We start from the raw sequence: 70,664 nt of genomic DNA, 5'->3' as shown, positions 1-70,664 counted from the left end.
GGGGAAGAGCTGGGGGCCAGGAAGACCTGGGGAAGGGCCTTGCTGTGGACGAGAGGAGAGCTGCACAGGCTCCCAGCCTCCACCCTGCCTCCACTCAAGCCCTGCTTCCTGCTGGGGCCAGTGAGGGCTTCACTTCGACAGCACCCAATTTTCCCAGTGACCCCTTGCCATGGTCCCTATCTGGTACCTCATCTAGTAAACCCCCTCTCTACGCCCTCAAGCTCACGTAAGCCTAAGAGGAGAATTGCTGCAGGCCCAGACTACTAGTGAGACGGGGAACTACAAGGCCCCTCCCCACTCCTGTATCTCTTCTTTAGGGTCTGGGGTCAGAGAATCCCCGAGCCTTCCCTGTCATGGAAGATTTTACAGGAGAACACGGACCAGCTCAAACACCTAGTCCCTCCCCCAGAGGCAATCACTGTAAATCATTCACGCACATTTTTCCAAGAGTTGTGTGTGTATTTACACCCCTGAGCTGTGACATCCACAACTGTGGATTTCAGGTGTGTTTTCAGACAGTTAAAGAAAGAGGGGGAAAATCCAAACAGCCTAGGTTGTTATCAGGAAACCAGATGAAAGTTGCTGGGTTGGCTCTCAGAAAGGATTGCGTGATTTTATGCCAAGTAACTAGTGCCTGGAGATCAGGTTCAAAGACAGTGGGGATGAGTGATGCAGCTTCATTTCCAAAGTCGCTCTGCCTTAACCGTGGGAAGAAGTGTCCGTCAGCTTCTACAACTGCCGCCTTGACACCTCTCTCTCCCTCTCCCGATCACAGAGAGGAAAGAAAGCTCAAATGACTTGCAAGGAACGGGCCCCTGGGAGAAGAAGATGAGACTCTCCCCCTTAAAGGCCAGGCAGGGGAGGGAGGAGCCGAGAAGGCCTGATTGACAGAAGAGCAGCGCCAGAGCTAATTCGGTCTGCGCTGGAGCCTAGCAGGCCTCTCCCCGTACACTGCCAGCAAGCAAAGCTTTTTGATGTTGCTCTGAAATCTGAGCAGGCAGAACAGACTCCAGGCCCCAGAATGAGGCTGAGGTGACAACTGCCAGAAGAGGAGGAAGCTAAGAAGGAGCCTCCGGGCAGAATGAAGACCACTGCCTCACTGTGCAAAGACAGTGGGAGAAGGGCATTGAAACTCTTATCTTGATATGCATGACTGTGTCAGTAAATAACTGTACTGCACTTAAAGTCGGTAAAATCTGTCCCCAAATGATATCCCCGCCGTCCACGCTGTGGATCAGGCACCACCTAGTGTCAGCTCCTGGAATTACAAGCACAGGCATTCTTGGATTTGGCTACGTTGCAAAGCCCAGAGGAGCAGGATGCGTGCCCACAGCTTTTCCTTCACCACGACCTTGCTGTGATGATACACCCGCCTCTAGCCTCACTCTCTTGGTCTCTCCCAAGGCCTACCACAAATAACGCTAATAATATTTCCTTGCACTTGGGCAGCCTTTCGGAATCTACAAAGCCCTTTCACGCAGAGGACCCCAATCATGGGGAGGAGGTGGGCAGGGAAGTGTGATGATCCCGCCTGACCAAGAAAGAAAAGGAAAGACCAGAAAGGCAAAGTATCCTGCTCAAAGTCAAATACGATTTCATCAGGGAAACCGGTAACAACCCCCAGGCTCCCAGAAGTAAGGGGCTCGGGGTCTTTGCTGACCCCACTGAGCTCCAGAGGTCAGGCTCCCCTGTGCCTGGGAGGCAGGTGTGGGCATCCAGGGAGGGCTCCATCCACACCACCCTCTTATCAGGGCCTCACCAAGCCCCAACTCTGAGTGGCCAAGGTGCCCGTCGGCCCCTCCTCAGGGCCTCGAGGGAATCTGAAATCACAGAAGTCCCTTCCCATCCATCTTCCTCCCCCAGAATGGAAGGATGGATCTGGGGCCTGGCCCTCCTGGCAGAGTCCCATGTTTGCTAACCTTTAATGTCCAGACCTTTCAAAGGTCACCCAGGGCAGAAAGCAGACAGGTGGGATCAACCACGGACCGAGGCCAGCACATCCGACTGGACCAGGGATAGAATGAAATGCCACTTTTCGGACTGCCTCACAAAAGCCGGGTCCCTAGGAGACCAGTAGCTTGACCCCCCTTTCCATAACCCAGCACTGCAGGGGGCCACAGCCCCCAGAAGAGCACTCAGTGGGGGGGGCCTCTTCTGTCCTATGGGGAGAGGGCTTCGAGTCTCTAGAAATGCCCTGAAACACACTACAAGTTCTAACGCAGAACAGACCCTCTGCAGGGACTTATTACAGATACATCCTGACGCCTCTGTAACAATTCCAAACGTGTGGGCTCTTAGCCCAAACTAGGATCAGTCCAGTCTGGCTGCTGCGTGTCTTTGATAAAACTACCAGACTACTCTAGGCCTCAGTTTCCCTAGCCTGTAAAGCATGGAAGACACAGAACTGTTGTGAGGATTAAATGATATGTGCTGCATGTATAGTGCCAGCATCAGAGCCCTGATGTGGCCGGGCCCAGAGTGGTGCTAAGAATGGGATGGCAGTGGGGTTCCTGCAGAGAGAGAGGCTAGTACCACCAGAGCATGCAGCTTTCTCACTGGCCCTCTCTAGATCCAGCAGGGAGGACTTTGGCCCCAGCCACCCCTGCCATGCCCGGGCCACACCTGCACCTGCCCAAGGCACAGCTCACCCAGATGTGCATCCCAGGCTGAGGAGCCCTCCGTCCTGGAAGGTCGCCCATCCTGGCAGTCCTGCAGCCGAGCCAAGGGGAATGTAGGAGTCTAACAGGATTACATTAATGAGGTCGTGGCCGGGGTGGCCTGCCTGTTTCTTAGATGGCTGCATTTTCCAGCTGGTGATTTAAGGCAAGCTCTGCAGGATTCAGGCTCATTACCGTGTAATCGAATCTCCTCCCAGACGCCAGCGGAGGCATGGAGAGGTTAAGTATGTTTCCCAAGATTCTGAAGACAGCCAGGCTGCCATCAGAGCTCCTTGGGGACAGTTTTCCGGGATGCTGGGAAGTGTCAGGCCCTCTGGGGACGGCACTTGAGCAGAGAACACTTTCTGTCAGCTGGTGGCAGCCCTGGCAGCTGCTCTGAGCAAGGACTACAGATGAGAAGCCACCCCCTTCTCAGCATCCACCCCTTGCTCAGTGCCGCCTCTGGGCCTCAGGCTAAAAGGACGGGGCTTTGGAGGAGTCACAGGAAATACCGCGGACACAGGGGTCCTTCCACCAGGCTGCTGGGGTGCTGGGGTGGAGAGGGAGGCCGCAGGACCAAGTAGTTACGGGCAGGGCTCTAAAACCCCACACGGCCATTTACTAGCTGAATGACCTTGGGCAGCGTGTTAACCTCTGCATGCCTCAGTTTTCCTCATCTGTAAAATGGCAATGATAAAATCGCCCGGCTCAGAGGCTTGCAGCAAAGGTGTAAAAAGTCACAGGCATAAAACCCCCATGCAGGTGCCTGTGGCTGGTCTCTCTTGGCTTCTGGGCTCAAGGGCTTGTGCCAGAGCAACAGCCCATAAGAATCTAGGTTGCCTCTCATGCCATTCTTGGAGCGAAGCAGGAGGAGATCAGCAGCATTAGTTGCACATACCTGGGACTGCACGCGGATGTGCGAGAAGCCCTTACTATAGACTAGATACTGAGCTGGTATTTACTCAAAAGTCTAAAGCGCACTTGAGAGCATCTGAGGCAGGGATGTGTTAGACGGAAACAGGCTCAGAGACTCAGGGAGCAAAGGCCCTTGCCCAGGCTCTTTCACCCACGGTCAGCAGGTGAGGGGGCTGGGGTTTGAGCACAGGGCTTCGTAGCTCCACTGTTCATGTTCTTGCAAAGCACATTTTGTGATGCTTCAACTGATGGAGTGCCAAGAGAGAATCAATAGGAGGGTAGTTGAAGAGGCTCTTACTCTTCCTCGTCAGGGGAGCACAGAGGTCTCAAGAGGGGAAAACCAACACTCTCCACTGCTGATGTGTTATTTGTGACGGCGCTGCTCTTCTTTCTCTATTCACTGTTGACCTGGGCGTCTCTGTCCTCTGTAGCACTGTCCACACTGCTTTGTATGCAAATAAATGGATCATTAGAGACTTTGGGGCCAGCTTCTTTCATGGGTGAAACTGTGGAATGGGGTAAGTACAAAAAGCAAAAGGGATTGGCTAATTCCGGTATTATTTACACAAGGTTCCTCAGCCTCGGCACTATGAGCATTTGGGACGAGTGATTCTTTGCTGTGGGGGCACGTCCTGTGCCTTGCAGGATGCAGTTTAACCAGCATCCCTAACCCACCTCGCCCCCTAACACGAGCTGCAACAACAACCAAAACTCCAGAGGGGAGTTTGGTATTAAAACTGGGGCATTTTTGACCCAAACATTTCACTTTCCAAGACAAATCCAGGAAAAAACCATGCTCACGATGGCTTTTCACAGCAGGAAGCAGTCGGTTGCATCAAGAAGCCGCATCTATACAGGTGAATCCTATGAAGTCTGTTTAAAAGAATGGCAGACAATGTTTTCCCAACTTGCCTTTCCCAGTTGCAACGGGTTCCTTCCCTCTGGGGGTGGGGGCGGGGGCAGAGGAGGAAGCGGAGAGGCCAGGACAAGAGCAGATGAGACCAGGAGCTTCCCATTTCCTTTTCAGCCTGCCCAACTCCACTTCTGTTTTACACATGAGGCTTATAGAAAAAGTCCCTTGAAGAATGCGTTCCAGAGCTGAAAGAGTTTGTGTAAGGTTGCAGAATAGCGTCGTGGCAGAAAGGGCAAGGGTTTAGGAGTCAGACAGAGCTAGTTACAGCCCTCATTCTGCCACTAAACTAGCTATATGGCCTTGAGCAGGATATCTGACCCCTCCGTGCTGTGGTTTCCTCGTCTGTAAAATAAGAATAATAATGGCAGCGAACTTAGCGTTGCTATTGTGAGAACTAACACGTGTGAAGGGCACAGGCCTGAGCACATAACAAGCAACAATGAAGGGTAGCTATTATCATTGTCTAAGGAGATGCAAAAATGCTCACAGATACACTGAACAAAGATCATACACAGCATAATCCTGCTTGTCAGAGTAAAGCGGGTTCCGTGTGAGAAGACGCCTGGGGAAACGCTAGTGCGCTGGCGCTCACGTTTGCTGGGAGGGAGAACTACAGGCGGTTCGGAGGTGCGCCTTTCTGCTTCCTCTCCCAGAACGTGCTTTTACAGACACCAAGCTCCCGCACCCCCTGACCCGTGGGAGAGTCGTCCGATCCTGACTCACTTCGCTTTTCACGAAGTTCCCACAGTCTAGACAGAGCCAGGCTTCACCTGCAGCCCATTTGATGGGCGGGATTTATATCACCTTCAGGATTCATCTCATCTGCTAATTCTGGGCATTTAGGAGATGATGTGTGGGTGTCAAGATGCAGGACTCATTACATCCAACTGAGCACCATCTCGTCTCGTGGGAGCTGGGGGAAGGACGCTGTATGTCACAGACGCCAGCATCGCATAAGCCCCGAGGACAAGTAACAGGGCGGTGATGAGAGCGCGGATGTGCCAGCCTTTCCTCCTGCCTCTTGTGATGGAAATGCGGCTTATTGTGGGATGGCCTGGATATTGCAATAGGAGAGGGAAGATCAGGAAAGGGACCTTAGAATGTGAGGAAGGGCATGGCCTACATGAAACGATCTCGGATTTATCTCTTTCGAGCTGTGCTGAGGACACGTTACCAGCAGCCGTCAAGAGGGCAATGAAGTGGTCTAAGAATCTCCACATCACTGCCACCCCTATCGTCTCCACTGCAGGAACACCACGGCTACCGACAGGAGGGTGGGTGTGTGTTTTGCAAGGGACTGGGCGGGAGAAGGGTCCGGATCTTTGGCCAAGCTCTGCAGTGGAACTCTCTGAGAGGACACATGTTTCCCACGTGGTAGCTACTGGCCACACGTGGGAAGTGAGCATCTGAAATGTGGCTCACGGGACTTTGCGAATTTTTAATGTTATTTAGGTTTGATTAACATAGTCTTTTGGGGGCTGCCCCTGCAGGATATGGAGGTTCCCAGGCTAGCGGTCAAAGTGGAGCTACAGCTGCCAGCCTATACCACTGCCACAGCCATGTGGCATCTGAGCCACACCTGCAACCTACACCACAGCTCATTGGCAATGCCAGATCCTTAACCCACTGAGCAAGGCCAGGGATCGAACCTGCATCCTCATGGATACTAGTTGGGTTGGCTAACCATGGAGCCACGATGGGAACTCCTAATTTATATTTAAACAGCCAGGTGTAGCTGGTGGCCACCTCACTGGACAGCTCAGCATCGTGGTCAAGAGCACAACGTCTCGGTTCGGACTGCCTGGGTTGGACTGCTGCTCCTGTCACATTGACTTTGGACAAGTTAGCTAACCTCACTTATCTGTAGGATGGTGCGAGGCTAGCATCTTAGCTTCTTCCGAGATTTGCATGAGATACATACGTGCTGCATATACTGTGTGCTTCCAACAGCTCACAGGAAGTGTCACGGAGCTCCCTGCAGGATTTCCTCCCGCTGCCCCTCCTGGCCACTCTCCACTCTTTCCGTCCCACTCTGCCCTCCCAGGGTTGGCCGTCAGAGACTACATCAATGGCCCCCTTGCCCTCTGGCTTCTGGCTGGGTTCAGCCAATGAGAAGCTGACAGGAAGCTGAAGGGCAGAGAGAGGGGCCAGGGGGTTGACCCCCACCCCCCGTGTGGTGGCCAGGCTGTGTCCCTCCACGGAAGGCCATGGTCCACGGAAGGCCACGGCCCCCGGCAGGCCTCCCCACACAACACCCTCCAGTTTCTCGTTCCAGCTCCATCTCCTCGCACCTTGGGCCCAGAGGGGTAGGGATTTGCTCCTGGCTGCCCCACCGGCTCTCTTAACTTGTTTTTCTTTCTTTTTAAAAAATTAAAAAAAATTTTTTTATGGCCACACCCGTAGCACATGGAAGTTCCTGGGCCAGGGACTGAATGGGAGCCACAGCTATGACCTACGCCGCAGCTGCAACCACATCTGCTCCTTTAAGCCACTGCACCAGGCCAGGGATTGAAGCCGCTTCTCTGTAGCGACCCAAGCTGCGGCAGTCAGATTCTTAACCCACCACAGCGGGAACTCCCTGAACTGGTTTTTCCTAATGCTGCCCATGCCATGGGAACCAGTCCCTGAAATAAGCTTCCCTCACAATGGAATTGCTTCATTTGAGGGTACCTTCCATTTGTGGCCAGACCTGCAGGTACTATTGTTCCTCCCACTGTTATCGCCTCCCTACTTCCCATCACTACCACAGGGGGTCTGCATGTCCCCCACTGACAGGCTTTCTCTCTTTGATGGACCCTAAGTCTTATTCACTGATCTCAGCTGGTTGGACTGCGATCTCCAGAAGTGGGGAGATGATTAGAAGGGAAGAGAAAATGTGTTTTCTCCACCATAATCCCTGCCGCCCAAGGACAATCAGATGCACTCCGCTAGCAAGCCAAAGCCCGAGAACATTCTAATTGCTGCTTTTCTGTGCTTTGCATAGGAATCATGAAAGCCTGAATCCATTATCCCCGTTCCAGTGGGAGCAGTACTCTCCGCACCCAACCAGCCTGCCCGCTTGTCACACCCTAACCACAGCCATCACCGAGGACACAGTTAACCCTGTCTCCCTAAGGAAGAAACACAAGCTCTCTCTGCCGACCTCAGGCCTCACTGGCTGGAAAGATGACCAAGGTCAAGGGTTAGCCGCTGGGTGCTCAGGGCAAGGACCAAGGATGGACTTGAAAGAGATGAGGATGAAAGCTGGAGTTGGGAGGTGCTGTTGCATCTCTAAGAGTCTGCACATGTAAATGGCAAAAGAAGTCAACTCTGGTTGATATAAAGAGAAGAGCAGTTGAGCAGACATCGAGTGGGTGCCAGGATGGCCACAAACCCTGGAGAGCCAGGTCCTGGAAGCGGGCAGCTAAGAGGGAGGCTGCCCTGGGTGATGACGCCTAAGGGGCAGCTGGAAGCACTTTACAGTTGCAGAGCATCCTCCCTCTGCCTCAAGAAGCCCTCTGACGTGCCGTGTTCTGTGCTCAGACAGAGGGTGTACAGGGGCCAGCCTTCCAGTGTGAGAGACAGAAATGTAAAGAGATAAAACGACACTGAGCCCAGCATGGGCTGAGGGGTAAGCAAAGGGCACAGAGAGATCAGGGAGAAGAGCCATCTCGACGAGTGCACCTGGTCTCAGGAAGCGCTGGGAGGAAGACCAGAGCCCCAGAGAGAAGAAGGGGACGAAGGGGGAAAAGGGCATCTCGGACAGTCTTACTTAGTCCTCATGGCCACCCTGAAAAGTAGAGTGGATGGTCATCTCTGTTTAATGGATGAGGACGCTGAGGCTCAGAGAGGTTTGGTAACTTACCCAAGGTCACAGAGCAAAGACATGGCAAGGCTGAGGCTCAAAGTGCTCAGGAAGAAACCCATGGCCTTGGAGCATGGAAGTGACTAGAAATCAGCAGAGGATGTGGAGCCTGGCTTTCACACAAGGGTCTGCAGTGGAAGAGCCGTCTATTTATGGCAGCAAGCTTAGCATCACCAGCACCCACTCCATTCAGTGCTGGCCCACCCTTTCCCCATCGTAATGCCTATAATTTCTCCTTTAGAGGAGGATCAGCCAAGTGAGACAAACAATTATCCAAGTTTCAAATAAACACAGCCCTGGGAGCTGAGAATTCTTTGCTAAGCCTTTTCTCAAGTCAGCACAGAGACGACCGCCCCTCTGCGTCTTGCCCCCACCCCTGCCCATGTTCTCAACTGCCCACGACGTCCTCAACCACAGAAGGCCTCTTCCTGAGACACCCTACCTGGGGACACTGTCCTCCCTGGCGCACTTCCCGGCCGACTGCAAAAGCGAGCCTGAGACTTTTGTCTCTGTAATTTAATTAAAATGTGTCTGCTTGATGGTGAAGAAAGATACGCTTCGGCACTGTTCATACCTCTTCAAATGCCCTTTTCCAGCCCTTTCATGGATCCCTCCCACCCGCCAAATGCCCGGGGCTGTGCAGTCCAAGCTGGTGGGGGATATGGGCTCATCCAGAAAGGCACCTGCCAGAGTCCCCACTGCCTGACTCGTGCCAGCATGACCTTCCCCTCGCGGGGCCCGTGTGGACCGGAGGGAGGCAGTGCTGGGTGCAAAGAGCAAACCAGCAGACACCATTTGCTCTCCAGGAGGAAGGAAACTGCCTCAGCAGTGACGGGTTCCTTAATGGGTGGCTTTGAGCTCACGGGAGATGAAACAAACGGAAAGAGTGAGCAGCAACTGTCTCCGAGGCAGTCTTCCCGGCCCCCTCGGGAGACAAGCACCTTCGAAGATTAAGGAGTTGCCTGAAACAGTCAGGACGGAGCTTACCAGGCAGTGTCCAAAACAGATCGCTCCTGGATTATTCCCTTCGTCCAGGGTGACTCACACACCCTCCCCCAGCTGCACCCAGCCCCACCCAGCGCAGACCCGCTGGTCCGGAGGTGGGGAGACCCAGCACCCCCGCTGGCCTGAACCATCACCATCTGGAAGTCCCAGGTCCCCCTTCCCGACTTCAGACCTGGTGCTCAGGACAGCACATGGTCTACAAAAAGTGGAGGAGGGATTTCCAGGAGGTGCTGAGGTTGGCCAGAAACTCAGACCCGGGTCCAAGAGTGCCTGGAGGCAGCCAGTTGGGCAGTGACAGAAAAGGGGGACCAATCCTGGACCCCTCAAAGCCCTCTTTGCTGGTAGCCGTGGAAGTAGCCTCAGCAGGTTCTCCACTTCCCTGTGAAGGCTTCACAGACTGAACCGTGCTAAGGGTCTCTCACGTGGAAGCTCACAACAGAGGCCCCCCTGCCCTGCCCCTCCCTCACAGGCCGCCCGGTAATTTCTCCCACGTGCTTAGGTGTTATGGAATGTTCGTATTATTCTACATTAGCTTTTCTGGGAGTGTACGGTTTTCCCAACCAGAGGATAAAAACTCCTATAGGTCAAGGTCCATGTTTTAAACGCCACACTGTTACACAGCATATTAAAGTCACGTCTCAACCAACGTGATAGTAAGGTACATAATAGAGGCACAGAATACATGTACTGAAGGCACAAGTGAGTGAATGAAAGAATTCAGCCTCTGTGTAGCTCTTCTCCTCCCTGCGGTCCTTTCTTGGGGCCTTTGAAGTGCAGAGTTCTGAGGAAGGGCCCTGCCAAAGGGGGCAGAGGGCAGTGTGCCATCCCCAGCAAGGAGAGCCCGCAGGGTGGCCAGGAGAGCCCAGAACAAATGGTGACACGGTGTCCCCCAAGGAGCACGAGAGACCCTTTGTATCCTGTGTTCCTGGTCCATGCCCAGCACTCCCCTGGGGCTGCCACAGGCCTGGGCCGTTGCTAGGGAACCACCTCGCTGAGCTTCCAGGGGACACAGGCCCTGAGGTCGCCAGCAGTGAGAAGCCTGTGCCTGTTCCTAGCTCCAGAGACTTGTGACGGGACCAGATTCGCCCTCGCCTGGGTGAGGCGAGGCTTGTTCAGGTGAAGCAATCCACCTCTGGCTGCAGGAGAACACCCTTCATCCCTAAAGAGGGGCCTGAGTGCACACGCAGCGTCTGTCCACCCTGTCCCCTCGCTCGTGAAGGCAGAGCTGGAACTGCGTCCCACATCCTTTTCCTGCCAGCAAGGCTGTCTTCAGGCCCTGGTTACGTGGGGCTGAGGGGCAGGGAAAGGACTCACGCAGGTTCCCTGACTGGAGGTCTGATGGAGCCTGCTGAGCCAGGAACCGCAGGCTGAGGGCGGATGGGAGGAGCCCCGTTGCAGACGGGGTGTCGGGGCTGCAGGCCTGGGAAGAACGTGATCCTGGGCCCAGCAGGGAAGGGATCCCCTCCACACCCTCGAACCCCTGAGCCCCCTGAAGCCCCTCACCCTGCAATCCCTCCTGGGCCCTCTGGCCCATCTCACCCCTGCAGGGCCCGGAACCCAGAGCTCGCAGGATCTCGGGATTTCAGCACTGGACAGGGCCTCGGCAGCTGCCAGTGTTCTCTGGTGCGGCGGCGCTGCGACCCCACAAGACCCCCCAGTGCACACAGTGGGTCCCCGTGAAGTGTGAGTAACCCATCTGGGACTCAGGTGGGACGAGGGCCCAGCTCTCCGGACTGCCGGTTCCACCCCTGGACACCACTCCACACCCAGCATATGCACTTCCCTCCGCATCCAGCCTCCCGAGCTTCTCAAACTGTACTGACTCTTTCCTTCACCTATGAGGCTCTTCCTCCTCTTCGTTCTGCATCTTCCTGTTCCAGCTCTCTCTTCCCCAGGAAGCTTTTCTGGACAGCCCACCCCCTGCCCAGGGCCGGTCGGTCCCCACCTTGTCCCCTTTCCTTATTTCGTGGCGCGCATCACACAAATCACTATTGTAGCTAAATGAATTAATGTGTAATTGCTGATTCAATGCCTGTCTCATTAGAATAGAAGCTCCCTGATGGTGGGGACCAGAGCGGTCTTGCCTGCAGGGAGCCCCCAACACCCAGAAAGACTACTTTGATGAGGAGTGCGCTCGGTACTGTACCGTGTGCTTCTCCTGGGCACGTTGTCCTGACTCCTTGGACAAACGCCTAGTGCCTAGAAGGCACTTAGTGAGACTCAGGAAGCGTCATCCCCTGCCCACCCCCACCCCCCGACCCCTCCACACCTAGTCCAAAGTCAAGTGCAAGAGTGGACAATCGACAGCAGTCTGCTGATTGACCGCTGCCTGCCTGCCACCTGGCACCCTGACACCACCGCCCCCCACCCCCCCGCCAGAGAATGAAGGATTCTCCTGCTTCCTCAGAGACCGAGGGCAGTAGCGGGGACAGCTCAGGACTGGGCCCCAGGCAGCACGGAGGGAATTAGTGCAAATCGCATTACTGTGGGTCTCAGGAAACACTGCTGAATTAGAGGTTACAGTCACAGTAGCTGCCTCTTCTTAATTGGACACTAATGCCCCTTCTGAGCAATTACTCTATTTGTGATGGTTTCCTAATGTTCAGCTTCTGGAGCCCTGGAGGAAAGAGGCTTGCGTTTCCAGTAAACAGCCCTCTACTAACAAGGCAGAGGAAGGAGCTGCAGAAAATCCCTTCCTGGCTGGACCAGGGGACACGCTTGAGAGAGCCTGGGGAAGGGGCTGGTGGCTGGCTCCCCGGACCCGGGGCCGTGTAAAGGGTGGGCCTATGCAGGCTGCGGCAGGAAGGTCTCCACGCACCAGAACCTTCCCTACTGCTCCCTGCACAGCCTCACAGCTGCCAAAGCAGGTCCCTGCTCAGTGCTTTGACAGCATCTGTGACTACATCACACTTAGCGTGTTTACTGTTTTGATCTTAATAGCAATTTCCCTTTCGATTATAAGAACGATGAAGGTGCATTGCAAAAATGAAGCAAAGTGTAAAAGAAGAAAACAGAGTGCATTGCACGGCACCCAGAGATCAGAGCACTCCTCCTTTTTGTTCTATGCACAGGTGCATGCAAAGGTCCATAAATACCATTTTTTTTTAAATGGAGCCAATCATACCATCCACACTGTTTCTAACAATAGAATGAACATACTTTATGGTCACTGCGTGCGCAATGGCCTGCCTTTCCGGATGAGTTTTAGCCTCACCGTGGGCAGCACTCAACCTCCCCAGGTTCCCTGGTGCACATGGCAGTCACCCCATCAAGGTTAGTGGGAGAGATGGCACGTCAGTCAGGACTCTTTGGGGCTGCAACCCAATTAAAGTATCCAACTAAAACTAGCTAAAGCCAAAAAAAGGAATGTATTAACTAAAAATCCTTGGATGTTCTAGCTTCAAGTGAGACTTGATCCAGTAACACAAACCATGGCATCCAGGACCTAATCGATCTGTTCTCTGTCTCTGCCTCTCCCGCCCATCTTGTCACTGTCATCCTTAGGCTCCTCCTGGTGGCCCAGATCCTCCAGGTAGACTAGATCTCCTGTCCTCACCCCACACGGCCCAGAAGAAGAGAGGAAGTCACTTCTAACAACTCCAGCATATGTTCCAGGGAGTGCAGGCGGGTAACTGGGGTCATTCTCTCTTTAGCCTAAATTGGGGCCCTTGCCTTTCTCTGAAGCCATCCCCATGGCCCAGGGATGCTAGAGCTGGGGGTGGGGTCAACCCCAGCCAAGCCCCATGAGTGAGGATAGTGAATACATGGAAAGGAAAACTGAGATCACGTTGAAAGGGAAGGGAGAGGAGAACACAAATGCCCCTAGAGCTGAACGATCACAGACGGCTGGACGCCCGGGTGGGAGCAAGAATGAACGAGCTGCTGAAGAAAGTGCTAATGGTCTCACTCAGAGACGTCGGTGAGGCGGGAGGAGTCTGAGGGAGGCAGGGCTCGATCCCATTTTGTGACGATGGTGGCGCCGAGCTAGGCAGCCCTGTCCGGAGGAGGCCCAGGTGCTACCCGACACGGAGCATCCTCTAGGGGTACGTCCCCTCTCAGGCCTCGGTCTCTTCATTTGTAGAAGGAGCTGGGGGTCGATGTCTTTGCTTCCTCGCTAGACTGGTGATGCGCACCAGCGGCTTCCTCTAAGCAGGGCTCCCTCGCTCAGAGTTAAGAGCAGCTACGTTATCAAGGGCCCACCACGGAATGTGCCTTTTCTAAAGGTTTTATTTTTTACATTTTTTTTGGCTGCACCCCTGGCATGTAGAAGTTCCCTGGCCAGGTAGCAAACCCGTGCCACAGCCACTGCAGGGACCATGCCCAATCTTTAACATGCCATGCCACGAGGGAACTCCTCTAAATGCTTTACACAGAGTTCATTTCATGCTCTCAGCCCTGGGAGGCAGCCTCACTTTGCCCTGAGCTCTCCGCTCACCAACTAGGTGCAACTGTTTACATGTGGCCGTTCTACAGAAGAAGAGGTTAAACAGTAGGTGGTGTAGCTGGGGTTTGAACCCATGTAATCCCATTCCAGAACCTGTGCTCTTAGGTTTTCGAGGGTCTCAGTATGGGCTACCTTTTCTAATGTACCCCAAATCTGCAGTCATTTCGGACCCCTTTTTGTGGTTAATATGTGCTGACTTAAAAAATATGCACAACCTAAAGGCTGAGAGTTAAGTTTTACCTGGGGCAGAATGAGAACTGCAGGCAGCATCTCCGAGCTCTGAGACACCACTCCACAGAGGTCGGGGTTGGGGGGAAGATCAGTCTGTCTGTGATTTTGGTGAAGGGGGAGGTACATGCAGCCACGCACACATTTTGCACAAGGTCTCTGCTGTCTCACAAAGGTCACTACTAGTCACGAGGCACAGACGTTACCATGAGGGATTTTAGTGCTTTTCTAGATACAAGGAGATGCAAGAATTGGGCTCATAAAATCCTCTCCTGAAAATACCTGACCATCTGAAGACCTGTTCTTCCAGTTTTCCCAGAGCGCAGAGGGCCTCACTCCTGATCTCCACTCTGAGCTCCTTTCAGGGGGTGTCGAGGGTCAGCAGCTGCCGCAGCTCATGATTCAATCCACAGAGAGGCAGGTGGCAAGTGCCAGAAAGTTCGAAAACCTCCCGTGTGGGTGCTGGGGTGGGGAGTACGGAGGGGGAGGGAAGTGTCTGGACTACAGGCTTCCAGGGGAACCCTGCCCCAACTCACTCGCCACGCTGCAAGTCACGTCACCCCTCACATTTCCGGTTAATCACCACCAGGAGACCAAACGGTCTCTGGCCATCCCAGGATGCTGCCAAGCCTCTCTGGCAAATTATCTTCTGCCCAGATAGTTTAGAATCTAATAAGGGAAAATCAAAGGAAGGAAGCAGCAAGCCTCACTTTGCCCTGAGCTCCCAGCTCACCAACTAGGTGCAGAAGCAAAATACAATGACAGCCACTTCGGTTATCAGCTTGAATCCTTGGGATTCGTTCTTCAGATGGGGTTTCCCTCTCCCCCTCTTTCTCTCTTCCCGTCCCTCCCTCTCTCCCTCCCTCCCTCTTCTAGTGCGTATGTTTTTCTCAACCTCCTTCCTTCTGTCTTCCTGCTTTCTATCAGGTATTTGAATTTTATCAGACACAGTTACTATATCATCAACCCAGCAGGCACTCAATATTTGCCGTATGATTGTAGAACTTTAAAATCTCTTTTCTGATAAAAGAATCCTGCTTCTTTCCATGCACTCCGACGTCTTAAAACACATTTAGAACGTAACTCGATTTTTAAACAAGCCATAAGCCAGGTCTCGTCACAGAGATCACAGGCCCCATTTGCTGCAGGTGGAACGGGGCTGTACACATAGTTCTGCAGAGATAAGAAGGGCCAATATCCAAGCTGAACTAAGGTCAGAACATGACTAGCAGACTAATGACAGGCCTTTTAACCGACTGTTGATATGTATAATAGCCCTGTCTTGTGCCTAGAAAGCTCTGTGCTCTGGGTAGTGATGCTCATTTCAAAGAAATGCGCCCCAGGCAGAAACAGGGAAACAGGAGCCAAGTGAGGGAGGGGCTTGAGGCAGGAGGAGAGACCACTGACCAGGAAGTTAGGGCAGTCATTTCTGGGTCCTGTGACACTAGCTTCCAGGTCAGCAAAGCAACTGACCCACACCCACAATGAACCTGCCCAAGAAATTAAGGATTTTCCCATTCAGCTCCCAACTATGGGACCAGAATTGGGACTTCCCCCAAGAAGTCTGTCCTTTTTCCCCATAAAGGACCACCATTATGGTGATAAAAATCATTCCGTGGGTGCATTTTCCAGGCCAGCACTGAGCTAGGCATCTGTTCACTTGTTCATTCACCTCATACATCTTTTCTGGCAAGCTACTGTGTGCCAGGCTCTGTTGCAGGTGCTGGTGATATAATGATGGGTAAACGACATAACGTCCATGTTCACGTGGGGCTCACATTCAAGTAGGAAGAGACAGGCTACTTAAAAAGGAGTAAATAGGGAGTTCCCATCATGGCACAGCAGAAACGGATCCAATTAGGAACCATGAGGATGCAGGTTCGATCCCTGGCCTCGCTCAGTGGGCTAAGGATCTGGTGTTGCCGTGAGCTGTGGTGTAGCTCACAGACACAGCTCGGATCTGGTGTTGCTGTGGCTCTGGTGTAGGCTGGCAGCAACAGCGCCGATTAGACCCCTAGCCGGGGAACCTGCATATGCTGCAGGCGCAGCCCTGAAAAGACAAAAGACGGAGTTCCCGTCGTGGCGCAGTGGTTAACGAATCCGACTAGGAACCATGAGGTTGCGGGTTCGGTCCCTGCCCTTGCTCAGTGGGTTAACGATCCGGCGTTGCCGTGAGCTGTGGTGTAGGTTGCAGACGCTGCTCGGATCCCGAGTTGCTGTGGCTCTGGCGTAGGCCGGTGGCTACAGCTCCGATTCAACCCCTAGCCTGGGAACCTCCATATGCCGCAGGAGCGACCCAAGAAATAGCAACAACAACAACAACAACAATAACAACAACAAAAACAACAACAAGACAAAAGACAAAAATAAATAACTAGGAGTAAGTAAATACACAACATCAAGCAACAAGAAGGACTTAGAAGAAAAATAAAGCAGAATAAAGGATAGTTCAATGTGTGACTGGGAAGAGGAGGCTGAGAAAGAGTGGCGGTGAGTGGCCTCAGAAAGATGGGTGTCCCCTGTCCCCCCACCCGTCTGAGGGAAGCAAGTATTTCAAGGAGGCCTGATCAAAAGCCACTGGTAAATGGAGCTGCAGAAAACCAGGGATCAACCTTGGAATTGACAAGACGGTCCCAGAGAGACTCAGTGATACACCCAGAGCCACGAAAGCAATGAGTGGTAGAGACAGGATCGGACTGTGGATGGATCCATTCTGCCACCAAAGTCATCGCGCCCCAGCCACTCAGGCTCCTCCCGCCACAGCCCCTGAGAAGGCCACCTTGAATTTATCACCAAGGGGATGATGCCAGGGGGCAGTCCTTCTAGAAAGTTAGCTTGATCCAGGTCAAAACATAAGCCTGGCATTTCATTTTCATTGTTCTTACTTCTAAAACTTACTAGGCTTTCCCTCAGCTTAGCTTTAAAATGTCATTGTTTCTAACTAGACCATCGGAAGTTCCCATTGTGGCTCAGCAGAAACAAATCTGTCTAGTATCCATGAGGATGCAGGTTCAATCCCTGGCCTCGCTCAGTGGGTTAAAGTATCTGGCGTTGCCGTGAGCTGTGGTGTAGGTCGCAGACATGGCTCAGATCTGGCGTTGCTGTGGCTGTGGTGCAGGCTGGCTGCTGCAGCTCTAATTCAACCCCTAACCTGGGAACCTCCATATGCTGTGGATGCAGCTCGAAAAAAGACCAAAAAAAAAAAAAACCACGTAACCAGACCATCGGCAAGCGAGTCTTGAGGACGAACTTTGCCACCCTCGATGCCTACAGGAGGAGGTGGCTGCTGTCTATTGTTCAGCATCAAATTCTATAACCACTCTAGCCAGAAGAGAATCCCACCAGGAGCCTTGTCTTCGAGGTCCTGACAAGGTTTAGTCCCACTTGGTCCCAACTTGCCCAGCCCTTCTCTGTGCCTCAGTGCCTATCATCCTCTTGAAACTAACGTAAAACAACAATGAGCAATTTTCTATTCCTGCATCTTTTTTTTTTGGGGGGGGTTAGTTTTTGTCTTTTTAGGGCCACACCTGCAGTATATGGAAGTTTCTAGGCTAGGAGTCAAATCAGAGCTGTAGCCGCCATCCTGCACCACAGCCACAGCAATGCCAGATCCTTAACCCACTGAGCGAGGCCAGGGATCAAAACCGAGTCCTCATGGATTTTAGTCCGATTTGCTACTGCTGAGCCGCAACAGGAACTCCTATTCCTGCATCTTTGGATTGTCTAACCAATTATAGTGAACATTAGCTACTTTTGAAAAAAAAAATTTTTTTCTGCAGCTCACAATATTTTACTTTTCAACATCTCACTACGAAAATTTTCAAACATAAATTTGAAAGTTTTGTACAGTGACCCCCCCCAAATAACACCACCTACATTTAACGTTTTTTTCCACCTGCTTTATCACACCTCTATCCATCTAGACATCCCTCTGTCCTTATCAATCCGTCTTCTTTTTTGATGCATTATGAAGTTAGAGAAAGATGTTGTCAGTACATCTCATCTCTAAACACTTCAGTGTGTATATCATTAACTAGCGTTCGACATTTGCTCAAGAGTTTGTTGTTTCTTATGGCCGTCCCGTGGCATATGGAATTTCCTGGGCCAGGGATCGAATCCAAGTCCCAGCTGCGGCAACCTGGGATCCTTAATCCACTGCACGGGGCCAGGGATAAAACACTCTTGGCCACAGAGACAACACCGGATGCTTACCTGCTGTGCCACAGTGGGAGTTCCAGGAGGTTTTCTTTTTTTCGAGACAACGTTTGCAAACTGATAAAGTAACACATCATCACATGCACACAAACGCTGAATTCAGACAAATACATACACACCTGAGTACCTGAGACGTTCATCAAGATACAGAACATTCGCCCCAGAAAGTTCCCTCGTGCTCTTTCCCACTTGGTTCCCACCCCCACCCAGAGGCAACCGCTGATGTGATGTTTTTTTACCGTCAAAGGCTTTGCCTATTCTAGAATTTCACATAAATAGAATCCTGGAGCATGAATTCCCTGTGTCTGGCTTGTTTAGCTCAGAATAATGCTTTTGCAATTCGTCGATGCAATAGCCTGCTACTGGTAGTCGCTTTTCCTTGCGTGCTGCTCGTACCTCATTAACGACGCATCACAGATTGTTTACCCATCCTCCTGCTGATTGCAATGATTATCTTAATAGAAGAAATTATCCTCTAATGAATTTCTAGTTAGGATGCTTCTGCCTTTCTGTTAAGAATCTGCTCATTTTCTGAAGAAAACTGGGTCTGAGGCATGGCTGTGAAGAGCCTCGTCTGTGAAATCAGAAAGCTCTGGGTTCCTGGATCAGTCCCAGCTGTTCCTAACCGGGAGCCCCTGGGCCAGTTACTGCACCCTACTTCCCACATCTGGACACTGGGAATAAAAATATCTAAAGGATGTGCGATGCTGATCAGGACTCGAGCCCTGCCTTCATGCCTGTGCACTCATGTCCAGTAGTTCCCAAAGCCTGCTCTGCTCTACTAAGCGCTGGGAGAGCACCGGGAAACACAGACAGGTGCAGATGTCATGGCGCTTTTGGTCCAGGGGCTACATGGACACCAAACAACGAATAGCACAATTAGTTGTTTCACTGCCATTATGATCGGTGCTGCAAGGGGAGCTGGGACAGCTGCTGAGGGCATGTGACAGGGTGGCTCAAGGAAATGAGAGTGTGCGTGAGCCAGAGTGAGGACGGTGGCAGTGGGTGGGGGGAGGGAGTGTTCCAGGCACGAGCCATGCTGAGGAGCCATCGAAGGCCTTGTCCAGAAGGTGCTGTGCGTGTCAACTGGTGGGGAAAGAAGGGGACAGGGCAGAAGTGGCAGCTGCCAGGCCGGACCTCGGGGACAGTGTTCCAAGTGTGAGGCTTTGACCTCGGAGCCACTGGCAGCCAGGGCGGCAGGGCCACAGGCAGCACACAAGACTGCCAGTTGGGGTCACCTGTTTAGTTCACCTTCCACACTCAGTGCTCAGGACTGTGCCTGGATCAGCTGGAGGGACAGCGGGATGGCGGCGGGGGAGGGAGGAGGGAGGGGTGCCTGCAAGCAGAGGTTTGAGCTGTGGCTGTGTCTTATATGGGTCACTGGCTGCCATGTCCAGTCTGGGTGGGAGGGGGCTCAGCGTCTGCTCCTCCTGTAGTGACAATGTACCACCCTTGAGGGCCCTAGAGATGGGGAGGCCTAGACAGAGGTGCCACCAGGGTTGGTCTGCAGTGAGATCCCTCCCACTGTCCAGTAGATGGCCAGCCTTCCCACTGTGAGGGTAGAGGGGGAGATGTGTCTCTTCTAAGGGGCCCCGGCCCCATCAGATTAGCCCCCGCCCCCCATGACTTTATTTAATCGTAGTTATCTCCTTAAAGGCCCAGCCTCCCAGCCTCCCGATGCAGTGGCATTGGTGAGCACATGCTCAAGATGTGCAGTGATAAAGACTCTTCAGAACAGCAAAACTGATGAGGCCTATGGATGTGTAAATGAGCCCAGGGAAGAACTCATCAGAAGGGTAAATTACAAAACAGAAAAAGACTGTGAAACAAGTGAGGGGAGAACAGTGAATATTTCAAGTGTCTTTAGTTCATAAGAAATTCATAAGCAATGCGTGTGGAGATTTTGCTGGTTTTGGTGGTGGGAAAGAACTGTAAATATGTAGAATATGTAAATACCTTGGATCATAAAAGCCCATGAAGATAAAAGAGCCTGTCTCCAGAAAAGCAGTGAGCTGCGTGAGATGCTAATATAACCGTCCTCACTCTACGAAATTACCATAATGCTTACAGGGCTTTGAAAGTTTCTGAGCTTTGAAAAGAGATGCACAAACACTAACCAGAAAGCACAACACACACACACACACACACGCGCGCGCGCGCGCGCGCCTCTATTTTTCTGTTTCCTTCTTCCTCCCTCCCTCTCCTTTAATTTTTTTAAAAAATGAGTTAGGCAGCCTTAGTGAAAACTGGCATTGGAGTTGCACCTCTCTGGGTTCCAATAAGACTTCCTGCGCCCACCGTCGAGCTGTGCGCGCTGGACGAGTCGCCCAGACGCCCTGGGACTCAGTCTCCGCGTCTGCGAAGTGTGCATGAGAATACCTACACCTCGCCACGTCTGCGGAGAAGAGAACCCGAGCCGGATCGGCGCTCCTTCCCTCCCCCGCGCGCGCCGGCCAGTGGCGCCCGGACGACCGATGGCCTTCCGGGGAGGGGAGGGGAGGGAAGGGAAGGGAAGGGCCGGGGTGGATCCGCCGCCCGCTCCGCCCGCCCGGTGCACCGGCGCCCCGCCCCGTCCTCGCTGCCGGATCATGGAGCCTGCGGCCGGGGGCTGGGCGCAGGGCCTGTGGCGCGCCTGCAACTGGCTGATGGGCGCCTTCTTCGCGCTGGCAGCCTTCGTGCAGGTCAGCGGCCCGGGCCAGGCGGCGGGAAAGGGGCGCCGGGCCCCCAGCTCCGCCTCCAGGTCCCGTGCGGTGTGGACCAACCCGCCGGCGGGGTCGCAGGGGCGGGCCATCTACGGGGAGGACGGGAATTAGGGTGATGCGTCGGGAACCCCCTCCTCTGTCCCCAGCTGAGACACAGATTGTTCACGTGATCTCTTTTGCTCACACGCTGGAAGGAGCTGGTTTGGCGTGTGTCCCCTTGCAGGGACCTGAGCAGAAGCGGCCCCGGCACCCTTCTAGAAAGGCAGCCTTGGGGGCGGGGCTGAGCACTGCTGGGGGCCTAGGAGAAGAACAAACCCTTCATAGCTGATTGTCCTTTCAAGTCCGTTTTCCTCATTCCTTAAAACACAAACACCCACTCTGCTTCGCTCGCCCTTTTCGGAGCCCTTGCTCAATTCTTCACAAGAATGTGTGTGTGGCTGTGTGCTCAAGGCACGTGCTGGCAGAAGCCCCTTGCCCCCTCGTGATCTGCTGGACTGTGCCTATCTCCCGTTGGTATGCTGGGTGCCCACGGTAGCATCTGGCCTGTAATGAATGCCTGAAATGAGTAGCGAGCAGACCAGATACTGGAGTGGGCCGGGACTGCATGTCGCTAATGCTAATGTTTTGGCATTGCAGGTGAATGACCCAGACGCAGAACTGTGGGTGGTGAGTATGCCCGGCTAGCCCACATTTGAAAGAATGGTGTAAGGACACACAGTTGAACTGACTGCCCTCCTCCCTGCTTTGTGTACTTAAAAACTTAGAAAGCCAATTCTTTTTCCTAAAATGTTAGGAGGAGAAGGATCAGGTTGACAATGTAGGTATGTGAGAGAGAATTCAGAATTTTCCAGAGACACGGGGGCCTTTCAGCAGTATTTCCTTTGAATAAAATGGGCTGAGTACACTTTTCTGAAGACAGAGTAGACCTTCTCAAGGTCAAGTGAACCAATCCTCATGAATTTCTACCCAGAAACGCCAACAAATATTTGACCAGAAAATGGCAGGCTTAAGGTTTGTGGTTCTGCTAACTCAGTGTTACAGTCATAAAAGGTAATTAAAGCCCATAAAACTTACAGTATACATTGAACCTATGCTCTGACTGAACCACTCAGAGGAGGGGGAGATCACTTCACACATTTTTTGAAATATCAGGATTTTGTTTCTTTCACTACAGAAACACAAGACTGTACGATATCACCAATGAGGCTGATCTTGGGCTTTGGGATAACGTTGCCTCCATACGGAGGAGCAACAAAGGAAAGCACTTGGAATTACATACTTTATTTTGTATTATATGTGGTTATAAATACGATATAACCACATTCTAATATTCTTACTGTCCAGATTCACATGCCCCTGCATCAAATCAAAGTGCCTCTTCCTCAGCACTCGGATCCACATCCTTAGTTCCAAGTGCTACTTCCCTGCAGACAGGTCTCACGTATCCAGCTTAATGGTTGATGTTGAAATTCCAGATGACTGCTACATCTGTCCACCTATATATCACACTGGCTCCTCAAATACAAACGAGGTTCTACCCAGGATCTTTCCCTCTAGATCCCACTCTTCCTGCTGAGTCACCACGTCCTTACCAGCAGAATCATTCTGAGTCAGCCTTGCTCAAAACCTGTCATGCCTGACATCTCTGTTCCTCACCACTGTCTTTGCGATCCCTTAAAAAAAACAAAAACAAAAACAAAGAACGAAGCAACTCAACAGAAACAGTGTGGGTCTAATTGTTTCTCTATATAGTGTCTGTACATTTTACCTTTCACTTCATACTCACATAACATAATATGAACAGTAGTAAGCACCAGGCCCCCACAGACATCCTTCCTCACCCCTGTTTAGCCTTCCATTCCCTCCCATGTGGACCCTTGAGGGTCCCTCCTCTTTGATCTGCCTCTAATCTCTTCCATTGCTGTATGAGGATGTGGGTTGGATCCCTGGCCTCACTCAGTAGGTCAGGAATCCCGTGTTGCCGTGAGCTGTGGTGTGGGTCACAGACACAGCTCAGATCCCAGGCTGCTGTGGCTCTGGTCGGCAGCTGTGTGGCTCTGGTCAGCTGTGGCTCTGGTCAGCAGCTGTAGCTCTGATTTGACCCCTAGCCTGGGGACTTCCATATGTGGTGGGTACAGCCCTAAAAAGGGAAAAAAAAAAAAAAAATCTACCAACAAAAGGAAAAAGGACGAGACCATAAGTGGGTTCAACTGAGTCCATTAGTGTTTACACTGTGCATTGTTTTTACTTGTATATGAAAAACACTTATTTTCAGTCTCTCTGCCCATAAAAAAAAAAAAAAATCCTCATCTCATTCAAGATTGAGAAAAGCACTTAAATAAGAATTAGCATGGCACCACTACCATGGGAAACCATTACTGGGTTTAAAAGCTGTGTCTGTGTGTTTAAAATACATTAACATCAGATTTTAGACCTCAATCTATTAATCACAGATATCTGATATATTTGAATGCATATTAAAAAATCTCTGCCCAACATTTTTTTTTTTTTTTGGTCTTTTTTGGGCCGCTCCCACAACATATGGAGGTTCCCAGGCTAGGGGTCCAATCGGAGCTGCAGCCCCCGGCCTACGCCAGAGCCACAGCAACTCGGGATCCAAGCCGCGTCTGCAACCTACACCACAGCTCACGGCAACGCCGGATCCTTAACCCACTGAGCAAGGGCAGGGACCAAACCCGCAACCTCATGGTTCCTAGTCGGATTCGTTAACCACTGCGCCACGACAGGAACTCCTCTGTCCAACATTTCTTAAGGCAAGCACAGTTAAATATTGTAGGATGTGTATGTGTTTAACTTCTGTCTGTCTCTCCCTCAGTAGCTAAGTCATGTAGTTTTCACTGGGGAAAGTAACCCCTTTCTGCTCTAAGTGTAGCCCTTGGAACAACAGCAGCAGCATCCTCTGGATCACTAGAAAGCAGAATCCTGGGCCCTACCCCAGACCTCTGGAATCAGATCTGCATTTCTTCTTCTTTTTTTTTAAAAGGCCGTACTTGCAGTATATGGAAGTTCCTAGGCTAGGGGTCAAATCGGAGCTGCAGCTGCTGGCCGACACCACAGCCACAACAACACGGGTTCCAAGCCGTGTCTGTGACCTACACCAGGTCACAGATCCTTAACCCACTGAGTAAGGCAAAGAATCAAACCCGAATCCTCATGGATACTCGTCGGGTTCTTAACTGGATGAGCCACAAAGAGAACTCTGGATCTGAAGTTCTCCAGGTAATGCATATACCTGTGAAGGTCGGGTCTAACCCTCAGCAGCATGACCGTCCTTGCAAATGTCTGCACTGGCTGAAATTCCAGTCCTCATCAGGGACAGAGAGGGAAGATGAACAGTCCACAATCCAGATGCTCTCTCTCCCCAGGGTCAGGACAGCAAACTCCTTAAATTCAGCTCTGACAACTTCCAAATAAACTAAAGGTTTCTAACTAAGCAACACAATCGATGTGGCTACGCAGCTGCATTTCTGGGGGAGCCCCCATGCCTCTACCACCCCCCACTTGCCTTCTGCCCACAACATATAAGCAACAGGTTTTTCTGTTGCTTTGCTGTGAATGAGGCTTAAAAATAGCGTCTGTCAGGGCCAGTCTTCTTAACTCCAAACCAACTTATCAGCAGTTTCCAAATGAAGAGCCTGATCTTAGTGGGCACATGTGATTCATACATTGTCGGGAACCTCTCTGTGGTCTCACTTGCAGAGGTGGACCATGGGGCTGGATGGGTCCTTGGGGTTAGACCCAGCAAGGCCACGTAGCTAATTATGGCTGCTCGTGCCCTACTTTTCAAAGAGCATTTTTTTGAAAAGTAGGAAAAGACCATTTAAGCATGGAATGTTGTTTTGGAGAGATTAGGAGGTCACTGTGTCTTGAGCCCAAACTCTGCTCAATGCTAGAGCTTGGAAATGAATGTCTTTCCTGGAGCAGCTTACAGATTAGGAGGAAGGCAGACAGGATTATAACCTGACAGGAGTTCTCTTGTGGCACAGTGGGTTAAGGATCTGACATTGTCACTGCCTGCTCAGGTTGCTGCGGTGGTGCAGGTTCAATCTCTGGTCTGGGAACTTCCAAATGCTATGGGTGCACCAATAAATAAATAAATAAATTATATATAGATAGATAGATAGATAGATAGATAGATAGATAGATAGATAGATAGATAGCTTGACATAGTAAGTAAGTGCTATTAAAGCAGAGGTTATGGCTTCCTCGGCTGTTACTGAAAGCTAGAGGTAAATCCTAAAGCGTGGCAGCCATAGATGCCTCTGACCATTTCCTATACTGGGCATTCTTCTTAACCCACATAATTTCCTTTTTTACCAAAAGGTTGTGTATACGATTCCTGCCGGGCTGACCCTGCTGGTTGGACTTAACCCTCTTGTCACAGGTATGAACCTTCGGTTCTGAAAGGAGATAGAGCAAATTTCCTTTTAACAGTAAGAGTCTATCTGCCCAACTCCCAGGAGAAAAATGGAGCTCTCCAGGTCTTTCTTCTCATTTCTAATCATCAGAGGAGGCGAATTCTAAGCTAGATCATCCTCACCCATCTGCAGGAAAACCCAGTGAGGACTTGCCATACCAAGACAGTCTTTCTCAGTTTGGAACCCACGATCTCTTAGGCTGATGTGGAGCAAGAGTTACGCCATTTAGGAGAGAAGGGCTTCCTGGGTCATCGCATTGGTTTCTTAAGCCACCAAGCTAATGGAAAATTGGCAACCATCAAACTGCCAACCTTGTGTCTCCACTCAGTGGTGAACAATGTCTACCATGTATTTATACAAATTCTTCTCCCCATATGACTACTAATCACTTTCAGATTTTGAATTCATCAACACCTATGTATCTAAACCGCTTCTTTTGTATAGAAACTGTCTATAAGGTCTGGGGGAAAAAATCTCAAGATTTTTTCACTGCTAAGTGATGCTCTCCCTGACCTCCCTGTGTAGGTCACAGTCGCCCCACCAGGGTCTTGCATGCTTCTGTGCGTTTCCTCCTCCTAGGCTGTAAACCCCTTGAGAGAAGGATCCTGTCTAACTCAAGCCTAGCTTAGACATGGCCAGGAATATGACGGGCACCTAATGCTTGCTGAGCGAATGAATGGCTGTAAAAGAGAGGCTTTATCATGTACTTGTTCTGTAACCTGTTCCTTGGACTCTTTACATATACATCCCAGGTCAGGATACATATAAAAAATTCACTTAAAATAGCTGGTTTGTGTGGCCCACAGGCCACCTACCTCAATGAGAGGTATCTGCTTCACCTTTTATGACCCTAAAAACTCAATAAACCTTCACTGGACAGTTTCATTCTATGAAAGAGTGTCCTATAACAAGAACAAAAAAATTACATTGCTTGTCAACGTTCTCTTATTAATGAGGACTCACAGTCCTGCAGATTACTCTTCACTTTCTTTAAATTCAGCTTCTAGGGGTCCTGAAAGTTCTCAGGGCCTCAGAATAAAGCTAATGATGCCCATCTAGGTGTGGAGAGATCTTGCCCCCTCATGCTCAGGACCCTTGAGCTCTGTTTACACCTTCAAGGTGTATCCGTTAGGGCTCCATTTAGCCGCAAGCAAGGAAAAAACCCAACTCCAATGGCCTGTAAGCTAATTAGGATCCCGTACTGAAAAGGCCCCGGGGTGGTGCTGGCTTCAGGCACCTGTGGTGTTGCAGAACGAAAACTTCCCTGCAATCTTAGTTCCACGTCTACTGCACTTCAGTCCTGGGATCCACGTGGTAGCCCTCCTGCTCAAAGTTCACGTCTTTGCCCCACGGGTGCAACAGAGTCTAGAAGCCACTTCCCTGACGGCTCCACAAAAGCTCGGGATGGAGTTGTTGGCCCTGACTCGGCACCTCTTCATCCCGAGACAAAGGATGGTCACCGAGGGGACGGAATACAATGGTTGAGCTCTCGAAGGTCCAGCTGTCTGGGACACATGGACAGGGAATGTGTGAAGGGTGGATCCCAGACACAGTAAGGGTCATTGTCACGGGAAGGGAAGGTGCCGGGCAACCAAAATAATAAATGTCCACTTAAGTTTATAAATATTGCTTTAACCTCTATGATGTCCCTCAAGTCAAAAGAAAACCCCCCAGCCTTTTCTAAACGCTTTCCCTGAAGGCAGGTTATGGCAAAGCCAGCACGAAGAGACCATTTTGCTCTGGGATGTGACTCCATGATTAACAGCCCCAGTGTGTCTGGTTTTAGGTAGCTTTATTTGGAAGAGTGTCTCTACAATACACATCCTCTTTTGCATCGTGTGGGCTGCCGGCTTGGCATACAACCTCTTGCTTCATACAAAACAGAACATCTTCCACGAGGAAGAAGGCAGGTGAGCAGCGACTTTCACACTATGGAAGCGGTGGGGAAGAACTGAGAGTTCTGTTCCTTTATCTGTGATGCTGAGGAGGATTCAATTCCCCCAACACCATGAGGAGCAGGGAAGAGGTCATCTCCTTTAGAGGCTGAAGAAGCTGAGGAAATGGAGCCAGGATTCAAACGCAGCTCTGCCTGCCATGTTCCACGGCCACTGCAGGCTGCATTACAGGTGGCCCCCTTGTCCTGAGCGAGGAGAGCAGGTAGTAATAGACCTGTTTAATGAGTTGAGCTCTGCCAGCCTTTGGAGTCAGCCTTGGTCCAAGCCCAAATCTCATCTACAAGTGTGGTCAGCCTGGCCCTTGTGTGTCGCATGTCCTCTCCTCCCTTTGTCACCACCGTTGGCTCTTGTCTTGTCACCTCTTCCTTTGCTCCCACCCTTGACTCCCTGGCCCGAGAGTCCCCTTCCTTTCCTTGCCATCGCACTGCTGACATCTGCCGACAGCACGGCTTAGAGACCTGGAGGTTAAGCACCACCACCACTGTGGTGCGAGATGCTGCTTCGTTACAGGCCCCAGTCCTCGGGGGAACTAGGTCAGTGGGCTGACGACGGGAACACACATCAAATGGTTTGAATCACCTCCACCAACTTGAAGCCCACGAGGTGTGGTGAAATCAAAGTGGGGCTTCCAGGGGTACTTAGGCAACTATGATTATTTTCTACTCTTATGTGAAAGGTATGTCCTTTTAATATGTATTTCTGGAAGCATATACCCACCACAAAATCATTAGACAGACTCATACTGCACATAATTCCTCTCCACGAACACGTGACCCAATCCCCTGCAATGTACTTAAATTACTGATGTCAGCTCAACCTGCCTAACACTGACCCCTTTAAAACAATGTAAAAAGACTGCCTGATCAAATCTGGGACTGTCTTCTTGGCTGAAGTATTCCTCCCCATGACATGAAATAAGTGACTTTTCTCTGTTTTGGGGTTTTTTTGTTTTGTTGTTTTTTCATTCACCTTTAAGTTGGGAAACAGTCATGAAATTCATACCTGCCTCAGAAGGTGAAATTTATTTTCATATAGGGCTTTAAAATACCTGAAAAAAAAAGGAATTTATGAATCACAGCCAGACTTGAAAATATTCTGTACATGCTATATATCTTGAAGGAAGTCATGTGACAATCGGCAGAATCAACTGTCAGGGAGAAAATGGAATGATTTGCATCTCACTTGCAGCCACTTCAAAATATGAAATCTGTGCTATTTTACAGGGAGCTGTTTGGTCTGGTGATTATCACAGCGTGGATGAGCCTGTGTCACAGTTCATCAGAGTAAGTTTTCAACTCATCAGTTAAAATCAGATGTGTTCAAAGTTGGTGAGATCAAGTAGGCCAGTGAGAATCTTGAGACAGATGTAAAGAGGAATCTTCCGAAAGAAGTGTTTTCTTTTCCTAATGAAAGCTAACAATAGTTTTTTTAGTGTTTCACGGTCATTCATACTTTTACGGATACGAGTTTCCCGTGTGGCCCAGGGTAACTATTGGGAGTGGCCAGTATAAAGGGTGTTTTCCAGGGAGAAGAAAAGTAATTTCAAAAGGAAGCTTGGAGGAGTTCCCGTTGTGGCTCATTGGTAATGAACCTGACTAGTATCCATGAGGATGCAGGATACTGGCCTCGCTCAGTGGGTTAAGGATCCAGTGTTGCCATGAGCTGTGTAGGTCACAGACATGGCTCAGATCTGGCATTGCTGTGGCTGTGGTGTAGGCTGGCAGCTGCAGCTCCAATTTGGCCTCTAGCCTGGGAACTTCCATATGCTGTGAGTATGGCCCTAAAAAGGGAAAAGAAAAAAAAAAGGAAGCTTGGAGATTTAGGGAAGAGTGAATAGCAAACAAAACATAAAACTGTGGGTACATATAAGTGAATATTAACTTTATAAACAAAAATAGGTTTAAACATATAAAAATAAAAATGTATGACATCTATAGCATATACACTGGAAGGAGACAAATAGAACAGAAGTGCTCGAATGTCCTTGAATTGTCTGGGAAGAGTAAAATTACCAATTTATAGTCGACTTTAATAAGTCAAGGCATAAAAAAAAAAAAAAAGAAAAGAAAGGCTGCTGGAACATTGAAAAAATAAAATAAAATATAATAAAATAAAATATTCATTGAAAAAAAATTTTAATTTCATAATAGTTATTTTTCATAAAACATAGACTTTTAAAATATTTTATATAATAAAGGAAAGTATCTAAGAAAAAAAATAAGTCAGGGCTTTATGTAGTAATCCTCAGGGTAACCATTAAAAGAAAAGAAAACGAAAGGAGTACAAAAGGCAGGAAAAGAAAACAGAAAAAACACAGAACAGATAGGGAAAACAGGAAGCAGATGTTTAGCGAATAAACTCAAATATAAGAGAAATTACATTAAATACAAGCATCCCAAATATTCCAATAAAGATTAAAAGGTTTTCAAAATGGATAAAAAGATTAAAAATCCAATTTAATAATGCTTACAAAAGAGAACGCTTAAATGTACAGAAACAGAAAGACTAGAAGTGGACTATAAGGTCAGCATTAGAGGAAAGGAGGACTTTTTTTAGTAATTAAAAAAAACCTTGTTTCAATTTTTATTTTGAAATAGTCAAGCATTTACAAAAGCAGAGAGACGAATACAATGAACTCAGATATACTCGTTACCCAGCTGCAGCAACTGCCATGACAGATGCCATCTCGCTTTATCATCACTGTCCTCTCACTCTTAGATCATGCTGAAATAAATCCCAGACATCATATTGTTTCATACTTAAATATTTCAGTATGTATCTCCAAAAGACAAGCACATAAAACATAACCACTCTACCATCATCACACACAAAAGACAAAAGAACAGTAATTCTTCAGTATTATGTCTTTCAGCCAGTGTTTACATTTCCACAGTTGTATTATAAATGCTTGTTCCTCTGTGCTCTGTATTTCCGATAAATCGGTGATCTAGAGGCTTGGCCAGATCCTGGTCCTCTTCTTTTTCTTATTCTCATCATCATCACCACTAAGCAAGACCACTTCATGGGTGGCGTTATGTACTTCCATCATACTGTACATAATATCTAGCTGTTTCTCCGTAACGTTAATATAAAATCTTTGATGACTGCTGCCTAAATCCATTAATTCATTTGAGGTGCAAAATGGCAACACTCTAAATTATACCACTTGTTGATTATTGTCTGGAAAACTTCTATAAAGTCAAACTTCTATTTATCAATTCTTTGACTGTTGTGAGATACAGTCCATAAGAGGAAAAAGTTGATTCTCTCTCTTAATTTACCAGTTTTCAGAATAATGAGTTTTTCTCACCTGGACATCTCCCAAAAGTGACTACTGAGTTTGGTTGATTTGTGGTTTTAATATTACCATTATAAAGTCATGGATTTCAACACAGGTAATGTTTTTCAATCCGTGGCAATTATTATCTTTATTGATGCGTTAACTGTCCCATCTTTGACCAGTGGCACTGATTTAGACTGGCTCTGGAATTCTGTTTGACATGACCCTAGTAAGCTTTGATTGTTTCCCTGCTTTCTGGTATGACAAACTGTTCCAAGCTAAGATTTGGAATCATCCTGGAATCGACTGTTTCTTCCAAAAAGCCCTCATTACTTTCAGTAGGTAATGATCCTTACAGGTCAATATTCGGGGCACAGTTGGTGCTCACTGCTACTGGGTTGGGTTGGTTCTTTTTGGTAGAGAATACTAGGAAATCCACATATATGTGCATATATGTGTGTGGGAGGAACAAACATATATGCATATGTTACATATATGAAGATACACATTTAAAGATAAAACATATAGGTATATTTATATATCTATATATATATATTTACTTTATGAGTTCATATTGATCCTAGCAATTCAAATTCAAGAACACAAGTTTTCATTTAACCTTGTCAGCAATCTTAAATCCGTATTTCCTTTGAATCATGTCAAAAAAATCTCTAGCCTCAATGACTTCAACATAACGCATTCAACTCATCCCACAATATAAACACAATCTCAGAATAAGAATATAATTACTAAAAACAGGTGTTTTGTTTGTGTTGCTGCTGCTAAGGAACATCTCTCCAAGGGGGAGACACTCAGGTTACTTGGAATACTCAGTCTGTGTGCTAATCCCACTAGGTGAATACGCAGTTAAGCTCATTTATTTCATTTTATTTTCAATTTCTAGGGGTACTTTATTAAAAATAGATTAATTTTGTTTTATAATTATGTAAAATGTCTACATGGTTCCAAAGTCAAATCTACAAGACAAAGGACATTCAAAGAACTCCAGCTTCTCTATCCCCTAAATATCCTCCCTTTCTCTACAGCTGAACCTTTTTTCACTTTTATGGTTTATCCTTCCATGGTTTCTTAATGGAGCAAATATGTGCATTTATTGGTACTCCTGCTTGTCTTAGATAAGCAGTAGTACATTATACACAACTGTATTCTTGATTTTCCCCTTACTACTTCCTGGAGACCATTCTGTGGTAATATAAAGACTTTCCTTATTCTGCTGATGGGTCCACAGTTTATCCCTCCAGCCCTCCGCCATTCAGATTATATTCAATCTTTTGGTATTAAAAATAATGCCAACAGAGTGTATTGCCAAAATTTTGAATTTTTTACCAATCGGATAGTTGAGAAATGGGTAGTTTTCATTTGTATTTCTCTTAATAGGAGCAAAGGTGAGCATATTTTCATATGATTAAGCCATTTGCATTTCTTTTTCTGTAAATGTTGGTTCATCTCTAAGAGATACAGTTTAAACAATTTCTAAGGTTGTTGGTCTTCTCCATTTTTAGAAGCTTTTTACAAACTAGGGCTAGTACTTTTGCAATATAAGCTAACAATTTTTTTTGGCAGTTTCTTACTGTCCTTTTACTTTGCTTATGGAAAGTATACTTTGCCATGAAAAAAAATTTTTTTTTTAATGTAACCAAATTTATCAATCCTTTTCCTTACTGCTTCTGGATCTAGATTCATAGTTAGAAAAATTTTCCTTCCTAACAGGCTATAAGTAACTTACCTGAGTTTTTTCCTAATATGTGTATGGTTTTAGTTTTACATTTAAATCTTTGACCTGTTTAGAATTTATCCTAATGTAAAGGTACAAAGGATGGATCCAATATTATCTTTTTCCCTTTTGGCTATCTAGTGATCTCAACACCACTTACTAAAAGTGTATATAACTAATAACATAACCTCAAAATAGATAAAATAAAAATTGACAGAACTTAAAACTGAAAAAATCTATAATCACCTTGTGAGACTTTAATACCGTTTTTTCAGTCGCTAATAGAACACGATTAAAAAAATCAATAAATATATAGAAGACCTGAGGTACACGATAAGAAACTTGACCCAATGTGCCTATACAGAACACCAGCACCAAGAATAGCAGAATTCACATTCTTTTCAAGTACATATTGAATAATCACACAAAAGACTTTATGTTGAGTCCTGAAGTCTCAAAAAATTTCAAAGAACTGAAATCCTATGGAGCATGTTCTTTGACCACAGTGCAATTAAGCTAGAAATCATTAACAAAAATAATAATTAGATAATCACCATAGATTCGGAAATTAGGAAATACATTTCCAGATAACATTTGGAAGAAATCACAATGAAAACTAGAAAATGTTTTGAACTGAATGATAAGAATGCTACATATTAAAATTTGTGGAATGTGGCTAAAAAGCATGCTCAGAGGGAAATTTATAGCCTTAAATATATATATTTAAAAAGAAAAAGAAAGGCTGAAAATCAATGAACTAAGCTTCCAAGAAGTTAGGAATTCTTCAGTTCAAGAAGTTAGGAAAGGAACAGTAAATTAAGCCCAAAGAAACAAGAAGACAATAAACCTAAAAGCAGAAACCAATGAAATGAAAAATCAACATTAAAAAATAAAGGATTAAGAAGGCCAAATATTCATTCTCTGAAATGATTCATAACACTGATAAACCCTTGCAAGACTAAAAAGGGAAAATAATTAGCATGAGAGCGAGGAAGGGGAGGCATAAATAACAATAACAGGAATGAAAAGGAGAAAGTTACTACATATGTGATAGACATTTAAAAAATCCTAAGAGGATATTATGAACAAATTTTTGCCAATAAATTTTAAAATGTAGATGAAATGGACAAATTCCTTGAAAGAGATAATTTATCAGAACTGACACAAAAAGAAATACTCAAAATGGTCCCATAATTATTAAAGAAACTGAGTACATAATATAAATTTTTCCTAAAAGAAAACTCTAGACAGATGCCATAACTGCAGAATTCTACCTAACATTTAAGGGCGATACAACGCCAACCTCCAACACACTCTTCCAGAGAACAGAAAGAGGAGAAACACTTTCCAGTGCATTTTATGAGGGCAGAATAACCTGGATACCAAAACTGGACTAGAACATCACCGGGAAAGAAAGAAGGAAAGAAAGGAAAGGAAAGGAAAGGAAAGGAAAGGAAAGGAAAGGAAAGGAAAGGAAAGGAAAGGAAAGGAAAGGAAAGGAAGGAAAGGAATCACACAGCAATCTCACTCATGAGCACAAATGGGAAAACCCTAAACTGCTCTTAGCAAATCAAGTCCTGTGATATATGACCCAAGCACCAAGGCGGATTTATTCTAGGAAAACAGTTAAACATACGAAAACCAACTAATGTTTTTCACCACAATGACAGAATAAAAGAAGAAATAACCTGTTTTCTCAATCTATGTTGATAAAATTCAACATCCATTCAGGATAAAAGCTCACAGAAAACAGATCTAGAAAGGAACTCACTCTGATAAGGGGAGGGTGTGTACACCAAAGCACTCAGGGGTGAGATGAAAGCTTCCCCTTCAGATCAGAAAGGAGACGTGGCCTCTGGTGCCACGGCTACTCAACACTGTTCTAGCTCTTGTCCCAGCTAATACTAGGGCAAGAAACAGAAATAAAAGGCTCAGGGATTAGGAAGGAAAACTTGAATTTTCCTTATTCCTGGATGATGTAATTGCATATGTAGAACATAAAAAAAGAATTTAAAAAGTGATTCAAATCAGTGATTTTAGCATAATTGCTGGATACTAGGTCAATATACTGAAATGAGCTGTATTTTTCTCAGCAAGTAACAGAAAATGATAAAAACAAAACGTTACTATTTATAACATCAAAAAACCAACTCCCCAGGAATAAATCTAATAGAGATATGCAAAATCTCTACATGCAAAGTGATAAAAATAAAACATGGGAGAAATTAAAGAAGACCTAAGTATTAAAATAAAGACACCTAAATAATTATCCTATGGTAGTGTAAGATAAATCCATATTGGCAAAGGATAAACAAACGAAACGAAAAAGAATCTAGAAACAGATCCGTATTTATATTGCAGACCCTTGACTCAGGACAACGGTAGCACTCCAGGGTGGCAAAGCAAGGCAGCCTTTTCAACAAACAGCACTAGATCGATGGAATACCCACATGGAAAAAAGTGCAGGAGTTCCCGTCATGGCGCAGTGGTTAACGAATCCGACTAGGAACCATGAGGTTGTGGGTTCGATCCCTGCCCTTGCTCAGTGGGTTGAGGATCCGGAGTTGCCGTGAGCTGTGGTGTAGGTCACAGACACGGTTTGGATCCTGCGTTGCTATGGCTCTGGCATAGGCTGACAGCTACAGCTCCGATTAGACCCCTAGCCTGGGAACCTCCATATGCCGCGGGAGCGGCCCAAGAAATGGCAAAATGACAAAAAAATAAAATAAAATAAAATGAAGGAAGTACATTCTGCAAAAAAAAAAAAAAAAAAAAAAGTGCAACAACCCATATACCTTACAACTTTCACAGAAATCAACTGTAGGGGGATTACAGATCTAATGTGAAAAGCAAAACAGTAAAACTTTTAGGGAAGAAAACTTAGTATTTTGAAAACCTTGAGGAGGAAAAGTTTTCTTTAAAAGGACACGAAGATCTTTAGGAGAAGGTCCATCTTAACATGGCTTAATCAATGACTTCAGTTCCTGCAAAGACATCATTAAGCAGGAAAAGCTACGTGCAACACACATTAAAAAGCCAAGAATTTGCAGTAAGAACATAGAGAGAACTACAAGAAAGAATATTTCAATTTTAAAAAGAAAAAGGAAAAAGACCGTACAAAAATGGAATGATCTATTTTACCAAATTCGATCTTATTTGTTACAAGGAAATTCATAATTTCATTGGATTTTTACTTATAATAACGTTTGCATGTCTTAACAGGAGTCCAGCTGGTGGAAGAATTCGCTTGGCCATTGCCATCGCAGTTGCTCTTTTCCCATTTATCTCATGGGTCTACATATACGTCAACAAGGAGATGCGGTCCTCCTGGCCAGCTCACTGCAAGACAGTCATTTAAATGACGTGAAGAGTCCTGTTCTTAAAATAAGGGTTTGCAACTTTCTTATAAGCACGGTTGTAATAAGCCAGTTTCTTAGGGGTTTATTTGAGGTGATTTCAATTAATACTAGAGATGATTGAAAAAGAAAAATCCTAAGAACTTTTTAAGGCTGCCTACAACATAGGACTGGATGGGTCTAGGAAGAGACATGTGTCTGACATTCTGGGGTGTCATAGTGTAGTAGAAAAGGCAGAACAAATGTTAAGAAACAGAATGCTGACTTAGCTTTATCACTGTCCATGTGACTCTGGCAAATACATAAACCTCTTGTGGGTAATTCCTTATAAAACAGGATTAATACCAGACCTCCGACTTCTACAGCTGCAAGGATGAAACTAGATGAGAGCACTCTGAAAATACGAGGTGCTGCACGGAATAACCCAGAGGGAAGCAGGGGTATATAAGGATACAAACAGGCGTTCAAAAGAGGACTGTGCATTATACGGCACTGGTACAGTGCCGTGAATTAAATGAGGACTCCAGGTGAACCAAGTGAACAAGCATGTCTTGGAAAGAAACCCAAGTTAGCCAGAAAAAAGGAATCTGGGACTAAGAAAGAAAGAAATAGGGAATATGAAGTACATGATAAATGAAAAATAAGACTAAAATCTATACGCCTATTTTTTTAATGAAAGCCAGAAATTACTCTGGCGAGAAGACCATCTTTGTGGCTACACTGTGGAGTGAACCAGAAAACGTGTGTGTTTGGAACACTTGTTGGAAGTCTGTTTGGAACAACTTGCCTGTGTGCATCCACTTCAACTGCAAATTTTATATCTGAACACAGACCAAGTGTTGCCAATGAAAATCTAGTGACCAAGTAAATGGATGATAAGTTTAAAATACACACCAGATTTTAAAGAGTTGGTATAAAAAGAAGGTAAACTATTTTTGTATTGATTACATGTAGAAATAATGTTAGATGTATTGGGGTACCTAAAATATATTATTAAAATGAATTTTACAGCTTCTATTTACTTTTCTAAATGCGACTGCTAAAATATTTCAAATTACTAACGTGGCTCAAGTTATAGTCCTGTTGTGCGGTGCTGTTTTAGAGCATCTGGATGGCAACTCTTTCACATGCCAGCATCCGGCTCCACAGTCGATAGCATCTCATGAGATTTAGGAAATATTTGACTCCAAAAGTATTAGTGCCAACCATACATCAAGAAAGTGAAAATCAGTCTGGGAGCTTGTCTCTTCATTTTTTATTGCCTTTAATATGACATTAAATAGTCTATAAATATTTGTTAAATGAGGTATGCATGTTTTTTGTTCTAAACAGTAGCCACAGAAGAATCAGAAATTCTCTATCAAGATTTCGATGAGGGTAAAGGGAAAAAAAATCTAGTTGATGTTAAAGTGAAATGTATTTTAGGGGTCAACGAAGTACATATAAAGGATTTCAGTGTTCTGGTGTATATTAACCTTGCACGTTTATGGTTTTTCTTCCTCCTTTGGTGTAACTATCAGTCAGACATAAAGAAACAGTCTTACTTGCAAATTCTGCAGAAGGGCCTACCCATTCTCCAATTAATGTTTGACTCTGTGCTTAAAAGCCTCTGATGTTCTAATTAAAAATAAAAAATAATGTTCAAGATAAACTTTCATCATGTCTGCATCTACCACATCACTCTACATATTCTCCGACTATACAGTTCCTTTTGTATCTCCATAACCACACAGAAGGCACTAACTTGAAGAGAGTATTACTGAAATTGCTTTTAAACTCTACTTTTCAGTTGAATGGAAGTATTATTCCTAAGTTTAATGGTTCTATCTTGAGTCAAACCCTGTCTTCCCACCCCTACAATCTTTTCTCTTCCCAGTCACTCTCCTGCCTCAGCCTCTCAGTATCCACTGCCTGCATGAAACATAATTTCATCACATACTCCCTGGCTCAGAAACCAAGGGTTCCTCACTGCCTGACAAGTTATGCTCTAACTCTGGGCTCGTCCTTCAGGACTCTGCACCACGTAGCCCTAGCCTGTCCTTTTCCTGCTTTATTTCTTGCCACCACCAGCACCATTTTGGTGAATCCTCATAGCAATGCTGGTAACTCCCAAACGCAGCATATCCCGTGGTGCTCTGCTATTCTCCTTGAAACGCACCTCCGCGCCTCTTTAGACCACTTTGCTTCCTTCTTCAGGGCATCCCTCTCCCCTCCAAACAAAACCAGATTCCCCCTCCATGTTCCCACAGTTCTCTCTTCCCACATTTGTGTCCAGGGTTGTGGATCTCTCTTAACTCATGGAAAGGCAGTGAACACAGGGAGGGGATTATAGTCATCTCTGCAGTAGGTACCCAATCCTACTCCCTGGAGCCTATGACTGTGACCTCACAGCACAAAACGGACTGCCCAGATGTGATGAAGGATCTTGAGACGGGGAGATGATCCTGGCTTATCTGGATGGGCCCTCCGTGTAATCACACATATTATCAGGAAGGCAGGGAAATACGGCTTCCTAGACAGAAGAAGAGAAAGGGATGTGGCAACGAAGCAGCAAGAGATTAGACAATGCTCCCTTGCTGGCTGTGCAGATGGAGGAAGGGGCCATGAGCCAAGGAATGCAAGAGATGCAGCTCTAGAAGCTGGAAAAGACAAAGAGACAGTCTCCCCTGGCGCCTGCTGAGAAGGCATGGCCCCACAACACCTGATCTCAGCCCGGCGCAAACGACCGCAGACTTCTGCGCTCCAAAACTGCAGGAGAACACACCAAGGTGTGGTAATATGTTACAGCAGTCAGTGGAAACTAACACACCTCTTACCCCCAAAGTGCCTCGGCACTCAGCAGGCACACTTATGTCAACTAGTATTGGTTTTTTGTCTTCCTGAATCACGCTTTTTTCTTTCTTTCTTTTTTTTTTTTTTTTTTACCACCTAAACAGTCCCCATTTGCCATCAGGTGTTTCTGCAAATAAGCCTTCGAATATATGACAACACAACAAGACATGTTCCATTTGTCTATAAAGGGGGTCAAGGCTAAACTTGTTCACCTAGTCCAGGGCCACACAGCACCCGCTGGGGGCCCAGACGGGAAGCTGGCCGGCATACAGCTGCAGCGGCACTGGGTTCTGCTTTGGCTGGAATGCTAAGAGGTCAGCATGGGAGACCACACGTTCACCTGTGTGAATGCGGGCGCCATTCATTCACATGTGAAGTAACTAGTGATTTTTTTTTCTTTTTTTTTTTACAAAACAAGAATTTAAACTTGTAAAAATAAAAATACGATGGGTACTCTGAGCAAAAAATGTCCAAAGCTCATTCACACAGCTGGGTAAACAGAAAAGGTTTACCTGAGCTTATTTTATGGATTTTTTATTATAAATTTTATGTTACATAGCTAATGTAGTGAATGAATACATTCTTCTTATAAAAAGTAAAAAAAAAAGAAAAAAGAAAAGAAAAAAAAAGTCTTAGGTAAGGCCAAATAGAGTCTGTTTCAAGGGACTATTATCTCCCACCTCAGTTTGCTACTTTCATTCATTTTCTTTCCAATTTCAGCATGGGATATATTATCCAAAAATGACATTTCAGAGTATCTTCTGAGCTAACACACACTGAAGCCGGTTACTGCTATTTGTTGCAAACAGGATACTAAACAATGAGATTGAGTATCGGGGGGGCGGGGGCATAACAAAACCACAAAGCTACGTCACTACCTTTCTATAAAAGTAAACAAAATACAATCGGACTAAGGATGGAAGGCATTTTCCTTCTTGTAATTCATAATTCTGTCCGGGACTCTGCCCTCCCCTCTCAGCACCATTCTGTCAGGATAGACATGGACTGTGCCAAAAGCCTGGCTGCTGGGAGCCGTTTCGATAACCCCTTCTAGGTTGACGTGGTGAACACCAAAAGGATCCTCAGAGTAGCCACCATCATGAGTGTGACCGGCGAAGAAACACACCACACACTTGTGAGACCAAATGACGGCCAGGGCGTCTCTGTAATTCCAGGCCAGGCACACACTGTTCAAGGCCTCGGGGAAAATGGGAAGATGGCCTGTTAGTTAAAGAGAAGAAGAGTTAAGAGCCAATTAAGAAGTATCTTTCACAAAAAAAAAAAAAAAAAAAAACTAAAAAACTCGTACTCAGGACAAGAAAACCTATCTTGCTACTCATTATGGACGGAGACCAGAGAGAATCCGCACACACGAGAAACGAGATGATCTCCAGCCGTGTCTCTGGAGCACAGAGAAGGGTGAGACAGTTCACGTCGGAGAGGAGAGGCCACTGTACAGGTGGAAACCCTGAGATCTACTGCCGACAGGGTCTCGAGATGTCCAACACCCGGGAAGACGGAGGGCGGCCCAGGCGGGGGTCTGCCACGGCAGCCGGAGAGCAGGCCGATGCTGCTGGGACCCAGTCTCGAGGATTTCCCCACGTGAACGCGCGTTACACGCAGAGAGAACTCCTTCTAAGTAAAACAGTTTAGGGATGGGGCAATGGGGTTTACGTTATTTATGTAAACACTCAATGTATTTTTTCTTTTGTCTTTTGGGGGCCGCACTCACAGCATATGGAGGTTCCTAGGCTAGGGGTCGAATCGGAGCTGTAGCTTCCAGCCTGCGCCACAGCCACAATGACGTGAGATCTGAGCTGCATCTGCAACCTATACCACAGCTCATGGCAATGCTGGATCCTTAACCTACTGAGCAACCTATACCACAGCTCATGGCAATGCTGGATCCTTAACCTACTGAGCAACCTATACCACAGCTCATGGCAATGCTGGATCCTTAACCTACTGAGCGAGGCCAGGGATCGAACCTGCAACCTCATGGATACTAGTCGGGTTCACTAACCTCTGAGCCACAATGGGAACTCCCCAGTGTTTTTTTAAAGACTGACATGCCATGAGATCAGGATGGCCACAGACATTTTACAGGTGGGAAAACTAAGGTCAAGCAGGGGACATTCACACTAGGTTCCACAGGAGATACTGGAAGTAGAGCCAGGAGAACTTCAAATTCCTGGTGCCAAGACTCGTATGAGGGCATATCATACACCAGGCCATGGTTTTACTCTGAAGTAGAGGTACGCTAGCTCACTGGTCTTTGCTTCTCCCCACTAAATCACTTTCCTTTTTCTTCTGTTATTGTTTGCTTTTATTCTGAAATTTTATTCTGAATATTTTTATTCTGCTTAATTTCTATTAGCTTACAATACAGGCAAAATAGAGGCAATAACATGTGCATGCAGAAACACGCGCACACACACGCAAACACACTGACAACCACTCTTCGGGTTGGGTTCCAGACCTAGATGCCGTGCTGGATTCATCCACCAAGTCCCTGTAGCATCTGATGCATTCAGTTGCTCCCTTCTCCTTGAAATGTAACCAGAACACCGCTGTCCCCTCCATTTTCCCCAACCTCGATGACTTCCGATTCTCACTCTTCTGTGCTGCTTCCTCACTCTGCGGTGTCCTACCAGGAGGGCCCAGAGGCTTGGCCTTGGGCTTCACTGCTCTACCTCCACCTACTGGTTTGGTGAGCTTAGTACTTTACGTAGTTTTAAGAATCATCCGTATTCTTTCAACTTCCACATTTATACATCCAGCCCAAAATTCCCCTCTGAATTCCAGACTCATATGTCCATACTGCTTACTCAGCATCTCTGCTGATGTGTAACAGGCACCTCAATCTGACAGGCATCTGAAACTTAGTATTTTCAAACCTGAATTCTTTACCCCAAACCCCTCCTACTGCAGTGTTCCATATCTCAGTTAATAGCAATTCTATCCTTCCAAGTGCACGGCCAAAACGTGAGTAGGCCAAATACCTCTGAGTAGCCAAAATGAAAGGGAAAAAGCAAACAGAAACAAAAGAAAATGTCCATGAGCCATTTCAAACATTTCCAAAGAACATCCAAGGCACTCAGTTGTGGAAGCTTTGTTCATCCAGTTTCTGAGCTGAGAACAAAACAGAATCTACGTAAGAGGTGCTGATGCAGACAGGTACATGGACAGAAGTGAAAAGATGGGAAAAGCATGCAGAGACAAGGAAAGGGGACTCCAGACTCAGCAGCTGTATGATTTGAGCTACGTAGTTTAATCTCCTTGGGTTCAGTTCTCTGATCTTTCCTAAAACTAAAAGGTTTGACCATATGATCTCTAGGTCCCTTTAAGCTCCAGTATTCTCTCAAGTAACAGGTCATCCTGGCAGTGAAAACCAAAAAGCAGAGACAAGACAAGACAAGAAGTATTGCATTTTTGAGACCATTTATTACAGAGCCAAACAGTGTCAGGTCATGCCTACAACCCCTGAAGGCATCTTTTGTTTTCTAAGCCTTGAATGACATTTGATGTTCCAGAAACATCCCAACTCCATCTCATGTCTTTACCCATCGGTGAAAGATTAATAAGTAAAAGCTAGATATAGTTTTATAAAAAAATATAACTTTCTATTATCAACTATCTGAACAGTCTGTCCTTTTCAGAGGGTTTCCATGTTCACCATTTCACCTGATGCAAGAATGAGAAAATCGCAGGGGTTTTTGTGCTTTTTTCGTATTTCTTTTTTTTTCTTTTTTTTTTGCTTTTTAGGGCCACACCTGCAGCATGTGGAAGTTTCCAGGCTAGGGGTTGAACTGGAGCTATAGCTGCCGGCCACAGCCACAACAACATGGGATTCCAGCCATATCTGCAACCTACACTGGCTCATGGCAACGCCGGGTCCTTAACCCACTGAGCGAGGGCAGGGATCAAACCCACATCCTCATGGACACTAGCTGAGCCATAAAGGGTACTTCCGAAAACTGCAGTTTGTCATTCAACATTTGTCCAGGCTCTCACAGCTCACAGAAACAAAAGCCAGGATGGCACCCTGTCCCTGGACCCTCAGTCCAATCTTCCCATCCATCAGGTCACATCAATTTTAAACATGAGAACTAATGTCGGCCCCAAAACCAAGTACACCAGCCATACTGCAAATCCAAATTCTGCTCTTCGTGTACGTGTGTGGGTGACATGCACACATCTATATCTGGGTGGATTTTAAGAACCTCCAGATTCCTATAACCTCTGATGGTAGTATGTCTGCGAAACATGATTCTAACAAAAACAAATTTTATTTCCTTGCAATAACATGGTGGACACAGTTACAGACCTGCCAGATGAGCCTCCTGTGACACCAGCTCTGCTTTCACCTGGGCAGCAGAGGCCACTGCACCCACAGGTAGGTCTCCTGAGGGTGGGATGTGGTCTGGGGCCTGGACTATATATATACGTTTCATATATATACATGTATATATTACTATATACATACTTCTACAGAAATTGATCCCATTCGGGGAAATTCTACTCTGAAACCTCAAAGGCCAACTCACAGGCTCCAATACATGGCAAGATGTTTTTGTTACTTTTACAATTCTTTCCTGACTCAGGCTTAAATGTTCATTTTATATTCAGATTGTTTCTCAATGAAAAATTTTAAACTTAGCTTTCATTTTATAAAAAGGGACATCCGATATTAAAGACTGTTAGTATGCTTTAAAACCTAATTAAACCCACGGTCTGAAATGTTCATGGAATCAAATCATTAAATACTTACTCACAATCACCACCTTTTCTTGGTTTTTGTCAGAGAATGTAAGAACTTCATTCAACCAGTTCAGCTGTTCTTGGCTGAATCCTCCATTAAACTGGACAAACTGGGGCTCAGAAAGTCCTGAAATGAATTCAGCAATTTAGACCCATCAAATGTCAATTCTTCCCTCATGTGGGCATTCAAACTTAGCTAATGTGGGGACCCTTGTACTCTTCTTTAGGAATATCTGGCAGCAGATTGACTAAAATAGGAAACTGCGAGCACCTAGAGCAACGTCACACGGTACCTTCCTCCTAATCCTGACGTGTCTCTGCTCCCTCCCTCCCTCCCTCCCCATCCCAATGACAATAAAACTGATGGTTGAACCACGGCTACTGAGCCACTCCAAAACCACCTTCTACCCCAGCGCCCTTCTGGGTTCTTCAGTAACAGTGTCTTACTCTGCTTTGCACCTTCATGTTTGTTTTTCTGCCTTGAACACTGCCCCACCTGCTCTTCCCAAGGGATGACTCCTTCCTGTCACTTAAGTTTCAGCTGAGATGCTTTTCTCCTCAAAGAGCCGATTTCTGGCCACGTGGCTAAAATGGTAGCCCTGGTCCTCTTCTACAAGATGGTACTGTATCTTCTTGGTGGCATGTATCACTATCATTTATTATCTGTCCTGCCCACCTTCTTCTCGTTTCTTCCACCCCATCCATAAAGGAAAAGGGTGGTATTGTCAGTATTGCCTACAGCCCTGAACAGCTGCCCTGGAAGGAGTGCCCGGCCCAGCTGAGGTGCTCAGATTATCTGTTCCATAAATGAACCTTGAACCAGCTGCCACCAATCCATGTGCCACAATGCTTGTGAGCAATCCTGACCCTGAACAACAGGACAATATACTTTTACCTTCATCGTCCATCTTCCTGCTGAATAAAAGGTAGCTGGAGAATTTAAAGACAATGCATTAGACTCTCAGCTCAAAGGAATAATTCACCTTGAGGACTATTCAATTCCGCATTTGGGTTGTGCTCCTTCAGCATCTTCAGACACTGCTGGTATTTTGGAGAAGACTGATCCACGCCCAGGACACTCATGTCATAAGCATCGAGTAAAATGAACCGGAATTTGGGGAATGGTACAAAATGGTAAGCGTAATAATTCTCTGAAGGCACGGTCTCAGGATGATGAGCTATCTGGTCTTGCAGGAACTTGCTGTTCAGTTTGGAGTGTGTTAAGTAATCTCTGCTGAAGTTGTAGAACTCATGATTCCCCCATGTGTGGTGAACTGGGACTTTCAGCATTTGGAACGTGGTCATGACACGTTCTAGCGCCTTTTCCGATGCTCGGTACTGTGCATTATATCCATCAATGACGTCTCCAAGCTGAAGGACACAACAGGGTGTGCTGCTTTCTTTATTCCAGTGTTCAATAGCCCCCTGTAAGTGAAGAAGACTGTGTCTGTAGTATCTCCGTCTGTTTCCTTGGAAATTATAGCCATCTTCTAAATCAGCATATTGAATATCGGCTATAACTCCAAAGGAGAAGAGAAGTTCTGAACTCTCACTTAGGGGTCCAGGTTCGGGCTTATCATCCATAACCTCCAAATAGCTTTACTTTCTAAATAAAGTAAAAAAAAAGAAAAGAAAAGAAAAGATAACTAAGTTATAAACAGCTTAATTTTCTAACTGGACTGAAGAAAATGGTAAAATGAATATTAAATGTAAGAGTTAATCCACTAGGTTGCTTGGTACAGAGAAATGCGTACATCACTAAATGGGCTTTAGGGTCTGATGCTCTTAGGTCCAAACTACCAAGTCCTCAAAATGCTTCAGTTTCCTTATCTGTAAATAGATGATACCCTCTATTCTGCAGAAGAGCAACAGTTTTCAAAAGGGTATTATCTAGTAATGAACAGCATTCTAATTCTAGTGAAGTCAAATTCAAATCTGATGTAATTTATAATTTTTAATAAATATACGGTAATCACACACACACTTTTTTCCATAAACATCAAAATAATTCTATCAAAAGTTCGGGGGTGGGGGAGTTGTACATGACATTCATTTACTGTACTTTATATGTTAGTTCCCAGGGTGGGAATATTGTGTCCGACTAAATCTTTTCCCTTTGCTGATAGGTAGGTCACCTGAAATAATTTTCTCATATTTCTCATATTTGAGAGGAGTGATTTTAAACAGATATGAGAGGAATAATTTTAAACAAAAAAGTCCAGCAGAAAAACACAAAAACCATGACACTGATGTGACTATTTTTATTTCTGTGAGTAGTGGTTCCTGGTTCTTGAATAGCTGGATTCAAATCTGACCTGTTTTTAAAAACCTGAATATAGACTCCCTTTCTCTATAATCCAAACAGGAAGTGCATCATCATTTTTCTTACACAGGATCTCTGACCTGTCTCAGCAGCCAACAAGTGCAAGGACTTGAAAAAGCTATTATTTTATTAGATTGTTTACAATTTAAATTTATAAATTTTGTAACATCTTAAAAGAGCCAAGAACACTAAGGATTGAAATAAAAATCAAAAGCCAAGGTCCTAAATCACCAACTATTCTTGTTATAAGGGCACAGTGATTGTCCTGTGGTATCTAGATTTTTTTATATTACTCAGTGAATTTATTACATTTATAGTTGTACAATGACCATCACAACCCAGTTTTATAGCATTTCCATCCCAAACTGTGGTATCTAGATTTACTAAAACCTAGTTATTTCTAAAATTTCATGTGTAACTTCTAAAATTACTTCCAGACTCCTAGTCTCCAGTCATTTGCTGAATATTCCTACTAAGGTCTTTTTCACCCTCTACAGACGCATGAAACCCTCTCAGAGGTAGAGGTAACGTCACCATCAGCAATGGGGGCCAGATTTCAATTTGACACTTTTGAGAATTAGAGGCCTCTTTTCATTCTAAAACCACTGTTGCTAATGACATACTTTCTATATGATCTGCCCAATTATAAGCTTAATTTCTTCCTTAATGTGGTTGAGTATAATTAGCCCTAAAACAGCATCAGAAAAACAGATGGAAATCCTGAAAAATGGCTTGGTGTTCGTACATTGTTTTCTCCCATTTGTTCCTTTCTTGCTGCAGTCCTCATACGAAAACCCCACTAAATACCAAGTCCGTTAATAGGTAGGAGGATGGTATAGATGAAATCATCGGAGTTGAAAGGTAAACTGAGATACAATAAACAAAAAACTCATCTCAGCTGAGAATCTCTAGTCTTATTAAGTTTCAACTATTTGGGATTCCAAGTATAGACTAATAGGAGAATCAAGCCAGAAGATAATTTTGCAAGTGTTATCACTGGAATATACTTAAGAGAAAACAATTTCTGGGAACGCTTTTAAGCCCTGGCCAAACAATCTAGTTCATTTTTTATCTTTAACTCAGCACCACAGTATGTACTGTGGAATTCCTAGAGGGCATTTAGTCCGAGTTATTTGGTCTTGTCTGGTAGACAACTGTCACTGCCAACCCAGCATTCACTTCGTGTTCTGGTCACAGCATCCCAATGTCTCTTTAGGCATGTCCCCAATCCTTGCTCTCAGTTTGTGTGGTTTGATCTCAACTTCCTGGCTGGGGAAGGGCAAGGGCAGACACAGGACCCAGGCCTGGCCAATAAAAGCCCCTTTTCCCTCTGGTCAGTTCAGGGTAAATAAGCATCAGCCCTGGGACTTCTGCTGGAACTGCCAACAAAACTACTGGAACTACTTCTGCTAAACTGATTAACTAAGACTGGAGCTGCTGGGGAAGTTAACTGAGAAGAAACCCAACCTAGAAAGAAGCAAATGTGGCTGATGGAAGGGAGTCAAGTCATGGAAACATTAGTTGTATACTTGGATGCACCTGTCACTGCTAGAACTACTCCTGGTCACTTAGTTCTATCAGTTAGTAAGTCTCCTTTGAGTAAAGCCAAACCGAACTGGCTTTAAGAGTTCTGTCATACGACGACACCTGAAGCCCTGTCGGATACAGCTTCCATTGGAACAGTTCAGGGAAACTCCAGGGTTTACCAAGATTCGCCAACTTTTTAAAGAAAGTTAGGCAATGTGAGAGAAAGACCAGGAAAGACCACACACTTCAAAGCAGTAATGTGTTCTACCGTAGAAAAGAGATCCAAAATGCTGAATCCTTACAGCTTTTAAAGATAAGAAACATGCAATTTTATTAAATGAAGACATTATTTTGAATAGCAGAAGCTTATGCTGTAAAGCTTCGGTTAAAGGAAAGAGACAAGGGAGGAGGACAAGGCCGTAGTCAAGGGAAGACGATTGCGATCAGCAGTGAGTCAGGGCAAAAAGAACCAAGTTTTTTTTTTCTTTTCTTTTGGACACAGCAGCATGCAGCGGCTTCATGTGGGACCTCAGTTCCCAGACCAGGGGCTGAACCTGGGCTGCAGCGGTAAAAGCACCGATTCCTAACCACCAGACCACCAGAGAACTGCCAGATTCTTTATCTTATGGTTCAGGGAGAGGCCTGGGAGCTCAGAAAGATTGATGCTAGTGGACAGAGAGATCAAAAACTCAAAGACCCCTCTATTGGAGAGATTTAGAATTAATAAGCATTCCAAGAGTTCCCGTTGTGGCTCAGCAGGTTTGACCCCTGACCTCGATGAGTGGGTTAAGAATCCTGTGTTGCCACAAGCTGCAGTGTAGGCTGCAGATGTGGCATGGATTTGGTGTTGCTGGGGCTGTGCTGTAGGCTGGCAGCTGCAGCTCCAAGTTGACCCCTAGCCAGGGAACTTCTATATGCCACAGATACGCCCTAGAAAGAAAAGAAAAAAAGCACTGCAGTATCAAAGAAGTTTTTCAAAAATACTCCCCAAGCTTCACTAAATACACACAAAAAAGTAGACGAGTAGAGGATAACTATTAAAGCTAGTAACGGGTCCATGAGGTTTAGTCTCTCTACTTTTATGTATGTTTTTAAATGTTTATAATATAAAGTTTTTTAAAAAGTATTCTTGGAATTCTCTAGTAGCTCAGTGGGTTAAGGATCCAACATTGTCGTGAGCTGTGGTGTAGGTCGCAGATGCAGCTCAGATCCCGAGTTGCTGTGGCTGTGGTGTAAGCCGGCAGCTGTAACTCCGATTTGACCCCTAGCCTGGGAACTTCCATATGCCGAGGGTGCATCCCTAAAAACCAAATTAATAAATAAATAAATAAGCTCAAAGCCTAAGCCAGAAGCACCTCAGGGAAGGGATGGGTGAGCCAAGTTCTTATACAGACCCCATGGGACAGGTGGCTGTGGAAAGAGGAAGGCAGAGGAGGATAGCCTTGAAACTCATGCCGAATATTGCAGTAACAGAAAAGCGAGGCAAGAGAATGTTTGTGGCTCCATGGTGCACAGGGATCTGGACCTGAGATGAAGCAAATGAACTGTGGGGCCACAAAGTTAGGTCCAACTGTCCTAGTCGAAACAGCCTAAAGTTTATGTACAGGCCAAAATCTGATCAGCAATGTCACTATTAATAAAACAAATATTAGATGATATCATCTATGTTTTGTCTCTTTCAAGAAAAGTATCTAAATTGGAAAAAAACAAAAATGAAAAAAATTATTTGGTGATCTTGGTGATTTGAGAGTAGTAATAAAAGTCTGTCAACCAAAAAACAATGCAGGAGGCTACAAATAAGAAAAGAGTTTGTGCAGTCTTAAGAATTGCAATTTGGGAAATTCAGATTTAGGTAAATCTGAAAAGAGTGCTCCGTGGAAGACAAAGAGTCACAGGTTCAAAAACACAAAAAGCCACAGAGTTGCCTACTGAGAACTATGATCCATGCTGATGCAAGTCAGGAAATAAGTCCTTAAGGAATCAGGAATTATTCCAGAGTAGGGAGTCTGATAAGTATTTCCAGCACGTATAAGTATTTCATATGTAAGTATCCAGGACTTATATTTCACATATAAGTATCCAGCATATATACAAGTTATTTCCAGCACATGTTCTGGATGACTCCATTAGGACAAAAAGTGGTCAAAAGGTCAAGTTCCATCCAGGCTGAAACGTACATAAGCCACGGTGGCCTCAGTGGCCTCCCTAATCCATTTCAAAGGGTGCTCCTAGCAATACTAACACCATGCTGATCTCCCTTTCACAAGCAATAGGTTTACACTAGACAGAGTTTTAGGTATCTTTTTAACACTAAAGTTTTACGGGTCGCTGAAGTCGGGTTCAGAGGTTATTAGCAATTCATCCCATGTATAGTTATAAAACACCAACCTTCAGTCACGAACTGTTTTAGAAGCCAGTATTTTATTTAACGTTATAAACGTAATATGAAGAAATTGTATAAAAATGCTTTGGTAAACAAAAGGTCACGAGGCTATTAAAAGAATCACTCTGGCAAATAAAAGTCAGGAGACCACCTGAATAAACACTGAATTCAATTTATGTGATAGCTTGTCTGATCAATTAACCTACACCTAAGCAAACAGGTCAACAATAATTTTATACGCTTGCTGCCTGAAAAAGCAAGGTACTATTGTGTCTGTCAATTTGAGGAATAACTTCTCCCTGGGGAAACAAACATGGAGAAAAAAAGAGGTGGGGGGAATCTTAACCATAGCCAAAGGATTTTAGGTGCTGAGCAAACATTTAGTTTGAGCAGATATTCGAGAGAATTCCAATTCAATTTGAGAATCAAGAAACAGAGTAAAAACAGACTACAATCTCCCCCTGTTAATGAGCAGAGAAGCACACTGGCTAATGATGCCAGTTCATAGAAAAGACCATGCTTCAGCGTCACCATCAGCAGACACTGGCTGCTTCTGCTCATTGGAATCCACCCCCCCCCCCCGGGGGGGGAGGTGTCGCTCGGGAGTGGGATCCGAAGTTAAGGAAGAAAACTAGAAGGCGATTTTCTCCCCTCTTTTCTGAATTTTGCAACTCCGCCAGAGGTGGGGAGGGAAGAGGCTAAGGCTGCAGATGTTAAGACAAAAGCCAGGGCAAGAAAGAATGAACGCGAGTTAAACTTGCACGATGAATGAAAAATAAGCCTACGAATGCTCTCTGCCTTATTAATAGAAGGCTAACAGATATACAGGCGTATATAAATCACAGGGCTTACGCGAACAAGAGGAGCAGTCCCAGACCAAGAACCCATCCACAAACTTTCAACCACCAAACTGAAGGGGGCAGGGAAGTCGGCGGAAGCATTTTAAGGAACTGGAGCCCAAGGAGATTAAATTAAGGGCTGGGACGTGACGCGGAATGGACACTACTTTGTACAGTTACTGTTATTGCTAATTAGGTTAGGTTATAACCTGGGAATAACTGGACATCCCAAGCAGTTTAGTCATACTTGACTATCCCCGTCACCCTAACTGCTCAAATAGCCTGATTGGCAATTTAAAAAAAAAAAAAGTCAAACGTTATTTCAGGTGTTACGAGTCCGCTTCTGCGTGAGGGGTGCAAAGCGGTCAACCACCTGCCGCCAGGCTGGGCTGGCCAAGGGCTCCGGACAAGGTGGGGACTGGGGCTGACAGTATCCGGGTGCCGTTTTTCTTTCCCAGGGGCGCCCGACGGGGGAGGGGCGACTAAGGTCACCGAAGCCCCGGGTCGCCGAACCGCCCTCAAGACCACTCCGCCCAGGTGAAGCCGCGCAGCCAGACCCCGGAGCATCCCCGCTCCTCCAGGCCCTGCAGCCCACCCGGCCAGCCCGCGCAGCTCCCGCCCAGCCCGGGCCGGGCCCGCCTCCAGCCGCGAGGAACCACCTACCGCACGCCGGCTTCTCGGCGAAGGGCTCCTTGACTTCGGGTTAGTTGAACTGTCACCATCGAGCGGAGCGGAAAGAGCGGCTCTCCCTCACTTCCGGAGGAAGCGGAAACGGCGCCGGAAGTCGAGGGCGGGTCAAAGGAGGCGCGGTCTCTCGAGTTCATGGCGGTGCTACTGCTCGCGCGCGGTGGGGTTTTGCGGCCTCCGGGCTGCAAACTTGGGTGTCTCTTTCCCCACGGACTCGGGGTTTACAGCCCGGGGGAGGGGACTGCGAGGGTCCTGCTGGCGCGACTCTGCGCTCGGCCAGTGGAGACATGGCGGCCCTCGGGGCTCGCTAGCCGCTGCCTGGGAAGCCGGCCCCTCAGCACGGAGAGACCGCCACCGCCCGGGTCGTCGGGTCCGGAGCTGAAGGGCAGCAGAGACCCCACGCGCCCCTCGAAGCCCGGGGTGAGTACACACCTGGAGCCTTCCCTGTGCTCCTCGCTGCTGTCAGTCAGCCCTGCGGCCTTCCCTTCTCTCTTGGCCATAACCTCAGAAACCACTCGGCCTGGCCTGGGGTTGCCCTCGACGCAGCTGACTTACTACCCAAGTCCGAGAACCGTCCCGCCTTTTCTTCTGGTGTGGCAGGTGTTGACAGCCTCTCCCCTTGGTTAGATGCCTGGGCTTAGCTTTTAGTTAACTTTTGCGCCAAGAAAAATAAGTTTAAGTTTTTCTTAGGGAGCTCTACCTTAAGTTTTCCATGATTGAGGAGTCAGAGCATTTTTATAATTTCTGCCACTTCACTTCCCTTCAGAGGCTCGGTTTGTATGTTGAAATTGAGCAAAATGAGGGTCGAGGTTGCGTGTCTTTTTTCCTTTGGTTTTTCTCGGGTTCTAATTTTGACCCCCAAAGAACTTAAGAGCCACTACTTTCTAGTGATAGGTAAGAGGCGTGGTTTTTGGAGCTAGGGGAAAGTTAATGAGTTATCTTACTTCTCTCGGGACTTGGGAAAAAAGTACCAAGAAATAATGATGCAGTTTGCAAGAAGTTCCACTTTTAGGTCTCCTCTGCTTTGGCTTTGTTACTGCTGGAAGTCAGAGTTAGGTTAACCTCCCAAATTTATTTGGTTAATTTCCACGTATTCCTAATATCAGCACAAGCAGGTAATTAACTGGTTTTTAAGTCAGAAGTTGGGATATGGGTCACAGGTGGTAACAGTCATGGTCCTTGAGCTTCGGGTTTTTTTTTTTTTTTTCCCTCCATGTGAAAAGAAGTAAGGCCCTTTGTAATTTGTTTGGAGCCCAGGTGAAACTGCATCCAGGGAAACTTTCCATATTTTCTCATCCCGAAGTAACGTGAAACATCCTGCCCATTTAACAGCATCAAGGCCTGTGTGTATTTATATTAAAAACTACTGTCCTAAATTTAGTGTGATTAGATGTTTGCATCTTAACTAGTATTTTTATTTTTGAAATCTGTGCCCAGTAGCCTGTTTCCTGGAAGTCTTTAGCCATCACCTTTGCTATTGGAGGAGCTTTATTGGCTGGAATGAAGTACTTAAAGAAAGAAAAGACAGAGAGTAAGTAGATAGCATCTGGTCAGATCTGAATAAAATCCTTCCTGCCTATGGACTAGCATCTTTTTGTTGTTTTTAGGCTTTTTTTCTTGAAATAATTTTAGATTTACAGAAGAGTTGTAAAAATGACACAGCATTCCCGTATGTCTTTCAGTTGTCTTCTGATGTATTGCTTAGATAACCATGGCTCATGTATCAAAAACTGAAACATTAAAATTCATACAATAGTATTCACTAAACTACAAACTTAGTTTTCACCTGATTTTCCTTTGTCTTATCTGTTCAGGCACCACTGTCTAACAATGTGAAAAGCCTAATTTTGGGCAAATTTGAATATAGGTATTAAGTCCAGAGGGTACAAAGATGACAAAGGTGCAGTTCAGCTTTTGAGGTACACATGACAGTGAAACAGACATAGAAGTAAAGGATTTCACTAGATAAGGTTCCACCGGGCCAGAGGGATGCTCCTGGTGCTCTGAGGTCCAAAAGTAGACTCAGCCCTTCCTGCAGACCACAGAGTATCAGCAGAGGGACAGGCCAGAGAGAGAGAACCTGGTAGGGAGATGCCAGGAACTGCTCTAGATTAACACTTGAAGTGTTTAGAAATTGTTTACAAGAACTTTATATTTTAATGAGTATTTCAGGACTTTTAAGAGTGGTTTTAGAAGTTGTAGCAAATCAAAGTATCACTTAATCTGTTTTGATTCTTTAGAGTTCCTTTAGATGCCATTATACAAAGGACAATGTTTAAATCTGGGAGAATTCATAGGCTTTAGAACCTTAGGAATATGAGATCGATATTGATATATTTAAACATTTCAAGCAGTGTTTTATTGATATTTTCATATTTTAATAAGCAGTTAAGTTCTTTTAGTTTCAAAACTAAAACTGAAAAACTGGTTAAGTAGTGGTAGAGTGAGTTCTAGAAAACCCAAGGTTCTTTTGACCTTAGTTTGTAATTTCACCTTCAATCAATATCAGACATTTTGGAGCGTTCCTGTTGTGGCGCAGCAAAAACGAATCCAACTAGGAACCGTGAGGTTTCAAGTTCGATCCCTGGCCTTGCTCAGTGGGTCAAGGATCCGACATTGCTGTGGTGTAGGCTGGCAGCAACAGCTCCAATTAGACCCCTAGCCTGGGAACCTCCATATGCTGTGGGTATGGCCCTAAAAAGACAAAAGACAAAAAAAAAATTGTTTTTAATTTTTTTAATTAAAAAAAAAGTTTTGTCTTATAAAAACTTGTATTATGGAACAGTATTTAAAATGTTCCTAAATTATTTGAGAGTATTTGCTGACATGCCTCATCATCTCCAAATACGTCACTGTGTTTCTTTCTCCTACAAGCAAGGACATTCTCCAATGTGCCCACAGTGCTACCAGAAAAATCAGAAAATTAATGTCAGTATGTTACTACCGTTCAATCTTCAGACCTTCTTCAGGTTTTGCAACTCAGTGCCTTCTCTTTATAGCAGAAGGATCCACTTGAGAACCACGCCCCACACTGAGTTGTCTGGTCTCTTTCCATCTGTAACAATTTTCAGTCTGCCTGCCTTTCATGACCGTTACAGCTTGGAAGACTATAGGCCAGTTATTTTGTGTAGACTGTCCCTTAGTTTGGGTTCGTATGGTGTTTTCTCATGATGAGGTTGAGGATGCCATCTTCTCGTTGCATCTAGTCAGGTGCCATGTGATTTCACTTTGTCCCAATGCTGATAAAGTTCAGTTTGATCCCTTGATCACTGTCAGGCCTCTCTACTGAAAATGTAATTAATGTGTATTTTGTGATGTACGTTTATATACATAAATACTCTGTGTCTGCATGTAAGTACTCTGTTTCCCATCAAATTCTCAATTCATTTGTTATCAGAATGGGCACGTGATTTCCTATCTAGCCTGTGAGTTGTAATCCATTATTCTTTGCATTTTGACACCCACATTGTCCCAGATTGATTGGTCAGGGGGACCCCCTTCCAGCAGGCTTCTTTTTCTTTTCCAACATGCCTCCAAGATTCCTCAGGTTCTTCCTTCATTCTGGCACAGCATAAGATGTTCTGGTTCATCTGTGCTTTCTCTGTCCCAGCCCTGATATCAGCTGTTTCTCTAAAAAGCCCCCTTTCTTTTGGTGGAGTACGATATTCAGAAGTCAGGACGTGAGCTTATTGCACTTGGATTGTGTCTGCTCCTGGGTCCTCCCAGTGGACAGAGCTAGGAAAGAGATGATCGTATTTATATCTATGCTTATTTCTGTATTTATATGTTTTGAAACCATAAGTTCATACCTTACCTCCCATTTCTTTCAGTACTTAAAGCTTCATTCTAGTTTTAGTTTTCTCTCTTTCCGTTGCTCCAGTTCCTCTTCTGTTTGTAACTCTCTTTGATATAGTTACTAATTTGATCAATCCCCTGTATGTAACTAAGGTCCCGTTACTGCTGTCCTCTCCCCACGCAGCTACCCTCCTCAGCGCACTCAGGCTCAGACACCCACTTCCGGGCCACCCACTTGGACTCAGACATTCTGCTCTGCCGTGCTCCTCCTCCACCCCATCGTGGCCACACCTAAGGGCTAAGGATTGAATTGTTCTGGAAGAGGAAGAAATGTTTCTACCACTTGCTTTTATTATAGTCCTTACTATATATAATAGTATCTTAGTGTTTTGTGCTTATTTCTCTTAAAAGATTTTTTTTTAAACATCTTGAAAAGGGTATTTTCTCCACATTTTGGGCCCTCGGTCATTAGTATGGTATGAACCATAGATCTGGCATTTGAATACCTGTGGTTACACTGACTTTTTTTTTTCTTGGTGTGTGTGTGTGTCTAAGAGCTGGAGAAGGAACGGCAGCGAAGTATTGGAAAACCTTTACTTGGGGGCCCGTTTTCCCTCACGACTCACACCGGAGAGCCCAAAACTGATAAGGACTACCTGGGTCAGTGGGTATTGATTTATTTTGGTTTCACTCACTGCCCTGATATCTGTCCAGAAGAACTAGAAAAGATGATTCAAGTCGTGGATGAAATAGGTAAGAAAGCCATCTCTTATTGTAAAAAGCGTGTGTTTACCTGATGGCCTTAGTGTCACCATGCTTTTCACATTGTAAGTTGGTTGGTGAAAATATAAAGTCTCATTGTCAGGCTTGTTTGTTGCTGTGATTCCTGTGACCTTATGCTCCACCAAGGGAAGCTGGTTTTGATGCTAAATATTAAGAGTGTTTAAAATTTTCAGGCTGGTCTGGGTCTCCCAGAACTGCCCAGCTGGTGTCCCTTTCTTTTGGTCCTTTCCTTCACTGGCTGCCAGTGCCCTTCCCCCAGTGACTGGGAAGTCTGTGGTATAGTCTGTGACGTACATCCTTCCTCAAAGGGGTTGTTCCAGGATATTCCCTCCTTAGCAGTAGTTTACCATGCCCTTGAGAATTGGGGGGGCGGGGGTAGGACCGCACACACATTGGATTGGATCAGGAGACAAGATATCCACGTGATGTGATTCTGAGTAATAGCATGTACGCCCTGGTGCAGGTATTTGATCGGGTGTTTATCTGATCACACCACAGATGTGCGTGGGTCTGCTTTTCCTTTCCAGCATGGACATCCGTGTTACCCTAATACCTTGCTGTAGCATTCCCTACACACTGCTCTAATTGCTGCTTGTCTTTCCCTTTAGAATGGAAATACCAACTAATGAGAACTTTTTTTCAGATAGTATTCCAACGCTGCCAAATTTAACCCCGCTTTTCATCACCATTGACCCAGAGAGGGACACAGAAGAAGCCATCGCAAATTATGTGAAAGGTGTGTTTTGTTCTAATACCTCGCATCTTTTCCAGTGTTTGAAAGATAGGCTCATTTGAACCTTGCAGTGCCTTGTGAGATAGGACAGAGAGTGCTGTCACCAGTTTCGCAGGTGGATAAAAAGAGGCTCAGAATTGTGACTGACTGGTAAGTGAATAAATAAGAAAGAGGTCTCTGAATTCCTGGTGCAGGCAGGGCCCTTTCAGTTTTGTCCCAGAGGAAGGATTGAACTTGGTCTTCATATGTGAACAAAGGAAAGAGAGCCTTGACTTGAGAGGACACATCGCTTCTGATTCCCGCCCAGTACCTCATTCTCCCCTTTGTCAAACTAGGATAAACATACATCCTGAGAGTATGTTCATTGTGAGAGTAAAGAAAATTGGCAAATATAAATATAAACACATTTTGAAGTCATATTACATATTTTATAAATCTAAAATATTTATTTTAGATAAACACACTTATAGCTGTTAATGGGAGAGTTGCATTCAAATATCTCAACATGCAGCTTAAAACCGATTAGAAGATAACTTTTGTAAAGACTGTAAATTATGGTAGAATTAAGGATGAATCTTTAGGTGCTTATGAGCTGGGGCAGTTTGCTTAATTTCTTTAGGTTCAAGTTTCTTTGGCTGCAAATGTGAATAAAAATCTGATCAGATAGGTTTTGTTGTTACACTAATATGTGTGGCACATGGGAGCTTAGAAGTCAGGAATTTGAATTTTAATTATAGTGAAATTGATTTAAGCTACTGGTCAGAAGAACTAATGAATAGTTTCTATTCATTTTCGTTATATGACAGCTTCTAATGCACATTCTCTAAAACTGAGTTATTTTTCAGTGTTATTTAGCACAGGTATTGAGATAGAGTTAATATATAATAAAGAGCACATGTTCAAAGTGCATAGGTTGTTACCTTTTGTCAGGTGTATGTACTCGTGAAAGCATCACCACAGTCCAAGAGTGAACATTCAAATCACCCCCTGCGCTTTCCTTGTGTCCCCACTAATCTCTCTCCTGTTCTCCCTCCCCTGCCCCCACTTCCTGTCTCCAGGCAACTGTTGATCTGCTTTCTGTCAATATAGAGTAATTTGCATATAGTGGAAGCTTATGTAAATGGAATTATACAGCATGTTCTCTCTCTCTCTCTCCTTTGGCTTCTCTCCAGGCATGTGGAAGTTCCTGGACCAGGTATTGATTCAGAGCCACAGCAGTGATAACACTGGATCCTTAACCCACTCAGCCACCAGGGAACTCTGTTCTTTTTTTTGAAAGGCGTCCATCAGTGTAATTACGTCGTGGTACAGCCACATTGCAGCATGTGTCTATAGCTCATTTTTCATTCCTGAGTAGTATCCCATTGATGGGCATTGGAGTTATTTTCAATCTATTACCAGTAAAGCTGAGAAGAGCACTCATGTACACATCTTGGTATGGACACATGATCCTATGGTAGGAGTGGAGCGGCTGGGTCATGTTATAGGTGAATGTTTAACTTTTTAAGAAACTGACAGACTTTTTTCTAAAGTCATGCATTTTTACATTCCCACCAGCCGTATATGAGGGCTTCAGTAACTCCACATCCTTTCTGCAATTAATAGGGTCAGTATTTCTAATTTTCACCATTTCAGTAGGTGTTTAGTGGTTTTCATTGTGCTTTTCATATGCATTTCCCTCATGACTTTTTTTAGGGCTGCAAATGCAGCATATGGAAGTTCCCAGGTTAGGGGTTTAATCGAAGCTGCAGCTGCCAGCCTACACCAAAGCCACAGCCATGCAAGATCTGAGCCTCGTCTGTGACCTACAGCTCATGTCAATGCTGGATCCTTAACGCGGTGAGTGAGGCCAGGGGTCAAGCCCGCATCCTCATGGATCCTAGTGGGGTTCGTTACTGCTGAGCCATGACGGGAACTCCCTCCCACAGACTCTTAATGGCATCTTTGCATTCCGTTATTTGCCACCTGTGTGTCTTCTTTGGTAGTGTCTCTTGACATCTTTTGCCCATTTTTATGGGGCAGTTTGTTTTATTTTTTACTTATTTGCTTATATTCCTGATACAAGTCTTTTATCAGGCATATGATTTGCAGATATTTTCTCCCAGTCTGTGGCTTTTCATGTCAGCCATGCCTTTTGAAGAGCAGTTTTCCATTTTAATAAAGATCAGTTGATTAGCTTTTTCTTTTATAGATAATTTGTTTCAATATGAGAAATCTTTGCCTAATCCAGGGTTACAAAGGTTTATTTTCTCATTGAAGTTTTCGATTTTTTATTATTTAAACAATTTATGTCCACAGTGCAGGTTTGTCAGAAATTTGGGCAACAGCATAGTTAATTGCTAAAGCGGTGGAAAAAAAAAAAAAAAAGCAAGAGAGCTCCTGCTGAGCCACAGTTAAGAACCCATCATAGTGTCCATGAAGATGCAGGTTCCATCCCTGGCCTTGCTCAGTGGGTTCAGGATCCGGCATTGACATGAGCTGTGGTGTAGGTCACAGACGTGGCTCAGATCCTGTTTCGCTGTGCCTGTAGTGTAGGCTGGCAGCTGCAGCTTCGATTAAACCCCTAGCCTGGGAACTTTCACATGCCACAGATGTGGCCCTAAAAAGCAAAAAATAAAATAAATAAAATTAAATGTGTGTCAGAATTCCCTGGTGGCCTTGCAGTTAGGAATTCTGCATTGTCACTGCTCTGGCTTGGGATCAATCCTTGCCCAGGAACTTCCACGTGCCAAGGGTGCTGCTAAAAAATAATAATAATAATAAATACGTAGTCGTACTGGCAGTTATTTATTATCACATATCAAGCAAACCATAAATATCCCCAAATGAGTTATCATCTGTGTGGCCACACCTAATGGAAATACCAAAACCTTATGGTAATATTCTTCCACAGCACATACATATCATGGTTGATGATGTGATCATTTCTAGTTGCATTTGGGTTTTTTTTTTTTTTTTCCCACTGTACAGCAAGGGGGTCAGGTTATCCTTACATGTATACATTAAAATTACATTTTTCCCCCAGCCTTTCTTCTGTTGCAACATGAGTATCTAGACAAAGTTCTCAGTGCTATTCAGCAGGATCTCCTTGTAAATCTATTCTAAGTTGTGTCTGAAAAGCCCAAACTCCCGATCCCTCCCACTCCCTCCCCCTCCCATCAGGCAGCCACAAGTCTCTTCTCCAAGTCCATGATTTTCTTTTCTGAGGAGATGTTCATTTGTGCTGGATATTAGATTCCAGTTATAAGTGATATCATATGGTATTTGTCTTTGTCTTTCTGGCTCATTTCACTCAGGATGAGATTCTCTAGCTCCATCCATGTTGCTGCAAATGGCATTATGTCATTCTTTTTTATGGCTGAGTAGTATTCCATTGTGTATATATACCACATCTTCCGAATCCAATCCTCTGTCGATGGACATTTGGGTTGTTTCCATGTCTTGGCTATTGTGAATAGTGCTGCAATGAACATGCGGGTGCACGTGTCTCTTTTAAGTAGAGTTTTGTCCGGATAGATGCCCAAGAGTGGGATTGCAGGGTCATATGGAAGTTCTATGTATAGATTTCTAAGGTATCTCCAAACTGTTCTCCATAGTGGCTGTACCAGTTTACATTCGCATTTGGGGGGATTTTAAAATATTTAAGTTGGTATGTAGAAAATTACTGCAATTTGAACAACTTTTTTAAAAGATTTGGATGTGCCCTAATGCAGACTTCACTCACCTTCTCTTCATTTATTCATGGAGTGGGAAAGTAAAGCCATTTTGCTTTTTCAGTGTCTGAGCAGTTTTTCAGTTTGGAATGAATTAGTCCAAGGAATGAAAACAGGCTTCTACCTTTGGAAGAAGGTACTGCTGTTAAATGATGGACTCTCAGCTTCGTAGTCTGATGAATCCACATGTTTCAAGTTGACTTTCTCCAGCTCACATAAATTCCAGAAACTTAACAGCAAGTGCATGCTGTGGGATTATGTGCTGGAAAATGAGATAACAAATGTCTTGGCCTGGTATGAATTAATCGTCAGCAAACTTCGCATACGATACAATGGAAAACTTAACGGTTAATTCAGGATAATATCTTTAAACTTTAGCATATCGGAGTTCCCGTCGTGGCGCAGTGGTTAATGAATCCGACTAGGAACCATGAGGTTTCGGGTTCGGTCCCTGCCCTTGCTCAGTGGGTTAACGATCCGGCGTTGCCGTGAGCTGTGGTATAAGTTGCAGACGCGGCTCAGATCCTCCGTTGCTGTGGCTCTGGCATAGGCTGGTGGCTACAGCTCCAATTCGACCCCTAGCCTGGTAACCTCCATATGCCACGGCAGCGGCCCAAGAAATAGCAAAAAAAAAAACCCATAAATTTTAGCATATCTCGGAACTACATCTAAGTATTTTAAAACAACTAAATTAGCAATAAATGTGATTTAAACAATTAGAATATATTCCCTTCCGCTCTTACAGATAAGATAGTCATGAAAGGATTTGACTTACTATTATAAAGGACCGGCTTTTGGTTTCATTGCCCTTCTCTATTAATATCCTATTTTCAGTTTCATTGATTTCTGCTCTGATTCTTTTCTTCTGAGTGCTTTGGATTTAACTGCTCTCTTTCTAGATCCTAGGGTAGAAGCTTAATTGATTTTATACCCTCTTTTCTACTATATGCATTCAATAAGGTGTGTTTCCATTTTTATTCAAAATACTTTTAAAATTTCTCTTGAGATTTCTTCTTTGACTCATTTAGAATTGTGTTTAATTTCAATGTGTTCTGAGACTTTCCAGATATCTTTTTGCTATTGATTTCTAGTTTAATTCCAGTGTGATCTACCTTGATGAATGTAGCATCTAATGTTACAGAGTAGAATTTCCTTTGAAACATGAAGAAATGTTTAGGAACTCCCAGGAAGAAAGTGACAGTAGGGCTGCTTTATAACCAATACTGTTCTTTGAAGTAGGAATGGTTGTTTTCTTGCTTTTTCTTTTTCATTGTCTTTCTCTTTTTTTATTTAGAATTTTCTCCCAAGCTGATTGGCTTGACTGGCACAAAAGAAGCGATTGATCAGGTGGCCAGAGCATTCAGAGTGTACTACAGCCCTGGCCCCAAGGATGAAGACGAGGACTACATAGTAAGTAAAGGCCCAGCTTTCAACCCCTGGGCTGGCTCCCAGGTCCCAGATACTCATCTGGCTTTATTTATTTATTTATTTATTTTTGTCTTTTTGCTATTTCTTTGGGCCGCTCCTGCGGCATATGGAGGTTCCCAGGCTAGGGGTCGAATCAGAGCTGTAGCTGCCAGCCTACGCCAGAGCCACAGCAACGCGGGATCCGAGCCGCGTCTGCAACCTACACCACAGCTCACGGCAACGCCGGATCGTTAACCCACTGAGCAAGGGCAGGGACCGAACCCGCAACCTCATGGTTCCTAGTCGGATTCGTTAACCACTGCGCCACGACGGGAACTCCTGGGTTTAAAAATGAAATGTAATGACAAGGAAAGGTAATCTGAGATTACAGCAGATACCTAAGAATTATGGGTGTTTGAAAGGATGGTAGAAGTGTGTATATATATATTTATTTTGAGGATGGTTATATTCTCATAGTTTAATTATGAACTGCATTTCTGGGTTGAATGAAGAATTCTGAAAAGCAAGAGAAAAAGCCATAGGCAGGTTGATTTTCTGTAAGGTTTCCTTTCATATCAGCTGTATGCATCTCCATAATTTTGTGTTTAGGTGAATTTGCAGCTGTTGTGTTCTTCATAATTAGGAGTTTAACACAGGCGTGTTAATGTTGAAGAGCAGTTTCTGTTGGGCTGTTCTTCTGGAGCTCTTACGTGAAAGAGCCGTCCTCGCGTCCAGCACTGCCCCGGGGTCCCAGGCTCGTGCCCATGTCACCTTGGTCCTCCTCTTGGCAGTGGTTTCACAGTGAAGCTCCAGCAAAGGGAGTGAGCACTGCCCCTACCCACCCTGTGTCCTCAATATGGACAGTTTTTCCTATCGCATGAGGAGTTGGCATTATATTGTTTCAGGTTTTTTACCTCAGTTGTCATGCTCTAATTTCTTTATATTGGTTGGACAAAATGATTCAACAGTCATAAGAGCTTTTCCAACCGCAAAGCTGGTTTTGAGGAAAGAAAGCGTGTCAGGACCCCTGAGTCGTTGATCCACCAGCAGTGCCTCCCCTGCTCCTAACCAACCCCACCCCACCCCAGGAGTGATGTGCAGAGGGGCCGTCTCACTGTGGTGCTTTGTCTCTGTGGCCCACTGTGGCTTCCCCATCGCCTTTGAACCTGGAGCACATCGTGTGCCACTGTAGCCTTTGGTGTACATTAAAAACAGGTTTCTGGTCCCTTTGCCTCAAGCCCATATGGTAATCCTGGTTTGAAGTTCTGTTGCCTCACAGACTTAGGGGAACTTGAGTTCATGGGAGCAGAAAACAAGAAATAACAGCATTTTTCTTTTGACCCTAAGTTTAAGGAAAGTCGAGGGACCCTGTTTTGGTTTCCTTTGGTAGCACCAGCAGTGTGAGAAGAATGAAGGAGGGCAGAGGGGAGCAGAGAGGGAGCCATGGAAAAGAAGACCTTTTCAGACTTCGTGACTTTTCGATAAATGAGAGTCGTATTGACTGGTTTTGAGTTCAACTTATAGTGGGAGCAGTCAAGGTAGTCTGACTTCCAGTGCTGACTAGTTTTATTAACTGGTTTAAATACATACAAATGTAAACTAGGCAACGCTTTTTAGTCTTGTGTATATAGCTCCTAATTCTAAAATTAAGATAAATTTTACAGATCAGACCAAACAACCTATAAAACTCTATTAAGACATTGTTTTAACATAACAAGAAATAATTTGCTGAAACCAAGGCAGTGCTCACCACAAAGACTGTGACTTGGGTCAGACAGCTCTCAGATACTGGACTCTGCAATCAGCTGCCACACTTGGGGTTTCTATTTAAGATACTTTGAAACTTTTTGATTGTGTAGCCTGTGTGGACTGATTGGTCCTGGCTCCACAAGAATGTATCTTTTTCTTGTCTGATCTTAACCAGTAGTGTTCAGCTAGGTATCAGTGAGCTTATAAACAAAAAATCAAACACAATTTTGGGTATTTTAGATTGGTACTCGGAAGGTAGTCATGCAAATAATATGGAATGTGGATATAAATTTTTTTAATCTTAAAGATTAAAATGTAAATATTTAAGTCTTATGGGGATTCCTTAGACCTTCCATCCAGACCCCATTTTGAGAAGTACTGGTCTAAGGCTGGAAGAATGATGTTTTGATGAGTCAGTTGACTGATACGCATTTGCTAAATCAACCAGCAGGGGGAGACACTCTCCAGCTTCTGATTTCTGTCCCTTGAGGTCGCAGACTTTGATCCACAAGATGGTATGGGAAGCTTTTCTTACCACTTAAGGACATGCAGAGAGTGAGGGAGTACTTGAAAGATGGAGATGTAAAGGAATGAGGTTTTCTTAACCTCAAGCAATAAGCAACAAAAGCGAGCATCTGGCTTTGAGTACTAGTGGCGTCTGCAGACCTGTCCTATATGTAACCCGGGCATGCCACACATTTAAGATTCCACCGAAAGCTAAATATGCATATCATTGCATTGTATGTATAAGATTACAGTATTTTCTAAGTATTAATTAGTAAACACTTTTTTTTTTTTGGTCTTTTTGCTATTTCTTTGGGCCGCTCCCGCGGTATATGGAGGTTCCCAGGCTAGGGGTCGAATCGGAGCTGTGGCCGCCAGCCTACGCCAGAGCCACAGCAGCACAGGATCCGAGCCTCGTCTGTGACCTACACCACAGCTCACGGCAACACCGGATCCTTAAAACACTGAGCAAGGGCAGGGATGGAACCCGCAACCTCATGGTTCCTAGTCGGATTCGTTAACTACTGCGCCACCACAGGAGCTCCCAGATGTTCAGTTTTACTCATAATAAAAGAAATGTGAATTGTATAACGTGATACCATTTTGCACCTGGCCAAATACATTGTCAAAATCTAATTTAGGAAAAGAAAAAATACTATAGTGTTGGAGTGAATTTGGAACAGCTGGCACTTTCATGCATTGTTGATTGGAATTAAGCTGATATGCCTCTTCAGAGGCCTTTGTCAATATCATCACTATTAAAAGTGGAATACATTTTAGGTTGGAGACTCCAATGGAGCAATTACTCTGCAGGTATAACCTACAGCATTGTTTGTTAAAAGACTGAAAGCCAGGCAGCTGTTTTTTAAAAGGCTACTATATATGTACTGATAAAAAATAGTGTCCGATATATTGCTAAGTGAGAAAACAAGTCCAGTGTGTTGTTACTTCTGTGTAAAAAGAAACAGGTAGATGTAGACACATGACTTACTGCAAAGGGTTTCTCTGGAAGGCTACGGAAGAAACTGGGGGCAGTGGTACCCTCTGAGGACTGGGGGTCCCTGGGAGTCTGGAAGGAGTGGAGACTTCATTACATTAGTCTACTCTGTATTCTTTCATTCTTTTTTACATGCACACATCATCTTTTCAAAAAATAAAAGTTACAAATATATGTATGTACGTATGTATATGTACAAACGAGCATGTTAGAAACACTGCCCGTTGCTCCCCAGCATTCCCAGTGTGGGCGGCAGCAGCGCAGTGGTGTGAAAAGGTTGTGGGCTTTGAAAGGTGGCAGGTCTAGGTTCTCCGAGTGCTCTGGCGCTTCCTAAGTACGTAACTTGCCCTCGAGCTGGTTTGTCGTTTGCACAGGAGTATGATACCTGTCTCCTGGGTTGAGACGACTTGTGAACGAGCTTGTCAGTGAATACGCATTTCCTTTCCTAGGAACTACTAGAACTTTACATTAGAAACAGAGGGCAGTGTGCTCAGCAATCACCGACCACTGACAAGTTTGACGGTTTGCATAGAGCAGCATTTTCATTATGTGTTAGAAGGTGATTTAGAAGAAGAACTCATGAATTAAGCCCAACACACACTGAAATTCTGTTTTTTATGGAGGAAAGAGAACAGAAAGAATAGGGAAAAAGAAATTGGGAGAAAGGAGGTGTAAGCTACAGAGTAAGGCTTGAAGAGATCTGACTGTGTACCCGACGTTCAGAGAAACGCAGGTCCGCTTTGCTCCTGCAGCGAATTGCTCTCAGGCCCCTGAACCCACCAGCTGTCTGAGCTCTGGGTCTGCATTCTTTCCTTATGTGAGAAGGCACGCGGCTCTTGGATTTGCTGTCTCTCTCTGTGTATAAAGGCACCATAACCTCGCAGACACGCCATGTGTGTGGGGTATATTTGGGGATGTCTCCAGTTTGGTATGTGTGCACATTCCTGTCTTTCTGTCTTGCCAGATAGCAATCAAGCCTGGCATACATTCTAAGGATTCTAAGTGCCACGTCTTATGCTCATTTGAAATTGGATTTGTGGAAGCACGTAACTAAAAAAACTGAGGACTGATCTAAACCTTAGGTCAAGCTGGGAACATTTTAACAACTTTGCCAGGAAAGTGAATAGTGGATTTAAGGGGACTCCTTGGAGATGGAGCTTGCAGGGGATTCGTTTCAGGTGGGGATGCTCAGAATCGTGTGAACGTTTCCTAGGGGAGATCACTTGTTTTCATGTTTCCATTTAAATCCCGTCAGGGCTAAGTACTGTGTTAAACATGATACATCTAGTGCTCAGTATTCTGGTTTCTCTCATGGTAAGCAGAATTTAGGCCATTGGATCGTAACTGTTTCTTCCTAAAACATAAAAGAATATCCCCAAGAGCCTAATTTCTCACCAACACTTTTAATCCCATGTGCTATCTCTTTATGATAAATGTAAGCTCTTCCCAAGCAGGCATTGCTAGTCCATAATCGCCGGCTGTTTCATGAAGGCCGGCAGCAGCCTTTTCTTAGACGTGCCTTCTCAGAAGTTGTGTGGGTGAGTGTGAAGACTGAACCAAAAGAATAGCAGGTTCTAGTTGTAGCTGATGTTGTCAAGCAGCAGTCAGGCCACACTTCCAGAACACAAAAGATTTTAGATTAACTTGCCTTCGTGAACTTACTGTTGTAGACTTGGGCTCGCTCGTCAGTGGTAGATGCTACACAGGTTACTTACCAGTCACGTGAAGTCTCATCCTGCAGCATTTATTCAGTAAAATAAGCAGCTTATTTTGGTGACCTTTTGTCATTTCCCCTTTTCTCTGCAGGTGGATCATACAATCATAATGTACTTGATTGGACCAGATGGTGAGTTTATAGATTATTTTGGCCAGAACAAGAAGAATGGAGAAATAGCTGGTTCAATTGCTGCGCACATGAGGAATCACAGGAAGAAGAGCTAGCCAACGCAGCGGGCTGTGCCGCGTTCTCCTGCTGGAGAGGACAGCAGCCTCGTCTCCCGGAGGAGCCCATACAGTTGTGTATATTATACGTGCAGCCTGCAGAATGGCCTGCAGACCGGGAGACTATCTGCATTTTGGACAAGGCCTGTTACCCTTGGGTTCAGCCAGGATGGATTTTTGGAACCAAAAAGACTACATCCAGAAATCTCCCAGATAATCACCTGGGGAGCAGAGGACCAAGTTGCCATGAAGCCAGCAGAGTGGACCTCAGGGGAGGAAGGAGCCAGAAAAGGCACAGCCAGGGCGTCTCCCCACGTGAGCAGGGCTCTCTGGTCAGCTTGCTGCCTCTCCCATGTCTTGGACCCCTACTCAGGTTGTGCTGAATTCCCAGGAAGAGTGTAACTTCCATAGTGCCCTTGGCTTTGCTCTTCAAGCTCTTGGTGGCTGATAACGAATTACGCTCTCTGACATTCATAGTTGATCTTTATGCTTGAAAGCATTAGCACAGTCTTCCTTGTTAATGAAAATCACTGTCAGGTTTGCATTGCGTCCCCTTGTCAGCTGGCACTGATTTTACTCAGGAAGAGGAAACCTAGTTCTGGGGCAGACCGTTAGGTTGGTTTCCCTTGGGGTCCTTCGTGTGATTTTTGTCTAAGTGATGGCTTTCAGGGATCTGCCAAGTGGGTGTAAGGATACGGATGATTGTCCTGGGTCTGAAATAAAGGTGTGCTTAGTTTTGCAGCTTGGACAAGCATGACCTTTCTCATGGGTGCGTAGATGGCAGCACACAGCTGTCAGGGCTGAGACCCTCGGACTTGGGGCAGATAGGTGGGTACCTGTTGAAGTGCAGGTTCCTGGGCCCAGAGCTGGGGACGGATGCAGAGCCCTGCGGTGGCTGTGGGACCAGGCCTCAAGAGACAAACAGTCTCTTGAGGGGTGGAGGGTGGATTGGATCTGGGTGTGTGAGGACGTGGCTCATCTTCTGGTGAGTCGGCCTGCCTGGTGCTGGCACAAGACATCCGGGAAGCCGCTGGCTTTGCTTCTGAATCTAACCTCCCTGGTGTCTGGGCTTGACTGGCAGCCGCCCTTCTCCACCCCAAGCCGCCGCAGAGCCTCGGAGTGTCTCAGACTCGGGCTCTCCTTGCCCATCACTCTGTTCCCCGTGCACATGACACGGCACCGCCTTTGGTTTTCAAACTCTCTTCTCAGTGCTTTGGATAAATCTACTGCAGATGATTCTCAAGGTATGTGAAGAAGAAAAACCCAAAGGCTAGCAATTCTGGGCTGTACTGCATCCGCTCAATTCACATACTCCTGGACATTCTAACCCCCGTGCCTCGGAATGTGGCCTTACCTGGAGATAGAGTGTCTAAAAGGGTGACGGAGCTAAAATGAGGCCTTTAGGGTGGGCCCTCATCCAGCAAGCCTGGTGTTCTTAGACAAGGCGATTGGGACACAGGCAGAGAAGACCATGTGAAGCCATGGAGAGAGGCCTCCAAAAGCAGGCCCGATGGCACCCTGATCGGGGGTTTCTCCCCAGAGCTGAGAGTAAAGGTCCTCCATTGGAGCCAGGGCTGTGGAGCTCCACTGCAGCACCCTGGCAGCCTCCTGCCGTGCCAGTCTCCTTTCAGGCCCGTTAATTAAAAGCACAGGATTTGGTTGATAAAAACGTCAGCTCGGGTTGGCATGGAATGGCTTTTCTAGGAACCTTGTCAAGAAGATGAGGAACTTAATGGAAGACTAGTTTCTTGTTTGAAAGAAGATCTAAGTATAAAATGCCAGGCATTTAAAAAGAGGGTCTGTTTTAAGCCATGAAACATTTGTGTGGATCACTTTGCAGCAGCTTTGCTCCAGAGAAAATTCAGCCTTCATTCTCAGCTGTTGCAGGTTAGAGCTTGTGTCGTGATCCAAAAAAGGAACAAAAGCTTTTGAAGAAAGCTTTTATTTGCTCTTCATTCCAGTGTCAAGCTTAAAGGCTTAGAAGCAGAGAAAGGGACCTCGGAGATGACATCCAAGTCTCTCTACCCACGAGAAGAGAGTCCCAAAGATAGGTATTGACTGCACTTCTGAACCCAGACTAGTCCCAATTGCTAGTCAGGTCCCTGCCTGTCCCGCTGCTGTGGGAGTTCATGGTGGCCTTGTGGATTCGGATAGGACAACAGGCACAACTCAGCTGAATCATGGGAGATTTAAATCAAGGCTGCCTTTCACACAGTCGTCCGCAGACCATGAACTGGGTGGATTACATGTTATGCTGGACTCTTCAGTGAGATTAATATTTTAAGAAAAGGCACTTACTTGAAAATTATAAGAATGCTGACCACGCAGCAGGCACAGAAGTATTTACTGCATCCGGCTGTCCATGAGGCAGCTGGTAACTTCAAGTGCAAGAGCTGAGATTCACTGAATACCAGTAAGATGCCTGTGTGGGTTGGGCAGCTAATGGGAACCCAGTAAATGATTTGAAATTGTGAATGTATCTGCATAAGATATATAAAAGCATCTTTTATTGTTTTTAAATGTAAGGATAAAAGAAATTTTTCTAATCACCCCTACTGAGCCAAATGACTTTTTTTTTGCATATAGCACAACTTAAAAGTGTGTGAGTGTGTGTGTGTGAGAGAGAGAGCGCACGCACTACCTTTAAAAGAGCAGGACCCACCCTATCATTGTCCATCCACTGAGCATAAACATTCATCCATGAAGATGTGGGTTAGATACCTGGCCTCACCTAGTGCATTAAGGATCTGGCATGGCTGCCTGTGGCGAAGGAGTGGGCGGGCAGGTGCAACTCCAATTCAACCCTAGCCTGGGAACCTCCATACACCTTGGGTGCAGTCCTAACAAGACAAAATAAACAAAATCCAAAGAAGGTGTCTTCTACTTTTCTGTACACCCAACTTCCTCCACTTAGGGTATACCTATGGGAGAAGTACCAATAAACTAAGTTTGAAAGGTGGTATTTGGGACACATGGCTACAGACGTTAGCTCGTCGGGTTCTTAACCCACTGAACCACAGTGGGCATTCCAAAAGAAGACGTTTTAAAATCCGCCGTTGTTCCACCACCAGGAAACTGTTTGGATGCATTTTCTTAGAATCTTCAACATTTTTCTTCTACCAGAATCCACCCGTGTGTTCCTTTAAAAAAAATTAGGCATGGCAGGTGAAACCCAAGTTTCTTTGACCACCAGTCCCCTACCTTCCTCATAGACAAGTGGTGTTTAGTGTTGGTGTTGCAGTGTATTAAGGACCCGCTCAGTCAAAACACCAAGTCAAACGTGGCACTACCGTGACTGGCACAGGTGCTGCTTGGTTTTTATGTAACTTATTTTTGTTACATTTCTGTATAGTTGTTACATTATTGAACTTGGTAAATATTGAAGGTAGCCCCAAAGAGCTTCCTGTTGCCAAGATTAGGTAGTGGATTAACTGGTGGTTTTCAGGGCAAACTTCATGTGCTCCCTCCCCCTTCACATCGTTTCAGGTGTGTTGGAGAAACTTCGTTCTTGGACAGTAGTGACGTGGAGCTGGGGCACGGCCAGTCGCCCTCAGCGCTGGCTGGACTCCGGACCCGGGCTTCTCCCTGCAGGTGAGGTTGGTTTCAGCGCACGCGCACACAGCCTGGCTCCCCTCCGCCATGTGTTGCTCCTAAGGAACTCGATGCATTGAAGCCAGCCTGGTTTCAATCCGGATGATGCTCAGGTAACCTCCGAATCCTCACTTTTCTTACCTGTGACCTGGGCATGTGCTAGCACTGGTGAGGGGTCCGTGTGAGTGTTAGATGAAGCTCTGTGGAGCCCCACACAGGCCCCAGGGAGTGATGGCTGCAGTGCTTTGGCGCTTGCTCCACAGGTGGTGTCAACAAGTGGGTTTGGTCATGAGTGTTTTCTACCCTCCTCCTGCTCCCTCCACATCAGGGGGCCTTGCAGTGACCTAATTTCTGAAACGCCCACTTCTGTTCCCCTACCCAATACACATGCCTGAGGTCTTTGGTCTCCTT

The 70,664-nt window shown here is 45.7% G+C and overlaps 3 protein-coding genes across 4 annotated transcripts; 2 read left to right on the top strand and 1 right to left on the bottom strand.

The window, feature by feature from the left end:
- Window positions 1-20,762: 20,762 nt before the first annotated feature.
- On the top strand, window positions 20,763-36,703 carry TMEM220 (transmembrane protein 220). The gene is made up of 6 exons (XM_047759216.1): window positions 20,763-20,902; window positions 21,560-21,589; window positions 25,268-25,328; window positions 27,149-27,272; window positions 28,541-28,600; window positions 35,555-36,703. Exons 1-6 carry the CDS (start codon window positions 20,810-20,812, stop codon window positions 35,688-35,690), a joined length of 504 nt encoding a protein of 167 aa, XP_047615172.1. The 5' UTR covers window positions 20,763-20,809; the 3' UTR covers window positions 35,691-36,703.
- On the bottom strand, window positions 35,443-51,090 carry ADPRM (ADP-ribose/CDP-alcohol diphosphatase, manganese dependent). 2 transcript variants are annotated; one of them, XM_047759213.1, is made up of 4 exons: window positions 51,017-51,090; window positions 44,265-44,887; window positions 43,292-43,408; window positions 35,443-39,741 (listed from the first exon to the last, which is right to left on the bottom strand). In XM_047759213.1, the coding sequence occupies exons 2-4, from the start codon at window positions 44,863-44,865 to the stop codon at window positions 39,431-39,433; spliced, it is 1,029 nt and encodes a 342-aa protein (XP_047615169.1). In that variant the 5' UTR covers window positions 44,866-44,887; window positions 51,017-51,090; the 3' UTR covers window positions 35,443-39,430. The 2 variants fall into 2 exon arrangements, with proteins under 2 accessions (XP_047615169.1, XP_047615170.1); XM_047759214.1 differs by having other exon boundaries at window positions 39,587-39,741; window positions 43,296-43,408.
- A 38-nt stretch (window positions 51,091-51,128) lies between these two features.
- Window positions 51,129-69,211, top strand: LOC125115252 (protein SCO1 homolog, mitochondrial). The gene is made up of 6 exons (XM_047759215.1): window positions 51,129-51,460; window positions 52,481-52,571; window positions 55,391-55,588; window positions 56,262-56,354; window positions 61,359-61,474; window positions 66,528-69,211. Exons 1-6 carry the CDS (start codon window positions 51,176-51,178, stop codon window positions 66,660-66,662), a joined length of 918 nt encoding a protein of 305 aa, XP_047615171.1. The 5' UTR covers window positions 51,129-51,175; the 3' UTR covers window positions 66,663-69,211.
- Window positions 69,212-70,664: the final 1,453 nt, after the last annotated feature.

This window comes from Phacochoerus africanus, chromosome 14 (genome assembly GCF_016906955.1).
Source record: "Phacochoerus africanus isolate WHEZ1 chromosome 14, ROS_Pafr_v1, whole genome shotgun sequence".
Lineage (NCBI taxonomy): Eukaryota > Metazoa > Chordata > Mammalia > Artiodactyla > Suidae > Phacochoerus > Phacochoerus africanus.
The sequence above is the reverse complement of the archived record's forward strand: the minus strand, read 5'-3'. Positions and strand labels throughout refer to the sequence as shown.

Bases quoted from the DNA above. Each gene is read 5' to 3' on its own strand.
- TMEM220 (XM_047759216.1), top strand. From the start codon at position 20,810: ATGGAGCCTGCGGCCGGGGGCTGGGCGCAGGGCCTGTGGCGCGCCTGC. The intron at 21,590-25,267 runs GTGAGTATGCCC...TTTTACCAAAAG, and splicing joins CAGACGCAGAACTGTGGGTG to GTTGTGTATACGATTCCTGC. The intron at 25,329-27,148 runs GTATGAACCTTC...GTCTGGTTTTAG, and splicing joins ACTTAACCCTCTTGTCACAG to GTAGCTTTATTTGGAAGAGT.
- ADPRM (XM_047759213.1), bottom strand. From the start codon at position 44,865: ATGGATGATAAGCCCGAACCTGGACCCCTAAGTGAGAGTTCAGAACTT. The intron at 43,409-44,264 runs GTGAATTATTCC...AATTCATTTCAG, and splicing joins GGAATTGAATAGTCCTCAAG to GACTTTCTGAGCCCCAGTTT. The intron at 39,742-43,291 runs GTAAGTATTTAA...TTTAACTAACAG, and splicing joins AGAAAAGGTGGTGATTGTGA to GCCATCTTCCCATTTTCCCC.
- LOC125115252 (XM_047759215.1), top strand. From the start codon at position 51,176: ATGGCGGTGCTACTGCTCGCGCGCGGTGGGGTTTTGCGGCCTCCGGGC. The intron at 55,589-56,261 runs GTAAGAAAGCCA...ACTTTTTTTCAG, and splicing joins TCAAGTCGTGGATGAAATAG to ATAGTATTCCAACGCTGCCA. The intron at 61,475-66,527 runs GTAAGTAAAGGC...TTTTCTCTGCAG, and splicing joins ATGAAGACGAGGACTACATA to GTGGATCATACAATCATAAT.